The sequence below is a fragment of the Oncorhynchus mykiss genome, chromosome 4, assembly GCF_013265735.2.
Source record: "Oncorhynchus mykiss isolate Arlee chromosome 4, USDA_OmykA_1.1, whole genome shotgun sequence".
In the NCBI taxonomy this organism is placed as follows: domain Eukaryota; kingdom Metazoa; phylum Chordata; class Actinopteri; order Salmoniformes; family Salmonidae; genus Oncorhynchus; species Oncorhynchus mykiss.
Genome location: NC_048568.1, coordinates 9,524,203 through 9,585,772, shown reverse-complemented (window position 1 = coordinate 9,585,772; position 61,570 = coordinate 9,524,203). Strand labels below are relative to the sequence as shown.

Genomic DNA, 61,570 nt, shown 5'->3' with positions numbered 1-61,570 from the left:
TTATATTATTCAAGGATGTCATTAGATTGAAGATAAGGACAACGAAACGTATTTAATTTAACTGTTGAAGGCGAGGAAGGAATGAAGCAACAATAGAGCGAGAAAGAAGGTAGGCTAATAACATTAGGGGAAATATTATGAAAGGTATGCGTCATTCTGCTAATTATACAAATAGGCCCTATTATATTTCAGTAGCCTGTAACATTGTAGGCTGCATGTGCTGCACCAGAATCACATGTTCACTTCTGCGCTATCATGGTTTGAACGATGTGTGAAATTCCAGTTCATATGATTGCTTGATAGATAGATATATAACACTACATGACCAAAAGTTGGTGAACATCTAATTGTCGAACATCTCATTCCAAAATCATGGGCATTAATATGTAGTTGGTCCCCCCTTTGCTGCTAGAACAGCCTTCACTCTTCTGTGAAGGCTTTCCACTAGATGTTCGTTGCTGCAGGGACTTACTTCCATTCAGCCACGAGCATTAGTGAGGTCGGACACTGATGTTGGGTGATTAGGCTTGGCTTGCAGCCAACATTCCAGTTCATCCCAAAGGGGTTCGATGGGACTGAAGTCAGGCACGTTCTTCCACACCAATCTCGACAAATCATTTCTGTATGGACCTCGCTTTGTGACCGGGGACATTGTCATGCTGAAACAGGAAAGGGCCTTCCCCAAACTGTTGCCACAAAGTTGAAAGCAAAGAATCATCTAGAATGTTGTGGAAACCAAAGGCAGCGGCATGCTGCTAAGTAGACGGGAGAGATTGCGAGGTTCAGAGCAGATTGACATAAGGAATAGATTTGCTCCACTGGCGCCTGATTTAACTGGTCCTTGATCGTTGGGATTGCCTGTGTCTGCGACGGCGGTGCTGACTCCAACTACACTGACCCCAGCAGCGTCTTCGAGTTTGGATCCTTTCCATCTTTCTGGATCTGTCGGGGCACTGCCTGCTGTGGGAGGTCTGGACCTATCGCCAGGAGCAGCGGGCTTATGCTATCCCGCTTCTCTTGGGCCAGTGAAAGGTTTAAAGAATTGTGTGAGGGGTAAGAATTGGAGGATTTCCCCATTCCCTTCTCCGGCCATTGTATTGGGAAGTTCAATGGTGAGAACTGTCTCCGTTCCAGGAGCAAAAACAGGAAATTGAGTCTATCATAGTTCACATGGGATTCAATGACATTATGAAGGGCAGCTCAGAACAGCTGAAGATGGATTTTAAAGAACTGATTGTGTCACTACTTGACACCAACAAACACCCAATAATATCTGTCCCTCTGTCCTTCTTAAACCATGGCATTGAACAGTTCTGCAGATTCTAGTCCTCCATAACTAGCTACGAGACTACTGCAGCTCTCTGTGTAACATTTATTGACAATTTTTATACCTTCTGGAAAGAAAGCTAATTTTATATGGAAGATGGATCCACCCAAATCTTTAGGGTTTCTGGATCCTTTCACAGCATTATAAGGCAGCGTTGAGACAATGACTTATCAATGACCTAAGCCCATCTCAGTTAATCCCTACCATTGTGTCGCTTGAGTAGTCAATGCTTCAGCAAATGTACATTATCCCAGGGGCGTTAGAAGACACAATGTAAGTAACCTAATTTGTCCCTCTGCTAATACCACAGCTATTGCATGCAGAAATCATGTGCCTATGAACCAGAGTTATACTGTTAGCACTGAGGCGGTGTGCCCTAGTAGGAAGTCCACCGTGTGCAGCTCACCCTGCACTAACATAAATAACATGAGCATGTCTACCTCTGCTAAGCTTCCCAGTAAAGCATCCCAAAAGTGCTAAAAAAACATTAACATGTGGCTTAAGAAACAAGGTTCATGAAATCAATAATTTGCTAGTAACAGATGACATTCATATTTTGACAATCTCTGAAACTCACTTAGATAAAGCCCACTCAAGAGAAAGCTTCAAACTGTAACTAGTGTCTGGAACCTAGTTCAGGTTATCAGTCAATCTACCAGGGTAGTTACAAACAGCAGAGGAATTAAATGATCAACATGTATTGACAACATATTTACTAATGTGCTTTAAAGCAGTATCCAAATCCATCGAATGTAGTGATCACAATATAGTAGCCATATCTAGGAAAACAAAAGTTCCAAAAGCTGGGCCTAATAAACTCAGCAAAAAAAGAAACGCCCCTTTTTCAGGACCCTGTCTTTCAAAGATAATTCGTAGAAATCCAAATAACTTCACATATCTTCATTGTAAAGGGTTTAAACACTGTTTCCCATGCATGTTCAATGAAACGTGAACAATTAATGAACATGCACTTGTGGAACGGTTGTTAAGACAATAACAGCTTACAGACGGTAGGCAATTAAGGTCACAGTTATGAAAACTTAGAACACCATAGGGGCCATTCTACTGACTCTGAAAAACACCAAAAGAAAGATGCCCAGGGTCCCTGCTCATCTGCGTGAGCGTGCCTTAGGCATGCTGCAAGGAGGCATGAAGACTGCAGATGTGGCCAGACGCCTAAGACAGCACTACAGGGAGACAGGACAGACAGCTGATCATCCTCGCAGTTGGCAGACCACGTGTAACGACACCTTCTTAGGATCGATACATCAGAACATCACATCTGCGGGACAGGTACAGGATGGCAACAACAACTGTCTGAGTTACACCAGGAATGCACAATCCCTTCATCAGTGCTCAGACTGTCCGCAATAGGCTGAGAGAGGCTGGACTAAGGGCTTGAAGGCCTGTTGTAAGGCAGGTCCTCACCAGACATCACCAGCAACAACATAGCCTATGGGCACAAACCCACTGTCACTGGACCAGACAGGACTGACAAAAAGTGCTCTTCACTGACGAGTCGTGGTTTTGTCTAAACAGGGGGGATGGTCGGATTCGCTTTTATGATGGTTGAAGAACTGAGCTTTCCACCGAGGCCTGGACTCTGCAGCGGGATCGTCATCGGACTGAGCTTGTTGTCATTGCAGTCTCAACGCTGTGCATTACAGGGAAGACATCCTCCTCCCTCATGTGGTACCCTTCCTACAGGCTCATCCTGACATGACTCTCCAGCATGACAATGTCACCAGCCATACTGCTCATTCTGTCCGTGATTTCTTGCAAGACAGGTACAGTTGAAGTCGGAAGTTTACATACATAGGCTGGAGACATTGACTTGTTTTTCAACCACTCCACAAATCTCTTGTTAACAAACTATAGTGTTGGCAAATTGGTTAGGACAACTACTTTGTGCATGATACAAGTAATTTTTCCAACAATTGTTTACAGACAGATTATTTCACTTATAATTCACTGTATCACAATTCCAGTGGGTCAGAAGTTTACATTCACAACGTTAATAATTAAGAAAATAATTTTCTCTGCTATTATTCTGACATTTCACTGTCTTAAAATAAATTGGTGATCCTAACTGACCTAAAACAGGGAATTTTTTACTAAGATTAAATGTCAGGAATTGTGAAAACTGAGTTGAAATGTACTTGGCTAAGGTGTATGTAAACTTCCGACTTCAACTGTAGATACTGGGGAAATGCCACTGTCCCTTAGAATTAAGCTAGCGCTGGCATACAGGGCAAGATTGAAGGGTAGTACGGTCAATTATCCTACACTGTCTGCTGGGAAAATGAACGATATCAAGAGGGGTTTTGGCCCAGAGATTGGAAAAATAGTTGATGAATATGGACTCAGAGATATTGTTATAGAGCCATCTGTGGCAATAGGAAATGTGCCACCGTGGTTTTATACAAGATCACATGTTTATCTCAGCCTGAGAAGAATAGAAAGTGGCATGAAGATAGAGGAACAATATTGGATTAATATATTAGTAATCCGTTTTATTCTTGCCATGCCTTCTTACTACTCATGGGAAATACTTCAGACAAGGTAAATAATCTCTACTCCCCCTCAGTCACATCAATCATTTATCTGACTAACCTAACCTCTACTAAGTTATAGACGATGGGAAGGATATTAAAAGGTATCTTACATCAGCGGTTAGAGGGTTGGGCCAGTAACTGAAAGGTCACTGGTTCGAAACCCTGAGCTGACAATGTGAAAAATCTGTCAACGTGCCCTTGAGCAAGGCATGTAACCCTAATTGCACCTTTAAGTCGCTCTGGATGAGTGCATCTGGAAAATTACTGAAATGCAAATATAAATCAGAGTCAGGATGGGAAGAAAGAAGATATGACTGTCTTATGGGGACATATTTCCATTGATGTCCCTATCTTTTTTTTTTACAAAAGTACATAAACAATTACATAGATAGAGATGAAAACCTCCAGATGAATATGAGTTCCGACAAGCTTGTTTAGCTTATTTTTTAGATGTTTGGGGCTGCTGCTGAACCATGATGTGCAGGCATAATCAAAGTGACACTGGACTAGGGAACTTGCCAGTGTCTTTGTGTTGTTTATAGCTATGTTTCCATAAAATTCACAACAGAATTTCATGTGAATATTCTAAAATCCTAATTTAAAAAAATATGCCATTTCTGGGAATCTTCCCATGACAGGGAGGATTTTAATTTACTGGACATTTGAGAAATGTAATGGACATCCATACACGACTATTCAAAAGTTTGGGATCACTTAGAAATGTCCTTGTTTTTGAAAGAAAAGCTTCCCAGGGGGGAAGGGGAAGGCACCTAGGGAGTGCTTAGGCAAGAGGCCCGCAGGCATACATATACCCGTAGTATATTCACTGTCTAGGCACATTAGGTAAGACCTGGGGGACCACCCCCTGTATTTTGGTTAGGGGCACCAGGTGGTGATAAATTAGGTAAGTAGTGGGTAGGCAGGTAAGGTAGGAGAGGGGGCTTTGAGATTTACTTTCTTTGTTTTGGTTCGGTCCAGACCCTTTTCCCCATATTACCGTGTGAAGGAATAAATTCCTAGTAAACGGTAAATTCTCTGCCTTTAGTCATCCTTACTCACACCTATAGTCCATACCTATTTCACTTCACGGAGAGTTGAGTTGTAGCAAGGTGTTGCGTTCCCTCTTCATAGAGGTGTGTGTAACAGTGCAAACCAGATGGAATGGCGGATCACTGCAGAATGCTGTGGTAGCCATGCTGGTTAACTGTGCCTTCAATTCTAAATAAATCAGTGTCACCAGCAAAGCACTCCCACACCATCACACATCATTCCTCCATGCTTCACGGTGGGAACCGCACATGCGGAGATCATCCTTTAACCTACTGTGTCTCACAAAGACACGGCGGTTGGAACCAAAAATCTCAAATTTGGACTCATCAGACGAAAGGACAGATTTCCAGTGGTCTAATGTCCATTGCTCGTGTTTCTTGGCTTAAGCAAGTCTCTTCTTATTGGTGTCCTTTAGTAGTGATTTCTGTGCAGCAATTTGACAATGAAGGCCTGATTCATGCAGCCTGCTCTGAACAGTTGATGTTGAGATGTATCTGTTACTTGAAGCATTTAATTGGGCTGCAATTTCTGAAGTCTAATGAACTTATCCTCTGCAGCAGAGGTAACTCTGGGTATTTGTTTCCTGTGGCGATCCTAATGAGAGTCAGTTTCATCATAGCGTGTGAAGTTTTTTAAAGAAATGTTAAAAGTTCTTAATTTTCCGGACTGACATTTCTCTTTGCTTAATTGAGCTTTTTCTTGCCATAATATGGTCTTTTACCAAATAGGTAAAAAATATGGTCTTACCAAGAAAGAGAAGCTTATACTTGTCAGTGTCATGCTACGACACCGACATGCATTTCTTTGTCAGATGGCTACTGCTTCTGCAATATAGATAGACGTATAGAAAGAGGGTAATTTGTACATATTCTATCCAAATATTTATGCACTACCCTCCTTCTGTGCCCCCCCCAAAAAATGTACAAGTTTAACAACCCTCTTCTACTTTGGACCACCACTCCGCCCTAGTAGGTTTCGATCTGTCTCTAAAAATAAATGTGTTGTCAAACCTGTGATATACTATGACTGTCAGCCAATCAGCATTCGGTGCTTGAACCACCCAGTTTATAATTCTAAGTGTAATTTCACCACCCAGCTGTTGGTGGGAGTAATACACCATCCTATCTGGCACCATTCAACATCCTGTCTCATTCATGTCTCAGAGTTTGTGGCTTGAGAAGGTACAGTGCATTCGGAAAGTTCAGACCCCTTTGATTTTTCCACATTTTGTTACGTTACACAGCCTTATTGTCCTACACACAAAAGCCTATAAGGACAATGAGAAAACAGGTTTTTAGAAATGTTTGCATATATGTAAAAACAGAAATATCTTATATAAGAATATGACTCGAAATTGAGTTCAGGTGCATCCTGTTTCCAGTACACACCTGTCTTTTTATTTTTTTTAAATTTAACTAGTCAAGTCAGTTAAGAACAAATTCTTATATACAATGACGGCCTAGGATGACTTATATACAACGGCGGCCTGGGTTAACTGCCTTTTTCAGAACTGCAGATTTTTTACTTTGTAAGCTCGGGGATTCGATCTGTCTATATAAGGTCCCACAGTTGACAGTGCACAGCCTCCATCATTCTTAAATGGAAGAAGTTTAGAACCACTCTTCCTAGAGCTGGCCACCTGGCCAAACTGAGCAATCGGGGGAGAAGGGCCTTGGTCAGGGAAGTGACCAAGAATCCCATGGTCAATCTGACAGTTCCTCTGTGGAGATAGGAGAACCTTCCAGAAGGACAACCATCTCTGCAGCACTCCACCAATCAGGCTTTTATGGTAGAATGGCCAGACGTAAGCCATTCCTCAGAAAAAGGCACATGACAGCCCGCTTCGAGTTTTCCACAAGGAACCTAAAGGACTCTGACCATGAGAAACATGAAACCTGATGAAACCAAGATTGAACTCTTTGGCCTGAATGCCAAGTGTCACGTCTTGAGGAAACCTGGTACTATCCCTACGTTGAAGCATGGTGGTGGCAGCATCATGCTGTGGAAAGTTTTTCAGAGGCATGGACTTGGAGACTAGTCAGGATTGAAGAAAAGATGAACGGAGTAAAGTACAGAGAGATCTTTGATGATAACCTGCTCCAGAACGCTCAGGACCTCAAAGGTTCACCTTCCAACAGGACAACGACCCTAAGCACACAGCCAACACACACAGCCAAGACAACGCAGGAGTGGCTTCGGGAAAAGTCTCTGAATGTTGTTGAGTGTCCCAGCCAGAGCCCGGACTTGAACCCGATCAAACATCTCTGGAGATAACTGAAAATAGCTGTGCAGCAACCCTCTCCATCATACATAACAGAGCTCGAAAGGATCTGCAGAGAAGACTGGGAGAAACTCCCCAAATACAGGTGTGCCAAGCTTGTAGCATAATACCCAAGAAGACTCGAGGCTGTAATCACTGCCAAAGATGCTTCAACAAAGTACTGAGTAAAGGGTCTGAATACTTATGTAAATGTTACATCAGTTTTATTTTATTACATTTTTTATTTGCAAAAATTCTAAAAACCAGTTTTTGATTTTGTCATTATGGCATGTGTAGATTGAGGGAAAAAAACGCTATAATGTAACAAAATTTGAAAAAAGTCAAGGGGACTGAATACTTTCCGAATGCACTGCTGGAGTTGGACGCTACATTTGTTTGCGTTTGTTCACCAGAGGTAGAGGCAGTAAGTGGCTGTGTTTGTGACTGTGTGCAAGTGTGAGGGGACGCATTTGCTCGCTGCAGCATACCCACATCCATACACCCCCCCAACATTGCGTGCAATGAGACATTTTTCTGAGTTAATTTTGTGCAATTCTACACATTTTACCATGGGGCGGAGAGAAGATTTTGCAATTTTTGTTAATTTCCTGCAATTCTACTCATTTTGCCATGGGGCTGAGAGGAAAATGTGCTGTTTTACAGGTCATTTCCTGCAATTCTACACATTTTGCCATAGGGTGGAGAGAAATAATTGCAGTTTGTTAGCAGTTTGCAGGTTGGGCACTGATGTTGGGCGATTAGGCCTGGCTCGAGGGGTTGCATTCTAATTCATCCCAAAGGTGTTCAATGGGGTTGAGGTCAGGGCTCTGTGCAGGCCAGTGAAGTTCTTCCACACCGATCTCGACAAACTATTGCTGTATGTACCTCGCTTTGTGCACAGGGGCATTGTCATGCTGAAACAGTAAAGGGCCTTCATCTAGAATGTCATTGTATGCTGTAGCGTTAAGATGCCCCTTCACTGGAAGGGGCCTAGCCCGAACAATGACAAATTGCCCCAGACCGTTATTTCTCCTCCACCAAACTTTACAGTTGCCACTATGCATTGGGGCAGGTAGCATTCTCCTGGCGTGCGTCAAACCCAGATTCGTCTGCCAGATGGTGCAGCGTTATTCATCACTCCAGAGAACGCGTTTCCACTGCTCAAGAGTCCAATGGCGGAGAGCTTTACACCACTCCAGCCGACGCTTGGCATTGCACATGGTGATCTTAGGCTTGTGTCCAGCTGCTTGGCCATGGAAACCCATTTCATGAAGCTCCGAAGAAACAGTTATTGCGCTGATCTTGCATCCAGAGGCAGTTTAGAACTCAATAGTGCGTGTTGCAACCAAGGACAGCACTCGGCAGTCCCGTTCTGTGAGCTTGTGTGGCCTACCAATTTGCGGCTGAGCCTAGGGCCAGTTGCCCATCCCTGATGGTAGTACTAACTACAGTCTGGTTCCACCACCCCTGAGAATGTCTCTGTTTCTACTCTCAGGTAGTTGACCCACTCAGATATGTTCTGAGGTTATGAGTTATTCAGGCAATCAGTGCGGTGCATAAAAAAAGTTGCCACAAATTCTTTGAAATCACATGGTTTGTAAGTATAACACAGAGGCCTGCTGAGGGGGTGGAGATAATGAGTGGATTTGCACTTGAAACATTTTAGTTTTCAGATATTGTATGGAAATTAGTTGTGGGTGTCTTGCCCACTTCTCAAACATGGGTTAAGTCATTTTGATACTGAGAGGTCTGACCAAACTATGGCCTTGCGCAGTCATGTGTCATTTTGAAACATGATCGATGGAGACCCCCTGCTAGGCTACTATAAATACCAGTGGCCTATTCAGTGGAGTGAAACAATCAGAATGCAGTAGTAGATTTGTACATTTAAAAAAAAAAGAAGTTTAATCCCAGCACACCCTGATAAGGATTCATTTTTAGACTGGACTTTTAAACATTCCATTTCCCCTGACAATTCTGTTTTACTACTGAAACTAGAGGTTTCACATGTAGTAAAGATTTAACTTGCGTGACTTCAGGTTCAACAAATGACTTCCTGTGGAACACTTTTTTTTCTCTAAAAAAAATCTGTGGTTTTCGTCTTCATTCTTGACACCCACGGTGGTGACAAAATAAATTGTAGTAGCGTTGCGTTATTAGGAAACACTTGCCGCAAGTAGGAGGTGATATGTTCATTCTTGAACACTGTACAACCTCCTTAGAAAAATTATAAACGATAAATCATCTAAATCCGATTACAGAAATGTTATCATGGGGGTGACTAATGTCAGTTGTTTTGGGCAATTAATGGATTTACTGTGGTTGATTCTGAATGGTGTGATATAATATATATATATTTTTTACAACGTCACAAGGATGTGTGTGCCATATTTGCTTTCATGGTAAACTGAAGCCACAAGATACAGTGAAACAAAATAGACAAATATGGACGAGCACAGCTTGCTCTCCACAAAATTACAATCTGTTTATGTCAATGTGATTTCAATTGTACACCGAATATGTCACTATCTTTCTATTGTGGTGTCTTGCACAATACTAGTGTCATATTTCATTTCCATTACGTTTAAGGCCTGAGAATGAGTAGAGCAACAGGGTGACATGATAGAGAATCTGAATAGTAATCTGTGATATGTAATACATCATTAAGCTACTATATCTTCAATATCTGAAATGAAAAAATACTTTTAGTTCAACCTTGAAGAGGGAGGAATTCAGATTTTGAGAACCTGACAAAATAACTCGACCCACCAATTTAGGATTAGATCAAGTGGGATGTAACATCACATTAATATGTCTGTTCTGTTCCACTACTACAGTAAGCCGTTTCATCAATTAACCCTTTCCTGCCATTCACAATGAAAGCCTGTAGTGACTGGTTAGTTTCCCCAGCAGTGGGAAGGTTGACTGAGGGTTGCGCATGTAGCCTGCTACTCCTTTTTCTCTGCTCAGTTACATTACTGAAAAGAGGCATGGAGACGCCCACGTTATCACACACACACACTGATCTGGATGGCTTGGGAGTAGGAAGTGTTGTAATGAGAGCTCAGGGGGAAGTTCCCCCACGTGGCTGTGTGTCTTTCACACGGGAATGAAAATATATCACATCACACTTTACCATACTAGTTTCAATTGAACAACATAGGCTAAGAGATCACTTATGGAGAAGATGTTGAAACATTGTTCTATTTTACACGTTTACTGTAACAGACCTCACTTCTTACTGACTCCTTGAGGTAAACCAATACTTCCTACTGGATTAAGAGAACACCATCTTGTCCTTACAATAACAAGAGGTCATAAGCTTTTATGATCAATCATCAAAATGTGTTCAGGAAATAATGAATCAGTAGTTTAGAGTAAGCCCCCCTAGGTCAGTTACATCTCATAGCACCCTGGCCTTTTCAATAACAACCCCCAAAAAATTCAAGATGGAAATCACAAATTCCAAGTCTTATAAAAACAAAAAACATTCGAAGTCATGTATTTAATTTAATGATTTAAAATAAAAATAAATCAATCTAGCCTACTAGTTGAAATACTACAATGATAAAAAAAAAACAGAAAGTACCGGTTACATTGCATGTCCCTTGTATGCAGAGGTCCTCATCCACACCAAACCCTAAGCCTGTCCAATCGATCCTTCACATTCTAGAGAGAGCGTCAACCATCACCATCCATTCAGGCCACATTAAAACATTCACACATGAAAGAACAGACAACAGTGCAGCTCTCCTCAAAATAAAGCATGTCAATATGGGACAGATAAAAAATGCTAGTAATCCATCATAAGGAACATGTACTGTATGCGACTATGCTCCATGTGTCCAAAAAGATTACAGTTTCAATTGAAGCAAAAAGATCCCAAGACAATGTTTACAAAGGTTTGCATTGCTTTCTTCCCCAGGTTATTCCCCCAGGCAATGTTGAAGACTATGTGAAAACCATTGACCTATCATGAATATGCCACGTCCCACGACCCATGCTATGACATTTGCTTTGCCAGTAGTACAGTACAGTAGTTTAACTGTAGTCCTTATCTAAGGCTGATAAAGATGGGGCTAACCATCCATTCAGACATCACCACCCTCAGCCTTGTCGTCAGAAACCAGAAGCATCCTGTTTTTTAGGGAAAAGCAGAGAAGAGCCGAAGCCTGAAAACCAAATACTTCCGGTTTCTTCCGACCCCACTCACACATTTATTTTACGGGTGCTACGTTAGGTTAAAACACCAACTGACATTGAAACAAAAGTGTCAAACTAATGCAAACAGAACATCAAAAGAATGTGCAGTGCCTTGCAAAAGTATTCAGACCTCTTGGATTTCTTCACATTTTATTGTTTTACAAAGTATTACAATTGATTGAATAGTCATTTTTTGTCAACAATCTACACAAAATACTCTGTCAAAGCGGAAGAAAAAAAATCTTATTTTTCATTAATAAACATTTTAAAACATATAGTTGTTGCATAAGTATTCCATACATGTTAGAAACACCTTTGGCAGCAATTACAGCTGTGAGTCTGCTCCTGTAAGTCTAAAGCCTTGTTCACACTGTAGGCCTTAATGCGCAAATCAGTTTTGGACTACTGTACTGACTGTCCAAACAGCAAGTTACAAGTGACCAAATCAGATGTGTAGGTTCAGACAGCAGACATTTGCTGACAAGGCTACACTTTTTTTAGCTAGCCACAGCAGTCAACTAGCTAGCAAAGTAGTTGTTTAGCTTTCTAGCACATTCACTAATTTGTTTGTAAACAATTACCAAGCTAGTTAGCTACCACATGTGCTTGTCAAACTGTCAACAGAGTAGCTAGCAAGCAACAAGATAAGCCGAATAAGTCTAAAAACCACTTGAGGGCAAATAAATCAGACTGGACTGTACAGACATGGCCAGGAATCAGATTTGTATCTGACTTCACAAAGTACCTACGAAGGTGGTTTGAAATGTGACTTGAAATTGCCGATTCCATGTGCTTTTTGGCTGTTCAGACTGCAGGAAAAAGAACAGATTAAAATCGGATATGCAAATAAATATGATTGAGTCACTTCAAACTGCCAATGTGAACATGGCTTGGGCTTTGCACACCTGAATTGATAATATTAATCTTTTCAAAATTCTTCAAGCTCTGTCAAGATGTTGAGGATCAAGGCTGGACAGCAATTTTCAAGTCTTACCATAGTATTTCCACCATGCTTGAAAATAAGGAGGCAGTTATTCAGTGATGTGTGGTGTTGGATTTGCCCCAAACATAGGGATTAGAATTTAGGCCCAAAAAGTGTATGCCTTTGCCATGTTTTTTTGCATACAAGATGCATGTTTTGGAATAGTTTTATTTAGTATATTTGTGTTCCTCTCACTGTCATTTAGGTCATTATTGTAGAGTCACTACAATGTTGTTGATCCGTCCTCAGTTCTGTCCCATCACAGCCATTTTACTCTGTAACCGTTTTAAAATAACCAATGGCCTCATGGTGACATCCCTGAGAAGTTTAATTCCGGTCCTGCAGCTCAGTTCAGAGGTACGACTATCTTTGAAGTGTCTGGGTGGTTTAATACACAATGCACTGCATCATTATTAACTAGACCATGCTAAAATATCTTCAATGTCTGACTTGTTATTGTTACCCATCTACCAATCACTACCATTTTTAAGAGGCCTTCGTAAAGCTCCCTGGTCTTTGTAGTTGAATCTGTGATTGAAATTCAATACTTGACTGAGGGACCTCACAGATGTACAGTGCATTCGGAAAGTATTTCAGACCCCTTACCCATTTCCACATTTTGTTACCTTACAGCCTTATTGTAAAATGTATTACATTTATATTTCTCCTCATCAATCTACACACAATACAACAGGTTTTTTAAATTTTAGCAAATGTATAAAAAAAAAACCAACAGAAATACCTAATTTACATAAGTATTCAGACCCTTTGCTATGAGACTCAAAATGGAGCTCAGGTGCGTCCGGTTTCCATTAATCATCCTTGAGATGTTTCTACAACTTCATTGGAGTCCACCTGTGGTAAATTCAATTGATTGGACATGTTTTGGAAAGGCCACACACCTGTCTATATAAGGTCACACAGTTGACAGTGCATGTCAGAGCAAAAACCAAGCCATGAGGTCGAAGGAATTGTCCGTAGAGCACCGAGACAGGTTTGTGGCGAGGCACAGATCTGGGGAAGGCTCCCAAAACATTTCTGCAGCATTGAAGGTCCCCAAGAACACATTGGCCTCCATTATTCTTAAATGGAAGAAGTTTGGAAACTAGATTCTCTGGTCTTATGAAAGCAAGAATTAACTCTTTGGCCTGAATACCAAGCGTCACGTCTGGAGGAAACCTGGCACCATCCCTACGGTGAAGCATGGTGGTGGCAGCATTATGCTGTGGGGATGTTTTTCAGCGGCAGGGACTGGTAGACTAGTCAGGATCGAGGGAAAGGAACAGAGTAATGTACAGAGAGCTCCTTGATGAAAACCTGCTCCAGAACGACCTCAGACTGGGGCACAGGTTCACCTTCCAACAGAACAACAACCCTAAGCACACAGATAAGACAACCGGGAGTGGTTTTGTGACAAGTCTCTGAGTGGCCCAGCCAGAGCCCGGACTTGAATCCGATTGAACATCTCTGGAGACCTGGACATAGATGTGCATCCAACCTTACAGAGCTTAAGAGGATCTGCAGAGAAGAATGTGAGAAAATCCACAAATACAGGTGTGCCAAGCGTGTAGGGTCATATGCAAGAAGACTCCAGGCTGTTATCGCTGCCAAAGGTGCTTCAACAAAGTACTGAGTAAAGGGTCTAAATACTTATGTAAAATGGTTTTTTTAAATTTTTTTATAAATTTCCCAAAAATTCAAAACCTGTTTTTGCTTTGTCATTATGTGGTATTGTGTGTAGATTGATGAAGAACAAAAATCTATTTAATCCATTTTAGATTGAGGCTGTAACGTAGCAAAATCTGGAGTCAAGGGGTCTGAATACTTTCCGAATACACTTTATGTAAGGGGGACAAAGGAAGGGTTAGTCATTTAAAATAATGTCAACCCATATTATTTCACACAGTAAGTCCATGTAACTTATGTAATTTGATAAGCTAAATTTGAGGGCTTAAGGGCTGAATACTTATGCAAAGACTATATTTCGCATATTTTTTATTAAAAGAAATCCACTTTGACAGAGTATTTTGTGCATATTGTTGACAAAATTACAATTAAATCCATTTTCATCCCACTTTGTAACAAAATGTGATATAATCAAGGGGGTCTGGATACTTTTGCAAGGCACTGTATGGCCAATAAGACATGTGTACAGCCTATACATAGGACATTTATATTGTTGTGAGTCATTCACTTATCTCAAGTGTTGAAGCAAAAGCAGATTGGCTGAACCAAAGTTACTGACAAAGAGAGCTGTAAATTTGAATGTACAACTTTATAAAATGTGAATGCAGTTTGTCAAATCTTTTAGTTGTCTCTATGGGTGATTATTGACTTTATGGCTTGTTTGAATACAAATTCACATTTGCAATTTAATTATACCAGGACAACTGGTCTACAGTACCAGTCAAAAGTTTGGACACACCTACTCATTCAAGGGTTTCTTTATTTTTACTATTTTCTACATTGTAGAATAATAGCGAAGACATCAAACCTTAAGAGAATGTCAAGAGTGTGCAAAGCTGTCATCAAGGCAAAGGGTGACTACTTTGAAGAATCTCAAATATGAAATATATTTTGATTTAACACTTTTTTGGTTACTACATGATTCAATATGTTATTTCATAGTTTTGATGTCTTCACTATTATTCTACAATGTAGAAAAACCCTGAAATGAGTAGGTGTGTCCAAACTTTTGACTGGTACTGTATGTCCTGTTCCAAATGATTTCTAGTCTACCCATTAATGATTGTTAGTGTAAGATAGTGTAACAAATAATTCAAGTATTTGGTTTGATTGTAAAGCTGTACACGTAGGGCTAAATGAATTGCCTGCCAATTGGAAATCCTCCACTTTGTCTGGGTCAGCCAGACCACTAAATGAATGCTACCATACTTAAACTTACATTCGGTATGAAAATGTATGGCATTTATCCAAATCAAATACTTCAATAATATGGTTTGCCTAGTTGAATCCTACACCAACAAAACAAGAGAACAAATAATTGTGCAGGCTGTTTGTTCCAAGAGCTGAAGTTCGAGTCATTCCGCCTGGTTGCAACTCTTGCTGGCATTTGACAGTTAATTGTCTTTTACCTGACCTAACGTAAGTGCGTCTTATTCAAAAATAAGATGGGCATCTTGAATGCTGCTTGAAATCTCTCTTTCCCCTCACTCCATATAAAATAGAACGTAGTAACTCTGCAAAGCTCTTTTTGATGGTCTGCTGGTAAGCTGTGCATTTATTCTTGTGATGCTAGGAAAATAGTAAAACATTTTCTGTGGGGTCACTCTGTAACTTTCCTCATCATACACTATGGTAAGCCATGAGGAACAACACATCAGTCAACTAAAGATGTATGAACTATGCTATTCTTATGATCTGAAAGGGCGGTAAATTTTACTTGAGATCCGTCTGACACAACCTGGACGTTCGTGTAAATCCTTCCTCGATCTCAATGGTAGACTTCTTTAGTTAAGCACATAGATCTCAAGTCAGAATAATGCCAAAAGTGAGACCTCTACCATACCTGCTTCTTTATATGAAACAAATAAAATATTCTCAAGCAGCATTACCTGATCATGAACTGGTAATGATTACAAACATTTCTCTCATGCCATGTCCAAAATGTACAACAATGCAATTATTAGTTTTAAACTAAATTGATGCAGTATCTACAGAGATGATCCAAAACGGGACCTTACTTGGGGCCTGCTCACCATAGTATCTCATGTCCTCTTTTCATAGAGGCCTTATAAGCTTAATATAGTGCCATTCACAATATTACATTACTCATAGCTGAAGGCTTGCAGTATACAGCTCATGTACTAGTGATTACCCCAAAACTACAAACATCAGATTTTTCGTTCTTTGACTGCAGCTCCAGAAGCATATCGCAAAGGCTGAAATCAATAGCCATTTTATTAGTTGTTTACATTTGACATGCCAATGTTGCATGCGTTTGAACTGGGTTTGACAGACAAAACGTACAAGCGACGATTGCTGTGTAATTTTGGGGTCATAGACACTTAAACGGGCATGACTGCTGACTGGTCCAGCCGAATCACTCCCATTGACCTGTACCCTTGAAACCTGACCCTAGGCAACACAGTGACTAAGGTCTGAATTTAATGACCGACTCTTTTGGCATAGAGAAACTACGTCACTACGTCATATACATTCTGGGGACTCTCCCAACAAATCAAGAGGCAGATATGACAGAACATCGTGATTTTGCAGGCAATAACTTTGCAGTGGTTTTAGTTAAGGTAGTTGATGCAAACTATCCACTTGCATAATTCACTCATTAAAAATAACCTCTGTGATAATTTGGCATTTTATTCAAGCAGATAAAGTAGTGACTTAGGCAGTGACATAATTCCTCTATGACAAGAGTCCATCATTGAAATCAGACCCTAGTCACTGTGTTGCCTAGGGTTGGGTTTTTGAGACTAATTGACCTGTGTGACGACGGCTCGGTGCGTGTCAAGTCAAACACCTTGAAAAAGGCATTAGAATCCCTTTCTGTACCTTTCCTATGCAAAGTAGAAACCCAATAAATGAACACAAAAAGTCAAAAGAGACACACAGAGACAGAAAAAACCCCCAACGAAAACGTGGCTTTAGTTTTTGTTTTTCCAGTTCCCTCCTCAGACTCCTCCTTCTAGACCTTCTGCACCTGTGGCTGCGGCGCCCTGCGTCCTGCCTTCATGCGGATGCGGGCGTAGACGCGCAGGAAGAGGGCGAGGAAGACCACGGCCATGCCGAAGCCCCCCACCATTGTGACGGCGTGGCCATACAGGAAACAGGAGAGCAGGATGGCGATGGCCTGTCGAAGGGTCATGATGATGGTGAAGATGGCGGCGCCGAACTGTGCGATGGTGTAGAAGATGAAGAGCTGGCCGCATGCTGAGCACACCGACAACAGCACGGCATGGAATGCAAACTCCGAATGTCGCGTCATGAAGGCCAGCGAGTCGAAGAAGGCGCCCTGCTCCAGCAGAGAGCCCACGGTGAAGAGGCAGGAGAAGAGGTTGACGCCGAACATCATCTGTACCGACGACATCTTGCACTTGAACAGGTTGTCCTGCCAGTTGGACGTGAAGCTGTCGAAGACGATGTAGCCGACCAAGATGACCACGCCGCTGAACGTTGTTACCGTAGACGGGTGCTTACCGGTCGTGCTCGTCAACAAGAACATGCTGACGCCCAGAGAGATCAGAGCCGCCGTCAGGTACTCCCAGTACTCGTAGCTCTTGTGCGACACAATCTTACCCATTAGCATGACGGGGATCACTTTAGAGGCTTTAGCTAGCACCTGGGTGGGGAAGCTGATGTACTTGAGGGCCTCGTACTGGCACCAGCTGCTGAGGACGTTGGAGAGCGAGGCAAACGAGTATTTATACATGGGCGCACCGTGGCGAGGCTGCTTGAATAGGAGACACCACAGGCCAGACACAGTCAGCGCCAGGATGCGGTTCATGAACACCAGGAACTGGGAGTCCTTGAAGCGCTCACCCTCCTCCTCGGGGGTGGAGGCTCCGTACGAGCGTGTCATCACCCTCTCCTGTAGGACACCCCATGTCAGGTAGGATGTCTGGAGAGAAAACAAGATAACATAGATAAGGAGACTAAACTGTATGACGTACATGAGATATAATTGTGAATATGTTGGTATCGCTGTTTAGTCTTTCACACTTGTGGGAATTGGCCTATATTGTTGCACGGTACACCGGTACCATGGTAATATCATGGTACCAAAACATCACAATAACAACATTTTAGAATACCGTAGTATCGTTTCATATGATACAACCAAATTTTTCTGCCCTACTAATCTAAAGAACCTGCTGGCGCCTGTAATAAAACATTCATAAAGTCAGCTACATTTAAGCAACAGCCACTAGTCTCTTGTATGCGCAGGTCCCATAATATCCACTTCACTTTCATGCGCATATCACGTGCGGCAGCTATAACCAGCCAGATACATACCCTACCTGCCCTCACTCACCTGCTTCTCGCTAATTATTGGTTTGATAAAAAACGTTGTTCAGTCATGTTACCTAGCTAGCGAACAACCTGGTAGGTCTAGGCAGATTTGATTGACCCAGGAAGAAAGGAAAAGGGTCTGCTACTCATGAGATGTGCTTCAAAGGTAAGATTAATATAGGCCTAATGCAAGCCTAAACTATATCAATACATCTCTCTTTCTGGTGCTCTTTAAATTTGGTTAGGTGCCTAATGAAATCAAGCTTTATTTATATAGCACATTTCAGACATGAATGCAACAATGCGCCTCACAGAAAAAAACTAATAAACAATGAAAAATTAAATATTTACTACGCAAGAAACACAAGAGGATAAAAAACTGAAAGTCTAACGTTTTAAAAGTTGGAAGCAGTGTGTGTGTGTTTGTGGGAGAGAGGGAGACAGGAAGGGAGAGAGTGTGTGTGATTGTGTTAACTGAAGAGTAAAGAAGGTTTCATGCAGTGTTTTCCCCTTACTGCTACAATGACATGGAGATCATTATGCATGTACAGTTGAAGTCGGAAGTTTACGTACACTTCGGTTGGAGTCATTAAAACTCGTTTTTCAACCACTCCACAAATTTCTTGTTAACAAACTATAGTTTTGGCAAGTTGGTTAGGACATCTACTTTGTAAATGACAAGTAATTTTTCCAACAATTGTTTACAGACAGATTATTTCACCTATAATTCACTGTATCACAACTCCAGTGGGTCAGAAGTTTACATACAAAAATTGACTGTGCCTTCAAACAGCTTGGAAAATTCCAGAAAATGATGTTATGGCTTTAGAAGCTTCTGATAGGCTAATTGATATAATTTGAGTCAATTGGAGGTGTACCTGTGGATGTATTTCTAGGCCTACCTTCAAATTCAGTGCCTCTTTGCTTAACATCATGGGAAAAATCAAAAGAAATCAGCCAAGACTTAAAAAAAAAAAAAAAATTGTAGACCTCCACAAGTCTGGCTCATCCCTGGGGGCAATTTCCAAACGCCTAAAGGTACCACCGTTCATCTGTACAAACAATAGTACGCAAGTATAAACACCATGGGACCACGCAGCCTTCATACCGCTAAGGAAGGAGACGTGTTCTGTCTCCTAGAGATCCGAAAAGTGCAAATCAATCCCAGAACAACAGCAAAGGACCTTGTGAAGATGCTGGAGGAAACAGGTACATAAGTATCTATATCCACAGTAAAACGAGTCCTATATCACCATAACCTGAAAGGCCACTCAGCAAGGTAGAAGCCACTGCTCCAAAACCGCCATAAAAAATCCAGAATATGGTTTGCAACTGCACATGGGGACAAAGATCGTACTTTTTGGAGAAATGTCCTCTGGTCTGATGAAACAAAAAATAGAACTGTTTGGCCATAATGACCATTGTTATGTTTGGAGGAAAAAGGGGGAGGCTTGCAAGCCAAAGAACACCATCCCAACCGTGAAGCATGGGGGTGGCAGCATCAGTGGAGGTGCTTTGCTGCAGGAGGGACTGGTGCACTTCACAAAATAGATGGCATCATGAGGCAGGAAAATAATGTGGATATATTGAAGCAACATCTAAAGACATCAGTCAGGAAGTTAAAGCTTGGTCGCAAATGGGTCTTCCAAATGGACAATGACCCCAAGCATGCTTCTAAAGCATACATCACAAAGCCCTGACCTCAATCCCATAGAAAATTTGTGGGCAGAACTGAAAAAGCGTGTGTGAGCGAGGAGGCCTACAAACCTTACTCCAGTTACACCAGCTCTGTCAGGAGGAATGGGACAAAATTCACCCAACTTATTGTGGGAAGCTTGTGGAAGGCTACCCGAAACGTTTGACCCAAGTTCAACAATTTAAAGGCAATGCTACCAAATACTAATTGAGTGTATGTAAACTTCTGACCCACTGGGAATGTGATGAAAGAAATCAAATCTGAAATAAATAATTCTCTCTACTATTATTCAGACATTTCACATTCTTAAAATAAAGTGGTGATCCTAGCTGACCTAAAACATGGCATTTTTACGAGGATTAAATGTCAGGAATTGTGAAAAACTGAGTTTAAATGTATTTGGCTAAGGTGTATGTAAACTTCCGACTTCAACTGTAGGTACTCCTATAGGCTTAATTTAGAGTTATTAATGTAACTTTAGATGTTCTACAAACATTGGCCTGCATGTTTTGATTTTTAATACACTGTAAGGCTGCATGATATGACTAATGATGATTTGAAAAAGTAGCATGAAAGGCATGAACCCTGCTTTTTGTGTGTGTAGGCTGTACACTCTTCCTCAGTCTCTCATTCATAATTTGACAAGCACTTGATAACGCATCGAATTTCCCGGCGGAATCCCCTTTGTGTGGCCGTAATGTTCTTATCCAATTCCGAGGTGCATATTGAAGATATTGGAAGAACTGTCCACATTTACTTTTAGTCAGCCAACAAGATGAGTAGGCCTAACAAACAGCAAAAGCACTAGTCTATTGTTACTGTAATTGAATTATTCCAATATGTTTTCATTAATTTAATTCCCTTAATCTATTTCATGAGAATTTGTAAGATTCTTGTTTGCATAAAATAGACGGAGACCAGTCTTATCAATAATATAAGTATTTATTCTCGGAGCGCGCTGCCACGTTACCACGAGCAACAGTTTATATACAATAACATGACGTCATTTCATTGCTTCTAGAATGAATCCCCTCCTCCCGACCTAGAATTAAGTGAGTTTAAAAGTTCATTCCAACTCACTAACACACACACAGTTCACACAACATAACTGAATTAACTCTTGACCCCTCATCATTATCGATCACCACTTAGCTGACAGTTCTAATTAACAGAAAACTTAGGAATGCACTCACTGCCTTATCTAAAACACCCCAGAGCTAAGTTTTGTCGGTTCAACCATAGGGTCGGTAACCTATCTGCTTACTTCACCCACAACCCATTCCTCTCTAGAATAGTTTAGAATGGTGTTTGTTATATTTAATTACTCCTTGTTCATGCCACATAATCCCTTCTTATGAACTAACCTTATTAATCAGATATTGTAAAACAGGGTATAGTTTACTTAGTTACAGTTCTAAAAATAGGGATATTGTTTAGTCATTTATTCATAATATTCCTAACATCTATGTCAATCTACTGTCCCCCATATTACAAAAGAAGAACTATTCTATTCTGTGTGAAAAATAAATATTCCAAACAAATGAATACAACCACTACCATCAAAAATACTTTTTTACGCAATGAGGCTGACACAGATCAGAACATTCGGCTTAAAATGTAGGAGTAGATTATAAGCGCTAATGTTCCATTAACAGGAAAACACTATTATCAAAAGTGGCCGCAAATGCGATTATGTAATGCTTTTATTATAAAGGTGCATTTTTAATGGTGAAAATGATCTTCCCCAAACTTGAAACTCACCGCTGCTTATGTATGCCAGTTAGGCTCTCACCCACTGTAAAGCGGATTAATGTGCTTAATTTGAAGAAGTTATTTGTACACTTTAGTTGTGATACAAACCTTATCAAAACATATAGGTCAATGGGCTAGGCTACGAGGTGTGCGACTATGATTAGAAAAAGTCACACAAAAAAAGGCATTGTTTTACACTGGGCTTCATTCACAAGTGATAATATATAATTCACAAGTGATAGGCTAATATTGTCACCCATCAGACTATTCTTGATTAAATCTTGTTACATATACTAAATAAAATATGTGGGAAATTTGTTTTGATTTAGAATGGACTATTATAATTTTCAAAAAAATACACGTTATCTATGTACTTAAATTGTGAATGGAGGACGCTTTTCCCGTTGTTCATTTTCATGCCAGCTTGGTAGGTTATACTCCTGTCGTTAAGAGAAGCAATGTGCTTAATATTAGGAAAGTTGAGAAATAAATATAGTAGGCCTAGCCTATAGAAAGCTTTATAGAGGCCCTCAAAACTTTCTCACACAATTGCATAGCCTATAGAAATGTTGCGCAACATGAGCTCATGGGCTCTCTTGAAGTGTTTGATTTGCATTGATGTCAGTGATTATTTAACCTTTATTTAACTAGGCAAGTCAGTTAAGAACACCTTCTGATTTACAATGACAGCCTACCCTGGCCAAACCCGGACGATGCTGGGCCAATTGTGCGCCGCCCCATGGGACTCCCAATCACGGCCGGATGTGATGCAGCCTTAACCAGGGACTGCAGTGAAGCCTCTTGAACTGAGATGCAGTGCCTTAGACCGCTGCGCCACTCGGGACACCAGAGTGCTGGGTACCAGGCAGTTATCAAGTTTAGTAGGCTATTAATGACCATCAGCAGCATCAGAGCTTGGAGAAGCCCAATTACTGTGACTAAACGGTCACGTGGAATTTGACTGCCTTCCTGAATTGTGACTGCCGGTTTGGTGGTAAAACAGTCACAGTAACAGCCCTAGTCATTCAGGTGCATGTTCCGCAGTGAATTTACTTCATAATATACAAACATATGCTCATTCGGTTCAGAACAACCCAGGGTATGCTGCCATGTCATCTTTTAACCGTTCATCAAACATAGTGATCATAAACGTTGACAGTATATGACATGAGTTTTATGAAATGGAAATGTGAAGTGCACATTTGGACTCAGGTGTTTGGCTCGCTTGTATGAGATCAAAGCAGTATTTATTATAATCATCAACATCTCACCATTTATTTCACGTTACTGTACAGCCACTGCATTCCAATTTATGTGCTTATCAGTGCCCAAATCTGCAATTTTCAACCCATATACAGCATTGAGTGCAAAGGGCTACAACTAGAAAATCTACCCAATCAAAATTCAATACATTTGATTTATATAGCCCTTTTAACTACTTTACCTGAAGTCCCGCAGCGCAGAAGACTAACTTGAAGGCTTGTCTGGCCGACGAGCCCGAGTCAGCGTCATTTCTCGGAGCTATGGACACGTCGTCCAGGAGACCAGTCTTCGATTCACTACCAAACACACAGGCCTTTATGACAGGATAGCAAATGCCACGACCTGGGAGGGGAAAACACTGGTCAGGAAGATATTTTAAGGTCCAGAACACATCAACCATTCACTGATTCATCAAAACAAACACAGTGATCATGTTAACATAGAGAAACTGTGAATTGCAACTTGAAGGATACACCGAGCTTTAACAGATAGAATTCAGAATTAATGTGGAGAAAAATTGTAGGTCTATTTGTGTGCGTATCGTTCTGCGTGCGTGCCAGCGTATATGCGTGCATTATCACCAGTCTGTAGAACATCCACACCTGTTTCGAGGTAGTTGATCCTCTTGAAGTAGCCGATGAGAAAGTAGCCAGGTATGATGATGGTGGCGTAGCCCAGCACGTTGAGGAAGAACCGGAACAACCACACGTCGTGCCAGTCCTGTAGTAACGAAGACTCTTTGTCAGCCGCCAGCGTAGACGGGAGGAGGATCAGCACCAGGCCAGGCCAAAGCCTTCAGCAAATACAGGATAAAAGTACTAGTATTAGTACCGGAGGCATGGCAGGTAAGTTCTGTAATAGACTGGTTAACTATAATAAACTCTCAGCAGCATGTTTTCCCCACATGGTTTTAGAGTGATGGATTGAAATACTGCAGAAGCTTCTCTGATGAGATATTAAAACTTAAGATTCTAGTATTTATTTACAACTTTAGACTTTAGTAGATTATGTGACTTGGGTGGGACATATTGGAAGGTGGGGGACACACAGTGTAATTTAAAGCATAATTAACACATAAACACCCATTGGCCTGAAAGCAGAGTAAAGAGAAGAGACGATCCATTTCTAACAGCCCCGTATTTATACAGGTAACACAACCGATTTCCACCTGTCATGTTCACACTGATCCTTAACACTAGCATCCTTTTCCAGAGATGCCACTAATTTACCTGCACACACCAATAGCTCTCCTCTCCGTTACCCATCTGGGGAGGAAGGGGATGACCTAATTAGGCCGTGTGAAAGGTGTGCTCCCTCCCTGGCTGCTGTGGCACAGTAGTGGATCACTTTCACTGGGAGGGAGGGAGGGCCCCCACCTCGTCCATCACCCCAGAGGCCTGCCTACCTCTGCCTGCATGCCTGACTGACTCACACAAACAGAGGCTCTTTGTTTGAGACTCTACCCCCAGCCAGTCAAGCCACAGAAGCAGCAACAGGAGGAGAAGCCGCCACTGTAGCATCGCCCAGTGCAACCTGGGCTTTGAACAAGCAGCTCATTACACGGTACTGCTACCAACACTCCAGCCGTAGCTGGAAAAATGCGTCCGAGGCAGAAATGTTTTCACATTTAGACTTCGTGCCCCAGTTGCTGGGATTCCATCTACTTATTGCAGGGGTCATCTTTGAAAGTTGCCCAATTGGAAAAAGGGCCGTGTTGCTTTTACAGTACCAGTCAAACATTTGGACAAACCTACTCATTCAAGGAATTTTCTTTATTTTTACTATGTTCTATGTTGTAGAATAATAGTGAAGACTTCAAAACTATGAAATAACACATTTAAAATCATGTAGTAAACAAAAGTGTTAAATCAAAATATATTGCCTTTGACAGCTTTGCGCACTCTTGGCATTCTTTCAACCAGCTTCATGAGGAATGCTTTTCCAACAGTCTTGAATTCCCATACATGATGAGCACTTGTTGGCTGCTTCTCCTTCACTCTGCAAACCATCTCAATTGGGTTGAGTCCGGGTGATTGTGGAGAGCAGGTCATCTGACGCAGCACCATCACTCTTCTTCTTGGTCAAATAACCCGTACACAGCCAGGTGTGTTTTGGGTCAGTTGGATGTTGAGATGTGTCTGTTACATGAACTCTGTGAAGCATTTATTTGGGCTGCAATCCGAGGTGCAGTTAACTATAATGAACGTATCCTCTGCAACAGAGGTAACTCTGGGTCTTTTGCTGATGGTCCTCATAAGAGCCAGTTTCATCATAATTCTTGATGGTTTTTGCAACTGCACTTTAAGAAACTTAAAAGTTCTAGACCTTCATGTCTTAAAGTAATGATGGACTGTAAATTTATCTTTGCTTATTTGAGCTGTTCTTGCCATAAGATGGACTTAACCCTATTTGGTAAAATACTCATCTTCTGTATACCTTGTTACAACACAACTGATTGGCTCAAACACATTAAGGAAAGAAATTCCACAAATTAAATTTTAATAAGGCACACCTGTTAATTGAAATGTATTCCAGGTGAGTACATCATGAGCCTGGTTGAGAGAATGCCAAGAGTGTGCAAAGCTGACATCAAAGCAAAGGTTGGATACTTTGAAGAAAATAAAATATACATTTTGATTTGTTAAAACACTTTTTGGTTATTACATGATTCCATGTGTTATTTCATAGTTTTGATGTCTTCACTAGTTTTTTACAATGCAGAAAATAGTAAAAATAAAGAAAAACCCTGGAATGAGTAGGTGTGTCCAAACTTTTGACTGGTACTGTAGGTACACTGCAACAGTTAGCCAAGGTCTAATTGTTGGAATGATTAGGAATGGATTGATTGAAAAAGCTTAATTTGAAAGAAATCTAGCCATTAAAGACCCTGTGCTTCACTTTGTTCCAGGATGCTCAAAAATGCAGTGGGGGAATTTCTTGAAGGGACACCTTCCTTCTATAAATAAAGACTTAAGGGACAAGACTTATCTTCAGATAACATCAGATGACTTCAAAAAAGGATAGAAAAAACAAATGCATTGTTACTAAATATACATTGCATAATTGATTCTCCTCAGATGTGGAGGGAAAAATAGCTTGTTCAAGAGCTAAAATAGAACTGCTGGGTTGAGGTTTTCCTTTGAAGCTTACTAGGTCTTATGCATGCTGCCATGATAAAGATGGTATGGAAAAAGTTGGCCGAGTTGTAGGAAACCTATTGTATTCTTAATATAAAAATATAAACACAACATGTAAAGTGTTGGTTCCATGTTTCATGACCTGAAATAAGAGATCCCATAAAATGTTCAATTTGCACAAAAAGCATATTTCTCTCAAATTTGGTGAACACATTTGTTTACATCCCTGTTAGTGAACATTTTCTCCTTTGCCAAGATAATCCATCCACCTGACAGGTGTGGCATATCTAGAAGCTGATTAAACAGCATGATCATTACACAGGTGCACCTTGTGCTGGGGAAAATAAAAGGCCACTAACATTTGCAGCTTTGTCACACAACACCATATATTTATCAAGTTGAGGGAGTGAGCAATTGGCATGCTGACTGCAGGAATGTCCACCAAAGACAGATAATTTAGTGTTGATTTCTCTACTATAAGCCACCTTAAACGTAGTTTTAGAGAATTTGGCAGTATGCCCAACTGGCCTCACAACTGGCTTCTTCACCTGCAGGATCGTCTGAGACCAGCACATAAACAGCTGATAAAATGTAGGAGTATTTCCATCTGTAATAAATCCTTTTTTGGAGGGAAAACTCATTCCCAGGCCCACCCATAGCTGCACCCCTGCCCAGTTGTAAATCCATAGATTAGGGCCTCGTGAATTTATTTAATTTAACTGATTTCCTTATGAACTCAGTAAAACCGTTAATTGTTATGTTGCATTTATATTTTAGTTTAGTTGTAGCAAATGGCTTACTTATCGTCAAAACAGTGGCATTGCATCCCTTACACACTTATAGGACTTGAGACTAGTATGTTGGCCTGAACCCATAAATGCCTAAACTGTACATGTTTTTTTCTTCTTCACATACCTGACAGGGCTGGTTCACAAACACAATAATATCCTAGAAAATCTGAACTGTCTACATTCATCAAATTGTAGTAATACAGCAAGCACTGATGGACTAAAAGCTGAAACGTATGAACAATTCAAGACAACATGCCAGATACATTTAGCAATGGCTAGGTTCTTCCTGCATTTATTCATATGGACCTAAGCGAACCTTTTCAGTGTAACTAGTCTACAACCCGTGACAAGGAAAACAATACTATTTACAAACATATACATAACTTTGATAACTTGTAATTACTTTGATTTGGGCATTTCAATCTGGGCTGTGTCAAATGTCAATACACAACACACATTCTCTACATTTCAAGGTAAGTTAGCTAACTAGCTAAACCATATCGTCGAGTGCAGTCTGACAGCTGTTTACATGGGCACGCTCACATTGACAACTGGCAGTTAGCTGTGCTAAATATATATATATTTGCTTTACTTTGGGTTTAAAGTGAATGCAATTCCAAATGGATGGTTAGAGGCATCAGCACGATGTGTTCCTACCTCCATAAAAAAGATGGCATTTTCCACCCACCAACACTTATTCTGGTCTAACACCTGGCGTTGCGAACACGCCGAACAACTCAACCACTTTAGCTACAATGAAGCGTTTACGCAAATTAACTGAGGAAATCCTTAATGTAAAGCTAATTTCTTTCGGGCTGGCTGTTTCCTTTCCCGGTGCCTTCACAACTTATCAATTGCCTATGTGTTCACTTCAATAAAGAATCCCCTTCAGTGGAAACCTGGAAAATGCGAAGCCGGATTTCATTACATAGCTGAGATTGTAGACCTCCGTCGCACATTGCCACCTGTAGGGCTGGAAGAATAAATGCACATGCCCGCTTTACGAGCAGTACCAAGATAGGCAGCTAGTAAAGTGGGCAAAAACGGATTCTCAAATAAAAATTCCTGATCACATTTGACGACGATTTCATGGCGACGTTGGCTAGCTACTAAACTCATGCGAAGAAACGAGTCCGGGTCTAACGGTTGTCTCGCACCGAACTGCGCATGTGCAATCCATCAACTCAAAGGCGTCTTCGATATACATTTGTTTTTGACGAAAATGAAAACGTGTCAGTTTATCAATTTCATGAGGTTGGGGTAATAACATCAGCTGCTTGAGACATTGGCGCGAATCATCTAGTTTGTGCCTTTAGATCTAAGGAGGAATTGTTCACAAACCCCGAACTGATTATTTCGCAAGCGTTCCCGAGAAGTCTCGCGATATTGCGCCTCCGGATTTAGAAACTCTTGCCAGAACTGTATTTATAGGCTACAATATGTTCTATTTTTTCATTGTATTCACAGGAATGTCCCTGTATTGATATGTAATATTATTGTATCAATAAAAAAAAAAACATATCAACCAAATTGCCAATTTATAAAATAGAATGCATGTCGATCTCCCAACAATGTAATAAAAACAATATCAACATTTTTCCAAAACATATTGCAATTAAAGTATTGAACCATTTATATTGGTGAGTTTTAATTTATCCACACTGAAAAGCACACGTTTGTAAAGTTACATATCCCTCAAAAGAGGAAGCCAGGTCAGCCAACATACCAGCAAACACATGCAGTTATCTAGTTGAGGAACACTCAACTCCTTGAACGGAGTTGAGCATCACCTTAGCTAGCAGTTATCTTGACAATGAAGTTTTTTGTCCAAAAACAGACATTCTACAAGCAAAAAACACTGAGTATACAACACATTAGGAACACCTTCCTAATATCAAGTTTGTCAGTGCATGGACTCTACAGGGTCTTGAAAGCCTTCCACAGGGATGCTGGCCCATGTTGCCTCCAATGCGTCCCACAGTTGTGTCAAGTTGGCTATGTCCTTTGGATGGTGGACCATTCTTGATACACACAGAAAACTGTTGAGCGTGAAAAACCCAGTAGTGCTGGAGTTCTTGACACACTCAAACCTATGCGCCTTTCACGTACTACAATTCCCTGTTCAAAGCACGAACATCTTTTGTCTTGCCCACTCTCTGAATGGCACACATAGACAATCCATGTCTCAATTGTCTCAATGCTTAAAGATCTTCCTTTAACCTGACTCATCTACATTGAGATAATTTCCACAACCCCTGCCAAACAGTGGTTTCCTAATCATCCGGACAAACAAATTAGCCTTGCTTATCTGGCTTATTCTGGAGGATTGACTAATTTTGTCAAGTCTAGTTTATGCCCAAATAATGACTTAAGTCACTCAAATGCTTGTGAAAGAAAGTAGGCCAACATACAAATAGAAGGTAAAACATTCCCCACAAACAAAGAAGAAATGAATCCCTTATTGAAAGGCTTCTTTCTTCTCTGGTCCCAGTCTCACCTTGAGCCTGTGTCTGAATATTCATTATGGGCAGACAGAGTATACAGAGAACAGACAAGTGATCTGGGTGAGTGGAATTTACAGACTTATTGTACTAAAGAGGGTTATCAGGAAGAATCAAGCAACAGGCAAATAATGTTTTACCAAAAGCTGCTGACAGGAAAATGAGAAATAAGGAGTTTTGTAGTTATCAATGAGGCTTTGTTCTCCCAAGTCAGCATCCTACAATGTTTAGAACCATTTATTGGATGGATTTGCTATACATGTTGAGTCAGCAATAGCCTGCTAACAACTAATTAAAATGTGAGTGTTGTTCAACCAGATTCTTCGCCACAAAACATCTAGTCTACAGTATATAATCTACATAATTGCTTAAATCCTTAATTCCAGATGCCATCCTTTTTGTATTATCCTCCCTGCTCAGACAGATGTGCATATACAGTACTATAAACAATTAATGACACACTTCAATTAAAAACTACAAAGATAGGTTTGACAATGACCCCCTCCCCCCAAAAAAAGAGTGAAGCTATAATCTTATTTATTTTATTACAAAATATATAAGAGTTTGAAGTGTTTAAGAGAAGGCAAAACATCTAAACAAGCCAGTCTGACTCAGTACACCATAACAAGGATCATTCCTGATATATCAGAGATGGAGGAGAACAATGGTAAAATAGGGAAGATTTTACTGTATTGAAAATACAGCTGTCATGATTGTGTCTTACCAATAGCGGAAAGAAAATGCATTCAAAGCAGAAACCGAGAACTGAAACATACAATGAAAGATATTAAATTATGACGAAGAACTTCTCTCCATTACAGATTTAGTAACTAAAGTATAATTGAAAAACATTTTCAAGCTGAAACAATGTTCATTTATAGCATGACAGCAATGTATTTTCTGTGTTGGAAACTACATTTCCCACTATAATCAGTTATTATACACACACGTGATAAAGAGGTAGATTCCCTGTGTACTTTATAGGGAAATTAAACATTTTAATTTAATTATTTCTGCTCATATTCATACACTAGGTTTTGGTAGTAAATCAGTTACCTTGTATGAGAAAATGTTTCATTTAAGTCTACATTAGATTTTCCTGCATTTGAAAACAGTTATCAACCATCAAATTATATGACAGACACCTTTGTACCACTTTGCTAGCAGAGAATAACTTTTCAATGTGAGTATCTAAATAGTCCACACACTCACATATACACACACACACCACACAACAACGATAAATAACCCTACAGCAAAGATTTATGTAAATGAAAAATCACATTTAAAACAGCAAATTACAAACATGATTGATGTAAAGCTACACTTTTCTGACAAGGCTCCATGATGATGTTCAAGAGGTCAAATGTCACCTGTTGTAGAGGATTCAGGTGGTGAGAGAAGTACACGGTCAGAATGGTACTCTAACCACTGACCTGCCCTGGATTTGGATGTCATCAAAAGGGAAAAGAGCAAGGATCTGAAATAAAAGCATATGGTGGGGGTTACATGTCACATTATATGTTCTACCTTTGGCCAGACAATAGTTCAGTCAGTCTCCTTCACAACAGGAAATAAGCTGGAGATGTTTCACCCCCACAAAGCATTAAAAAAATGTATTTCAAGCACTCAGTGAATATTAGATTTTGAGTCACATGAAACACTTTGAGCTGGTTTCCCAGACATTCACTACACGACCAATAATATTTGGACACCTGCTCATCAAACATCTCGTTCCAAAATCATGGCCATTAATATGGAGTTGGTCCCCCCCTTTGCTAGTATAACAGCCTCCACTAGATGTTGGAATATTGCTGCTCTGACTTTCTTCCAATCAGCCACAAGAGCATTAGTGAGACCGGGCACTGATGTTGGGCGATTAGGCCTGGCTCGCAGTCGGCGTTCCAATTCATCCCAAAGGTGTTCGATGTGGTTGAGGTCAGGGCTCTGTGCAGGCCAGTCAAGTTCTTCCACACCAATCTCAACAAACCATTTTTCTATATGGACTTCACTTTGTGCATGGGGGCATTGTCATGCTGTAAGAGGAAAGGGCCTTCCCCAAACTGTTGCCACAAAGTTGGAAGCAGAGAATCATCTAGAATGTCATTGTATGCTGTAGCGTTAAGATTTCCCTTCACTGGAACCATGAAAAACAGCCCCAGACCATTAGCCCTCCTCCACCAAACTTTACAGTTTGCACTATGCATTGGGGCAGGTAGCGTTTTCCTGGTATCCTCCAAAAACAGATTTGTCCGTCGGACTACCCGACGGTGAAGTGTAATTCATCACTCCAGAGAACGCGTTTCCACTGCTCCAGAGTCCAATGGCGAGCAAGCTATACACCACTCCAGCCGACGCTTGGCATTGCGCATGGTGATCTCAGGCTTGTGTGCGGCTGCTCAGCCATGGAAACCCATTTCATGAAGATCCTGACGAACAGTTCTTGTGCTGACGTTGAGTGTTGCAACCGAGGACAGACGCGCTTCAGCACTCGGCGGTCACGTTCTGTAAGCCTGTGTGGCCTACCACTTCACAACTGAGCCGTTGTTGCTCTTAGACTTTTCCACTTCACAATAACACCACTTACAGTTGACCGGGGAAGCTCTAGCAGGGCAGAAATGTGAAGAACTGACTTGTTGGAAAGGTGGCATCCTATGACAGTGCCATGTTGAAAGTCCCTGAGCTCTTCAGTAAGGCCATTCTTCTGCCAAAAAGTCTGTGGGGAATGCATGACTGTGTGCTCGATTTTATACCCCCATCTGCAATGGGTGTGGCTGAAAGAGCCAAATGCACTAACTTGAAGGGGAGTCCATATATGTTTGTAAATATAGTGTAGATTAAGGCTATTACTATAGTCCTGGACTAAAATGCATGTTCAATGGAGAATCTGCATTGAAAGTGCTTTTTAGTCCACTACAAGGATTGTGTGTAGGACTCTGGCCCTTCCTCTATATCTCACATCATCATTGCCGCCAGCTAGATCCAGTGCCGTCTCATCCTCTATGTTCCTCAGCATCTTATCAGCCCCGGATTGGCAGAGCAGGTTGGCGATGGCTGCGTCCTGCCGGCCAACGGCGAGGTGAAGTGGCGTGCAGCCGTTAAACATCGGCACGTCCACATCGGCTCCCTTGTTCAATAGCAGCGTCATAGAGACAACGTCATGGAGCTCCACTGCCATATGGAGAGGTGTTTTACCGCTCGTACCTTCCTGGGGGAGAGAGAGAAGACAGACGTGGGTTAGGGACTCGATAAATAAAATGTGCCCTCAAAATAGGATATGAAGGGCGCAAATGGAGGGAGCAAAGGGTCAACAAATCTTAGTAAAGGACATTTTACAAGCTGTCCTCTTCAATACAATATCTCTAAATTCAAATACTGAAAACATTCAATGAGGCAGCTTGATATCTACTGTATAGCATGTTTATTTCGCACAGAAAGATATCTAGGGTAGTGTTAGGTCAGTCTACTATGTTGTGTTCTATATCTATGTGTGTCTGACTCAGACTTCTCCGACGAGTCTAGCTGCTCCAGAAAAAGCCCCCATTACGTCAGGCTTTCTAGCCCAGCAGCCTCATGACCCAACTCTAATTACGTTGTCATGAATCTATCAGAACCTGCTGAGCTCAAGGCCATATCACTGTAAGTCTCACTACAGCAGTGCACAAGTGCAGCAGGTGGGAGTACAGTAAAGTACATAGCTTGAAGGAGACACTGTACTTCTAAATAAATACCATGCACTCATTATGACATGATGCATTCACTTAGGACAGTATAGTGTAGTTTGATCATCTATGTCGAGGTAAATATTTCTCTGAGGATTTAGCTATGACACATTGAAGTACTAACTACAATATTATTGCACAATGTAATGCACTACATGAGTAATACAAGTCCAGTGAGCAAAATTGTCTGAAAGAGGTTTTTTCAATGTATTTATCGAAAATACTTTTCTCAACATCTAGTGCTCATAGCGAGGTTATTGTAACAGAGTACACCTGGGGGAGTAACTGGACTAACCTGGATGTTGAGGTCTGCCCCTTTTTTCATCAGTAGCTTCATCAGACGATGCTGCCTGTTCACAGTGGCTAGGTGGAGAGAGGTAAGACCTGAAAAAGAAGACATTACTTTCAAAAACCACCTTTCTGAATGAGCGATTTGATGAATTTGAGTAGATGTTATAGCTAGTATCAAACAAGAGTCGGTAAGGTCATACCACGTCACTCACAATAACCTACATACCGAACAAAAGATACAATTGTTTACATCTATAAACATGATTCACATCTGCAAAGCCTACTAAGCCAGGAACATTGAAAACTAGCTAGACAGCAACAACGATTCATTTACACCAGTTTTGTCTCGCACTGTGCAATGTTGCAATAAAACAACACGCGAGGTGGGTACATCCTCGGATAGACGCCAACACATCAACAGGAATTGACACTAAATAAAGAGCCATCACATCATGGGATCATTATAGCCTCGTACACAGCCTACAAGCTGATCATCCTGGGCCCTGGTCAGTAGGCAAAAGTTATGGAATGTTCAAATGTAAATACATTAAAACAGATCTATGAAAATCCCCACTTAACATTCAGTCGGTCTCCAAACAGGCTCTCAAAGTGCTTGATAGTGCTTTAATATGAAGCCCAATAGCCATCACTGTTACATCCTCAGAAAGCATGAGCTCCTGAGTTGGGATAATCTTGTGCAATACACCGACACATGCCTTGTATTCAAGATCCTAAATGGCCTGGCGCCCCCTCCACTCAGTACTTTTGTTAAACAGAAAACCAAACATATGGCAGCAGATCCACAAGGTCTGCCATGAGAGGTGACTGTAATAGTTCCCTTAAGGAAAAGCACCTTTAGTCAATCTGCTTTCTCTGTGAGAGCTTCCCATGTCTGGAATACACTGCCATCAGACACACAACTGCACCACCTATCACACTTTCACAAAAAACATGAAGACATGGCTAAAAATCAATCAGATTTGTGAACATAATCCCTAGCTGTGTATTGCTGCTTTCCCTGTTGTCTGTAGCTTGTGAGGTGTGGAAACACTTTGTTGCTTTTTGTGCTATGTTGCTCTGTCTGCATGCTATGTCTTGCTTGTCCTATGTTGCTCTGCATGTGCTCACTGCTCATTGATTGTCTGTATTGTAATTGTTTTTATAAACCTGCCCAGGGACTGCGGTTGAAAATGAGCCGGTTGGCTGTCTGTTTTGCAACAGACATGTCAAGGTAGTCCCTCCCTGTTTTTCTTTTTTTTCTCCATTCTCTTTTGGAGCCAAATTAATACAGGCCCTGCTTTCTCACCTCTCCAGTTCTGGGACTCGAGCACAGGGGCCAGCTTGCTGGAGGAGACATTCCGGATCATCTCAGTAGCGCACTCGGCCCAGCCCTGTTCGCAGGCCATGTGGAGCGGCGTGTTCCCCTCCTGGTCCTGCAGCTCCAGGCTGGCCCCGCTCTCCACCAGGTCCCGCACCACCGACGAAAGGTTCAGGTAGGTGGCTAGGTGTAGCGGCGTCTGGGAACATGCATACAAAATAATAACTCCCACGGGTAGACTCAATATGGCCGCCAGCCCACCCACCACTGAAAATTGACTAGGATGGGGATCGCCTTTTTTGTAATTCTATGGGACCACGTACCAACCTGAACAAACCAACAAAGGGTTAGTATGGGAGGAGGGTGTGATATCTGACTTGGAGTCAGTATGTACCCTCTTTTCAAAGTTTCATTTGAGTACAATCAGGATTACTAAGACCCGATATAGGAGCTGATCTTAAGTACAGTAGCTAGTATTTATAACTGAGCTTTACTTTAGAACTCTAATGCCAAGTGAGGTGATTAGCAAAAATGCATTGGTAGGCCTGAGACATCTCAATGTGAAACTCCTGATTGAACTGGGTAGGGCTGACTAATATAACCAGTAGGGCCACTATTGCTTGTGTGGCTTTTGGTAAACGCTAACAGAACAGAGAGAGAACAAGGTGTGAGTCATGGTGCAAAATGCTGACTGTCATTTCTGACCTCCCAGACATTTCTCTCCGACCCATCAGGATGTCTCAAACGCCCCTTCAGCTTGCCTCGACCCCCCCCTCATACCTCTCTCTCCTCTGTAAGTGACAGGTTACACACCCCACCCCCTTAATGTTCAGTCAAAGCTCCTCTTAAATATGCACTGTCCAGTTGCACATTTCTCATCTATGACTGCGTTTTCTCAGGCAGCCCAATTCTGATATTTCTTCCACCAATGAAAAAACTCAATCAGATGTGATTGGTCAAAAGACCAAATTGGTGATTTAAAAAAAAAAGTTAAGGCCTGTGTAATCTCAGCCTTAGAGACAAAAATATTCCAGATAAGATTTCTTGTTTTTGAACACGGGAAAGCAGAGGAGTTTCCAATTTCCATTTAAACTCCCTTATGAAATAACCCCAGAACCCCTCTCACCCACAGAACCGTTCCAGTGAGAGGATGTACTACTGGAGAAAGGGGAAGAGAATGCTCTTCAATTACAGGATGCAGAAATAACATTATCATCTCTGTTGATATCATACACATTGACAGTTGCAATCGTCAAGAGGAAATATCATGAAGGTTAAGTAGTTTCAGTACACCAGTACCCGTGTTGAGGGTGTAAAGAGAAGGGGGTGTGGCTGTGTCTTCTGTACCTGGTACAAGTTGTTCTGAATGTCTAAGACATCTTTGGGGAACAGCTGTATCAATTGGTGAGCGAAGTGTTCATCTTCATGGATGATGGCTAAATGCAGGAGTCTGGAGGGGTGACAAAAACAAACCATTTCTTATAAAAATGTCAATCATAAATCTATCAGATTTTTACATTGCAGTTGTCACAAAGTGCTTCTGCAGTAAACCCGCCTAGGCCGCACAGCAAACAAAAGCAGTTTTGAGTTGCGGTCACTTAAACATTGCATTCAACTGAAAAGTGAGCAGCCTGGGGAGAGTGGAAACATTTCTCATGACATTCCTAGTTACTTTAAATATTTAAAAAATGTGAGCAGCCACAGGATATAATAAATGGATTTCATCATGCGATGGAAAGAATTACCTGCTGGAGAATTCTTAGAATGTCATCTAGATCTACCTGGAAATGTAACACATAGCATCCCATGAATGAAAACTGCTTAGTAGGCCACAGTGCTCAGTGGTTGCGAATGTTGCGCAATAATGGAACTTTTATGCAAAGAATAGTCATGTCAAGAGGATGTTTGATTCCACAAAGCACTCAAAATATTTATCTTCTCAGTTATCATTTGTTGTAATTGAACTCAAGTTATTTGGATAATATCCTAAGATCAAACAAACAGAACCATCGGGTTATTACTGAAAATTCAGCAAACACAAGCCTCACGCCTATGAACTACTCAGTTAAAATAGCAAATGCAATGCATTGTGTTCTTTACTGCAGCCCATATACAAAGTCATGACATTTGATACATTCAATCAAAGTGGAAAACAAGAAACCCTTACCCCAAAAGCTAAAGGGGAAGTTCTAGCAGACAAAAGAGCCAAATGCAGGAAATGGAACAAGGCCACTGCAGTGCTTTATTTAACGCTACAATAAGGCTTTCCAGAACACATTGTTCACACACTTCTCCCTACATAGTGCACTACTTTTGACCAGGGCACTCATTGTCTACCTAACTAACTAATGTGAAAGTAGTAACTCGTTTAGCCTATCCTTGTTCCATGCTAAATGTCTTCATGCAAATCTACTTATCTTGTAACTTCATTTTAAGACAATCCATTTGACATATAAAAAAGCAACTTAAAAAAAACTAAAAACATTTACTTGCAAAAGTAAGACCGTAGATTATGACTTTCGACTTTTGAAAGGTACAAGGTCAAATGCAAGATCTTCCTTGGAAAATAAACTTTTTTTTTAAAGTCTCAAATGGGACTTCCTAGTATGAACAGTTGGGTAAGATAAAACAAAGAAAAGATCCTATGGGGGAAATTAAATGCCTGCACCGTGGTACTTTCTCAAGTCACAGGATTGATGTAACATATTGTGGGTTCTTTCTATTGTTAGGTAAATATAGTACAGGTCAGAGAATGCTTCCTTGTGACCTAGTCAGACAACGAGAGCAAGGATATGAAAGGATGTCAGAGACAAAAAAAACTGTTACTCTATCAATGGAATGGTTACACAGACTCACTTCGACGTTGAACAATTGATAGCGATCAAGATAATATATTTCTGAGTATGCTGACTCTAAAGACAAAGCCAGAACTGAGTGGAACGCAAAATCACATGTAGAAGGCCGATAAGGCCAACAGTTTGCATGTCTGTGACTGTGTGTGTAGAAATTGTATGAATTTCATTGATCAGCCTATTCTTGGACCTAGCGAGAGAAGTACTATGTGAACATGTGCCCTGCCTTGTCTATCACGGGGAATTTCCACAGCCATGTCTCTTAAACTTCTGCTTTCCAAGTCGAGGCACCCCACAGGAGTCCATCCACGATCATGACAGCTTTCACAGGCTTGAGTGTATCGCTCTAAACTTATACTCTCTAAATCGACATCACATGCCATAATGACTGGGAATAGGATTAACATGACATACGCAAAGAGGTGAATTTCTCCAGCGCAGGCCAAAACTACAGCCCATCCCCCAAGCCTTTTATTCATTCAGACAGCAACAACACTGTGGGTTGCTTGAATGTTCCGCTGCAAATTCATGCATTAGGCCTAACCTACAAAAATATACCCATCTTCAAATTGTTATGGTGGTTAACACACATCAGACATGATGATGTCAAAAAGCATCCCCGGTTTGTTGACAGTGGTAATTTTAGTCTATGCTCTCATGGCCAGTCGAACCCCCCTAAAAGGACAACCAAAGAGCAACACCAATCCAATTCTGTCAGTTGTACAGGGTGTGTCTGGGGGTGTCTCTAGGGGCGACGGGTTGAGTTTTAGATTGAACACAAATGTATGGGGTAGAACAGACATCACATTGTGCATTAGGATTAAGTTGGTTGATAATTGTAATCATGGCCCAATTTGTAACTCAATCGTTTATGCTATGCATTTTAGACTGTGAAAATTAATATTATGGACAAAAAGATTGGCATTAAAGGAGATTGGAAAATCAAACTCAAATACGGTTGGCCCTACTTTTATCTATACTGAAAAATGCATAATAATTGCACACATTCACATATACGTGTATTTCTTGATACATCGTTTCACTTTAAGGTCGTCGACATGGACACATTTTACTTATTCAAGAACATAGGCATAGGATACATTTAAATATGTATTACTTTAAAGATGTAAATGTAAAAAACGTACGTGTCTCCATCTTCAGTGATATTGGTGAGAAGGTTCTCTTTATGTTCCAATTCTGTATTCTTCGCACTGTCATCTTCAGACTCCGAAATGTTGCAGCCCTCTATTATCTCACTGAAATTCTCAACAGTTAGTGACGACGAGCCATAAGCAGAATCCAACCGCTCCTCTGTGTTGCTGCTACATTTGTCCCTGGCTTCACTGGATTCAGAAGTCGAATCCGGTACCGGTTTGTTATAGGGATCATCTTTCGTAAAATATTGGAATGATTCAACACCAGAGTCTATTCGGTTATCCTCTAATAAATGCACTTTCCCATTCGCATCTCCAGCGCTTGCCATGGTGGCCTCCGGCCCGCAGTCACTGCAGGTCGGCTTTTCAGGTTTAAACCCTAAAAGGACTGACTACCTGTTGCTTGATGGTGCGAGCAGTCCTCCGTGGAAAAGTCGATCACACCGGAGTAGGAAGGAAATCACTGTTCCTTTGTTGCTTTTCATGCCACCGGGTCGAGCGCTTTTCTTTTCCCGCAAAACTGCAGTTAAATGAAAATAAGTGAAGTCATTTTGCGACACCGTATACATGCAAAAATGGGCCGTTTAGTTCAAACCATAAAAATACTTAAAAATTAACAACAGGATTTCAAATAAATTTGGTACGCTCATAAACAGAGGTCAGCCTACATAGTTGAGAGCACGTGAGCAATGAAAGGCGATTGGGTAAGCGCTCAGCTCTGACATTGGGGAATCCCCGAAGGGCGTGGTATGCGTTTACATTACAACCACCCACCAACGCCGTGGAGTCTCCCTGGTTTTACAGGATATGTTTGACCAATGTTCCCTGTACCGTGCTTTCATATGTCTATTTATAAACTAGTATGTCCCAACCGGGAGATTCACAAGTGAAGTAAATAGGGAGTTCATTTTTCAGTGAGTAGGCAAGAGGCCATTTCTTAGGCCTAAAAACAGACAGACAAACAAATCTAGTGTTGAAATATGGAGACAGAATTCCAAACGTGTAGCCTATGAGTTGACCTATAAGTAAGCATTTAGAATAGGCCTATTACAAACATGGAAGTAAAACTTCAGTGGCTTATTAATATAGCCTACTAAGATGCTGACCAGACCACTCGCGCATGCGCATGATGATTTTGTACACGAACACCAGATGCAATCAGGACATGCAAGTTGAAATATCAAAACGAACTCTGAACCAACTATATTAATTTGGGGACAGGTCGAAAAGCATGAAACATTTATGGAAATTTAGCTTGCTGTTGCTAGCTAATTTGCCCTGGGATATAAACATTGGGTTGTTATTTTACCTGAAATACACAAGGTCCTCTAATCTGTCAATTAATCCAAAAATAAAAGGGTAAAACAAGTTTGTTTCTAATAATCTCTACTCCTTCAGGCCTCTTCTATTGATTTTATATGGCGTTTGGCAACCAACTTTAAGGTGCATTACTACTACCAACTGGAGTGTAGACCTCAGTTCATCTTTCAATCACCCACGTGGGCAAATGGTCCTAAAAACCAATGAAGAGATGGGAGAGGTGGGACTTGCAAGTCAAGCATTACAAATAGAACCAAGTTCTATTTTAGCACCTGGCTACGCAGATGATGCTCGTTGACGCACACCAGCAGTGTGGGTGTAATGATGCGAGTGGTGTGGTCAGCATGTAACATGTATGTGTACATTTATTTTGTGACGAGAGCAGTGTAGTCAGCATGTTAGCCTATGATGTTCAATACTGTATAATTCTTCTCTGGTGGGTGCTCTCTAATTTATCTCAATGAACTAAAGGAACCTAACGTTACTCCTTATAGTCCAAGGACCTTACATGTTCTGTTTAGAGGCAAATTGGAGCTGACAGCCAAATACTCCATCTAAACGTGAATCGATTCTCAATTGCAGTACAGTTCTAGAAACATAAAGCCCTCTACTTTCATTTCACATCAAAATGTTTAGAGCAAGGGCCTAAACATTGTGGCCATTAGAGGGCAAAATCAGCCTACAGCAGGCTACAGGCGATAATACAAAATGATTAGGTAAAACATGTTAATATGTTGTAACCAACTATAGCAACATAAAGTGTTAGTGTTACCAAGGATTACTTTAATACTATTCATTATTTAATACTATTCATACTAGCTTTTCAACTTGCTGTCAAAAGTAGGCTAGCTGTTGCATATTTGTTCCTGCAGCTAATGTCATTAATGTTCCAAGTCCAATCCTACCTGGCCATACTTTTTGAATGATTAGATGCTGTAAGTTGATTACATCATGCTCACATAGTCACTGTGCCATCTAATAACTTCACTCTGGGGTGAGTCATATAACGGGATAAGGTCAAACTAGCCTGTTGGAAACTAATGGTAAAGGCTTGGATTTTCACTGAACCAAGGATGTTTTTCATTGAGTAGGCTATATATGGAGCAAAAATTACTGTATAAAATACATAATTCAAATACTGAGCTATATTGTATGCTCTAAAAACTGTGGCCCTTATTTTATAACAATACAATTGCTCAGAGGAAGAGATTTTGTTTGTATTACTTGCTTAACAACAAGTAATACTTTTTCTTCTCAAAAAGGTAGGGGTCAAAATTATTGACACCCCTGTTTTTTTTACATTTTTCTAAAATGTTTTATGAGTTGGAGAACATATTGATAGGGCTCTTAGACCATTCCTCCATACAGAATCCTTCCAGATCCTTCATATCCTTTGTTTGTGCTTATGGATTGCACTCTTCAATTCAAACCACAGGTTTTCAATTGGTTACAAGTCTAGAGACTGAGATGGCAATTTAAAAAAATATATTTTGTGGCCAAAGAACCATTTTGTTGTGGATTTTGATGTGTGCTTGAGGTTATTGTCTTGCTGGAAGATCCACTTGCGGCCAAGTTTCAGCCTCCTGGCAGAGGCAACCAGGATTTTGGCAAAAATGTCCTGGTACTAGGTAAAGTTCATGATGCCTTTGACCTTAACAAGGGCCCGAGGACCAGTGGTAGCACAATAGCCCCATAACATCAAAGATCAACCACCATATTTTACAGTAGGTTTGAGGTTCTTTTCTGCTCATGCATTGTCATTTCGACACCAAACCCACCACTGGAGCTCTATTTTCATCTCATCCAACAAATGTAAACGCCTGGAGTTTGATAACGGGATTGGAACCGGTGCTTTGGTAAAATGACCTGAACATAGAGCTCTTTGGCTATGAGCATCAGTGGTGGGGTTGGCGTTGAAATGAGAATGCAAATGCCTTCTCAACACAAGTACCTGGAGAGGATTGCAATCACCACACATCACCAGGTGTGCTCTTATACGTTCTGCCTGTGCCGTCTCAGGGGGAAGCACATGTAGCCTAGTCTACAGACAAGCCTACTTGCCTTTGTCCTACAGCCTAGTAGTGTTTTTTTGTCCTAGTACCCCTTGTTGGGAAACAGTGCCTTAATCACTTGCAAGAGTATTTCGGAAGCACCTGCATCAAGGCGCAAAGGAGCCCATTTTTTCTACAGTGGACATATGAACCCAATACATTTCGCTTTGGATATAGGCTGCTGTAGCCATGCAGTGGCACCTCATGCTGTGGGGGAGAAGATGCTGCTTTACAATGGGAGCATGTCGTAGGGGTTTCCTCCCGCTATATTGGTTGGATTATGTAGCCTGGGGTAGGCTTGCTGGCTAGTTTACGTTGCACTGTGATTTGGACCTCGGTTTTACTAAGGTGATCCATGCCCCTGTGTTTTTGCTATTGTCAACATGTCCCCAGCATCGGCTGCAACGGCCAGTGAGAGCAGCACCACTACCGTTCCAGAGGAGGACACAGAAGAGAGCCCCCGCGAGGAGGTGAGAGAAGAGAAACGCTTTGTTTAGCTTGCGGCTGTACGAGAGCTGCTAAGCGAATCGTGCATTTGGCAAATGGTTCATATTCATATCATAGCTAAATCCCACGTAACCTGAGCCCTATTCCGATTCTGAGATATCGGTTCAATTACCCACTTAAAATGAACGCATTATGCGCTGCATCAGCACATCTGCACCAATCTTGTTTTGTTTTGGCTACCGTTTATCACTGTAAATCGTATATGGTTTTGACCATATTATTAAATATGTGGTGTAGTTTGACTGTGCAAGTTTGTGTGCGTGTGTGTTTGCGCGTGAGCGTAGGTAAACTACGTGAGTGTGTGCTTGTTTTTCTCTCCCTTCCAGTCACTGAAATGGTCATGTCCCCATGAAATGGTCCCTCTCTGGTGCGTATCAAAAATATTGACAGCCACCTGTCTGAGGACATATGACAGGCTATATGCTATTCCTGTCATGGTCTTCCAAGGCAAGGGATTATGAAAGCCCTTTTAATGTTAATTTACACAACAATTTTAACATTTAGGGGAATTTCACAAACTATTATTATTTATAATTGTTACAATCAGGCCCTCTTGTGTTTACTGTCATTCTGAATAGGTTGGCATCAGGAAACACTCAATTGTATAACAATGTTTAATTGCTGGCTGGTTATATTCCGATCTGCTTTGTATAGCCAGGGATTGGATGATGATTTAGTAGAATGGTTTATTATCAGTAGATAGGATGTGTCACTAACCATTTTAATGTGTGAGTATTCATTACCTTACACTCACAGTTCCTATTATCACACTTCTGAATTAAACCTAGGATTGAAGAATTCACATTTCCAATCAAGGTTTAAGTCTTGAGAGGTGCTAATGTTGAGTCAAACTTTTGTTTTACTCTACATTATTCTACATTGGGCCAATTATGACTTCTAACCATCAACATGGAAGTTGGCCAAGCAATATCTTTTCCATTAGCCCTTCTATTACACAATCAGGTTTTTTTAATGTAACGCAGAGCCAGTCTTAACAATATAGAAGTGTCAGCTTGAAAGGAACTCAGTTGGAGGCACTAGATAGAACACACTAATAAGCCATTGCTCGAAATCGTTAAAATACAATGTGGACTATTGTAGCCTATAAAAATACGTAATTTAAATGAAATGCCATGTAACAGGAAGTATGAATGAAAGCCTGTGAACCCAAATAAACCCTAAAATAATCGCTGACTTATCTAACACCCTCACTTTGTGCTTCATCAACACCATTTGTTGAACACACCTCTGGTGAAAATTAGATCACCTGAGAGGATCATCATTGTGGCTGTTTGTAGCTCCTATTCAGAATTCATCAGGGAGGTTTTTGTCTGTCATGTTTAATTGCTGTCACGGCTACAAATATGCGTTGGTAAATTTTTAGAACGATATTACATTACCTCCTAATATCTATCAAGAAGGCATTAAAACCAACCACACTGCATGTGAAAGAAAATCATTTTGAATTTTTGATATCTTTAATTCATAATTCCAGCTGCCTCCACATTGATGATATTTAATTGCCTGGTGCATCTGTTTAACTTAGCTTCACCATTTAAATATTACGATTCCCGCTGCTTTTTCAATCAGTTTTTCTCAAATTCATCTTAAAATTTCAGAAGCAGTGACTGCAAAATGCTTTCTTAATAAAAAATATGAATCGAGTTACTTTTATAATTGACTCAACAATGGCTCTACTTGCTATTCTGCTTTCCTCTGGGGTTTCCCAAACCCTTTTTAAAACTGTGTTGTTGAGGCAAGTGGTCATGGAGAATATACAATATATTGATTTTTGCGATGCATGATATACATCAGAACAATGGATAGACAATCAAACGCGGTTGGGCACTGATGTTTGGAATTTAGGCCTGGCTCGCAGTAAGCGTTCCAATTAATCCCAAAGGTGTTCGATGCAGTTGAGGTCAGGGCTCTGTGCAGGCCAGTCAAGTTCTTCCACACCAATCTCAACAAACCATTTCTGTATGGACCTCACTTTGTGCACAGGGGCATTGTCATGCTGAAACAGGAAAGGGCCTTCCCCAAACTGTTGCCACAAAGTTGGAAGCATAGAATAGTCTAGAATGTAATTTTATGCTGTAGCGTTAAGATTCCCATTCACTGGAACCAAGGAGCCTAGCCCAAACCATGAAAAACAGCCCCAGACCATAATTCCTCCTCCACCAAACTGGCACTATGCATTCAGGCAGGTAGCATTCTCCTGGCATCCGTCAAACCCAGATTCGTCCGTCGGACTGCCAGATGGTGAAGCGTGACTCATCACCCCAGAGAACGGAAACGCTCCAGAGTCCAATGGCGGCAAGCTTTACACCACTCCAGCCGACACATGGAAACCCATTTCATGAAGCTCCCGACGAACAGTTCCTGTGCTGAAGTTGCTTCCAGGGGCAGTTTGAAACACAGTAGTGAGTGTTGCAAATGAAAAGTCTTACTAAAAATAAAATGTAGTGTAATATCCACTGTGCTCAAATAGATTTATAACACAACAAGGACCCTTCAAATGCTAATATTAGATGAGTAGGCTTAGGGACACCACACCCACTACAATCAATTATTATCTCATGCCATGCTGCTTTAGTGCATATTATTTTACTGTCAATTCAGAAAGAGGGCACAACAGGGGCTGGAATGCAACAGGGGCTGGAAAGTGTGTCATGTTCGATTGATTACGGTGCTATTCGCTGCCAGTGAATAACTAATATTCCATTGTGGTAGCGTTATCAGCAGAAGGGGGAAATTCAGTGCTAAGCCCTCTGCCCTGTGGGGAGTTTTGTTTACAGGGGACCATGTCATGTGACAAGGTAAGGGGAGGATAATTATGGAGTGCTGTCAGGTCTGTGTTGTAAAAACCTGAAATACAGTTTGGTGAAACCTGTATTTAAATCCCCAAAAAGGTTGTCTATACAGTATTATTAACATGCAATAGAACCATGGAAAGAATTATATAACGTGAACACAATTCCTCCTCTTCCTAGCTGTTTACAGTGTCCTGCCCTCCTTGAGTATGGTACTGTTCAGTTCGGGTCCTACTAATCACCCCAAACAACCACAAACAGGTGTCCCAAATAACCCCAAACATTTACCCCAAACAACCACAAATAACCCCAAACAGTTACCCCAAAGACCCACAAACAACCCTAAACAGGTACCCTAAACAACCACAAACAACTCCTAACAGGTACCCCCAAACCAGTACCCCAACCACAAACAACCCCAGACAGGTATCCCAAACAACTACAAACAACCCCAAACAGGTACCCCCAAATAATGACAAACAACCCCAAACAATGAGAAGCATCCAGCCCCCTGGTCTGTGAACCTCAGAACGCAACCACAAACAACCCCAAACAGGTGCCCCAAACAGGTACCCCAGACAACCCCAAAGAACAACTAACAACCCCAAAAAGGTACCTCAAACAACTAAAAACAACCCCAAACAAACCCAAACAAGTACCCCAAACAGGTACCTCAAGCAAACTTAAATAACCCACAAACAACCACAAGCAACCCCAAACAGGTACCCGAAACAACCAAACAGGTACTCCAAACAACCACGAACAACCCCAAACAACCCCATAACCCCAAATAGGCACCGCAAACAACCTTAAACAACCCCCATACAATCACAAGCAACCCCAAACAATGAGAAGCATCCAGCCGCCTGGTCTGCAAACCTCAAAGCGCAACCACAAACAAGCCCAAACAGGTACGCCAAACAATCCCAACAAGTACCCCAAACAACCCCAAACAGGTACCCCAAACAGGTACCCCGAACAACGCCAAATAGCCCCAAACAGGTACCGCAAACAACCCCAAACTGGTACCCCAAACAAACCCAAATAACGAGAAGCATCCAGCTGCAGATTATGCGTGATGATGCCACCTGATCTGCAAACCTCAAAGCGCAACCACAAACAGATACCCCAAACAAGTAACCCAAACATCCCAAAGCAGATACGCAACACAACCACAAACAATCACAACAAACCCAAATAACGAGAAGCATCCAGCTGCAGATTATGCGTGATGATGCCACCTGATCTGCAAACCTCAAAGCGCAACCACAAACAGATACCCCAAACAAGTAACCCAAACAACCCAAAGCAGATACGCAACACAACCACAAACAATCACAACAAACACAAAAAACAAGAAGCATCCAGCTGTAGATTATGTGTGCTGATGCCGCCTGGTCTGTGAACCTCAAAGGGCAAACACAAACAACCCCAAACAGGTACTCCAAAGACCCACAAACAACCCCAAAGAGGTACCTCAAACAGGTACCCTAAACAACTACACACAACCCCAAACAGGTACATTAAACAATGAGAAGCATCCAGCTGCAGATGTCGCCTGGTCCACACTAGTTCTGGCCCATGACATGGCTAGTAGCCCTGGTCTAGCTTTGGTCCGCTCTAACTGACTCTGGGTTGTTTGGGTTTGTTTGCAGTGATTAGTAGGACCTTTCAGTTCCAATGAATTAATCCCCTGCCAAAAGTACCACCATCTTTCCCCACCATATTGGTGACGATGTCCAGCGAGCCTCCTGTACTATACACGATTAGGTCAATCAGTCTTTGCCCCTTGTGTGATGACTGATAAACAAATGTATGAATGTTGTTTAGGGTACCTGTTTGGGGTTGTGTGTAGTGCTATAATCCATCCATCCTGGGGCTTTTTCCATCCCATAAGGCGTGACCAGCTTCTGATGCAGGCACTCGGGCTTGCAGTGCCCTGGGGTGGAAAAGATGCCACCAGCTTCATGGTGTCTGGATGAAATTACTGCAGGATTTAATTGGGATGGTTTGCTCTTTTAACAGTTCACAATTTTGGAATACTATTCCAATCCTTAAAGTGTTTTAGATATCCATTTGAATACATACCATTTATATTATAAAATAAAATTATGTAGCTAATACAGCTCATTTCACTTTTATTATGGTAGTCTTTACTGTATATTTGATCAGAAGACCCCTATCTCCACATACGCCATTAACTGGGAGGGTTTCACATTCACTTGAAGTTGTTGGTAGTATGTGAGGTTCTTGTATGTCATGGCGACAAACACCTGCAGTGTTTTCTCAATGACCTGAAATGGAAATGGGAAGATTCTCTTGAAGAGGTTGATCATGTGAAAGTTCAGATGAAGTGTGTGAGCCGTTTGATCATAACAAACTAAAGACATGAGCAAGCAGCTCTTTGGCGAATGTCACATAATTTGTATACCTTGTTTGTCATAATAACTAAGATTCAATGGTGTTTATTGGTGAGAAGCCGGGGGATTAGGTTGGAGTGACTAGGAGGGCTTCAGACACTTCTGTGTGTAGCCGCGGGAAGTAGGGGTGCCGAGGGTGCTGCAGCACCCCCTGAAAAATTGGAAAAAAAGATGGAAAAAAATATCTATATTTTTTACTTTCTCACAAAAGTAGTGGACTGGGCCTTGACTTATTCCTGTATTAGGGGAGCGATATAGCCGTCTGATGCGCAGGCAATTTTTTATATATTTTTAAACATTTTGTTTTTTCACAAAAGTAGTTAACTGGACCTTCTTTAGTAGTCCTGTACTAGCGGACCAATATAGCTGTCTATAGTGCGTGATTTTCTTTTTCTCCCGCACTACAGATTCTCAGCACCCCCAACATTTTCCCTTATATCCCAGCACATGGACACAATACGACCGTTTTCTAATGTTGAATTGTACCTTACATGGTGAAAACTATACATTGATTTCATTGTATATCCCACCAAGAGAAAATATTTTTATTAGATAGTATTCCAACTATATTAGATCAAATCCAGACAGGAATAATTATTTTAGCAGGTGACCTAAATCATACGTACATAAAAAAAGTTTAGAGAGCCTCTAAAGAGGCTTAAAAATGTAATCTCTACAGGTAATGTAACAGGATACCTGGAGATTACTATTCCCAACTACAATAAAACAATTCCTTTTTTTCTCAAAGTAAGAAAAGCTATATTAAATGTACAACATTTTTATTTCCAAAAAATGCCCTCAACAATTCATGATATAGTGATATCGAATCATTTTCCGTTATCGTGCTTAAATACACCAATAGAAAATACACTTAGCAACAGAATTTGGAGCGTCTGTATTAACTAAGTAAATGACATTTATTTTAACCTTTGCCATTACAAATGTAGACGTAGAAGATAGAGAAAAAAACAACCCCTGATTTAATCTGGGATGCCTTTAAGGCGTACATTAGGGGAATGATAATCTCATACTCAGCAAAAAATAAATCTGATTTAGAAATTAACATAAAATAAAAATACATCTCTTAGAAAATTCTATAAAAATCATTACAAGGTAAAGAAGAAAATAAAATGTGAAATTATTCAGGAATACGATCTTTCACTATTGAAGAGAGTCAACAATTACAGGTTAATGTCAAATAAAGCATATTACTTAATGGCAAATAGACCTGGTAAATATCTCACAGTTCAAACAAAAAGAATACCAGTTATAATTTAAAAAGATAAACATACAAATGCATAAATTGGAAATAACATGATTAATTACATTTTAGAAAGCTTCTATGAAAATGTATATAAATCAGAATTAAACAACAGTTGGACAGATCCTATAGACTTCTTAGACTCAACAACCCTGAAGTGATTATCAGCTGAAAATCTATGTATAATTTTTTTTTTTAATCGCTAAAAACAGAGATCACCCAAAAATAAACATGATATACTGTTAAAACATTCACGTGGATAAAAGTACCAGGAAGGGAAGGCTTTCCCATATAATTCTATTTAGCGCCCCACATGAAAACAAACATGGCACTCAATTCAGTATTCAGTACTTCCTAGTTCCATGTATCAAACAGTTATTTCAGTTATATTAAAAGCAGGAAAAATCTGGAGTTCCCTACTGATTATAGACCCATAAGTTTAATGAACTGCGACAATAAAATAATAACAAATGTGATAAACTAGGTGTATGTGTGGGTCACTACTTCACATGAGAGCCATAATATCTTGTTTTTTTAAATTAAAATGTGTTTTCTGGCAAAAAAAACTTCTGGAACGTGTAAACTTTCATGTGCCTTAATAACAAACTTGTATGCCATCTGAAAATACGAATAAAATAGTTAAATTACGAGCCTAGTTGGTTTAGCCACAGAAAAAGTCAGCAACCTTCCCGCTAGCCATGATTGGCTGAGAAGTGTCAATTTTAAAAGAATGCCACTGCGACAATTGTTAGCTTGGGTGCTTGACAGCTTTTGTTTGGACAGAACACTCGGATCAACCCTTAAAACCTCTTGGCGCACCGATCCCTTTAGCGGGATCATTTCATCCACTGAATTGCAGAGCGCAAAATTCAAATTAAATTACAAAAAAATAAAAAATCATGAAATCACAAGTGCAATATACCAAAATACAGCTTAGCTTGTTGTTAATCCACCTGGCGTGTCATATTTCAAAAAAGCTTTACAGCGAAAGCAAACCAAGCATTTATGTGAGGACCGCTCTCTAAGCAGACAAAACATTACAAACAGCTAGTAGCAAAGTAGATTGATCACAAAAGTCAGAAAAGCAATAAAATGAATGGCTTACCTTTGATGATCTTCGGATGTTTGCACTCACGAGACTCCCAATTACACAATAAATGTTTGTTTTGTTCGATAAAGATTATTTTTATATCCAAAAACCTCCATTTGGTTGGCGCGTTTTGTTGAGTAATCCACCGGCTCGTGCAGGTCACGACGGGCAGGCGAAAATTCCAAATAGTATCCGTAAAGTTCGTAGAAACATGTCAAACGTTTTTATAATCGATCCTCAGGTTGTATTTACAATAAATAATCGATAATATTTCAACCGAATGGTAGCCTTTTCAATAGGAGAAAAGATCTGCTCCAGGCTGCTCGCGTATGCACAAATCTGGGGACACCCAGCTATCCACTGACGCAATGTGATCATTCTCGCTAATTTTTCAGAATAAAAGCCTGAAACTATGTATAAAGACTGTTCACACCATGTGGAAGCCATAGGGAAAGGAATCTGGTTGATATCCCTTTAAATGGAGGGTAGGCATGCAATGGAACAGAGAGGTTTCACAATAACAGCACTTCCTGGTTGGATTTTCCTCAGGTTTTCACCAGCAATATCAGTTCTGTTATACTCACAGACAATATTTTGACAGTTTTGGAAACTTTAGTGTTTGGAAAAATAACGTTCCCAAAGTAAACCGCCTATTTCTCAGGACCAGATGCTAGAATATGCATATAATTGACAGCTTGGGATAGAAAACACTCTAAAGTTTCCAAAACTGTCAAAATATTGTCTGTGAGTATTTTTATTTTACCTTTATTTAACTAGGCAAGTCAGTTAAGAACATATTCTTGTTTTCAATGACAGCCTTCAATGTTCAGGAGCAGAATGACAGATTTGTCATCTCGGGGGTTTGAACTTGCAACCTTCCGGTTACTAGTCCAACGCTCTAACCACTAGACTACCCTGTCGCCCCGAGTATAACAGAACTGATATTGCAGGTGAAAGCCTAAGAAAAATCCAATCAGGAAGTGACTCATGTTTTGAAACCGTTGTCTTCCTATGCACCCCTATTGGCCACTGAAAGGGATATCAACCAGATTCCTTTTTCTACGTATTCCCTAAGGTGTCTACAGCATTGTGACGTAGTTTCACGCCTTTATGTGGAAGAATGAGCGTAAACAACTACATTGCGTAAGTGGCCAGCTGAGGGCTCTCAGAGTGATTCTTGCGTAAAAGACAGAGGTAGTCATTTTTCCTCTCGCTCCTACTGAAAAGCCAATTGTCCCGGTTGATATATTATCGAATAGATAATTGAAAAACACCTTGAGGTTTGATTATAAAAAACGTTTGCCATGTTTCTGTCGATATTATGGATATAATTAGATTTTTTTTTCTCGGCGTTGTCGTGACCGCTATTTCCGGTGGATTTCTGAACATAACGTGACAAGCAAACGGAGGAATTTTGGGTAGAAAAATAATCTTTATGGAACAAAAGGAACATTTGCTGTCTAACTGGGAGTCTCGTCAGTGAAAACATCCGAAGATCATCAAAGGTAAATGGTTAATTTGATTGCTTTTCTGATTTTCGTGACCAAGCTTCCTGCTGCTAGCTGGACATAATGCTATGCTAGGCTATCGATAAACTTACACAAACGCTTGTCTTGCTTTGGCTGTAAAGCATATTTTCAAAATCTGAGATGACAGGGTGAAAACAAAAGGATAAGCTGTGTTTCACTATATTTCACTTGTGATTTCATGAATATGAATATTTTCTAGTAATATTTTTTGACCATTGCGCAATGCTAATTAGTGTAGTTGATGACAATTCTCCCGGATCCGGGATGGGTAGTTTCAAGTTAACAAAAGGCTAAGCTGTGTTTTCCTATATTGCTCTTGTGATGTCTTGAATATAAATATTTTTAGTAATATTCTTTGAACGTAGCGCTGTGCAATTCAGCGGTTGTTGATGACAATTATCCCGTTAACGAGATTGCAGCCATAACAAGTTAAGAGGGTGTGAACAATGCTAAATGGGTGTAGACAAACAAGAGCTCTCCAGTAGTAGTAGCAAAACATTCAAAGGCCATTTTCTCAAAAGTGAGGTTACAAGTTGATCAACTTTCAAAGCAGAATTACTTTCCCATTGTTCCTCAAATGCAGTGTATGATATACCATATTGTAGCTCTGAGTCTCTGCTTTTATCCAATGTAAAAAACACAATTTCAAATTTTGCAAAATAAGACCGGATCATGGCAGTCGGTCACAAATCTTACAAGCAATAGACTGTCCAAAGTCTTTTAGACTAATGGACCTTGAATAATGGATGTTGATGTCAAAAATACTTTTGGTGGTCTTGAATGGCCTTTTCTATTCAAAACTTTGGAAGCTTTCAATTTTCCTGCTGAAATAATATATTTAATACAGATATTATAGAAAATGTCCTAAAGCAAAAATATACACAAATAATACATTTTCTGATGAAATTGCTTTAGAAAGTGGCACAAGACAAGGATGTCCCCTCTCCCCCCTCCTGTTTGCACTGGCACTTGAACCTCTTGCAGAAAGAATTAGACAGGACCCAAACATATCAGGTATCAGTGTTGGTAAACATGAATATGAACTAAACATATTTGCAGATTAACTCCTGATATACCTGACCAATATTGAAAACTAAATGCCCCCTTGGTATATTTTCAGAATACTCAAAAATATCAGGATATAAAATTAATCTGGAAAAAAACTATATAATAGTCATTGGGAAAAGAAATAGAAGAACTCACAATCTACAGCAATCCTTTAAGTGGACCACAAAAAATATTAAATACTTAGCTGACAACAAACAAATATATAACTTACTTAACAATATGTGACCGACCGGCTCAATTCAGTCTTATGTAGCAAAATTTGAAATTATTTTTTATTTTTACATTGGATAAAAGTAGAGACTCAGAGCTAGAAAACTGTATATCATACACTACAGTTGGGAACAATGAGAAAGTAATTATTTTGACAAAATTAGAAACGTGTAATATCTGAAAATGTAGCTAAGACTATCTTACCCGTATACATGGATGGACGCTTCTCCCTCTCTGTCACGGATGCCATGGTTGACCTAAATTTGAAGTAATCCGGAGACAGATTTTTTTTACAACAGCCTTCTGTGTGTTCTCTTTTTCACTTCCTCTGCATATTTGCAATCAAATGCCATAATTTTCTCAATCTCCTTAGCTATCATTCTTTAATTCCATCCGGCATTCCACTGATTTCAAATCTCGGTCCTCCAGAAAGTGGAGAGCAACAGTTTTGCAGTTCTACTATGTGATACCTTTTAAAAAAGCAACGTTAGAAAGGATTACCTACATATACTGACCAGCTCATGTTATAGACAGACACGTGCAACCTGGCAGACCAATCCGAACTCATCTCTCGGCAAGTCCAGCCCCCCATTATCTCAGCCAATCATGGCTAGCGGGAAGGTTCCTCACTTTTTCCGTAGCTAAACTAACTAGGCTCGTAATTTAACTATTTTTTTTTCATATTTCCAGATAGCATACAAGTTTGTAATTAAGGGACATGAAAGTTCACATGTTCCAAAATGTCTCTCCTACCCACAGTTTCCTGAAACGAGTCACATATGAAAGCAGATTTAATTAAATGGTACAATCTTCCCATAAATCTTACAGGTAGTATAAGCCTCTTCAGAATGTAATGGAATGTATTTATTTTTGGTAATACCAATTACCCCACCGAAGACATTCTTTAAAAAAGTATACCCGGTCATAGAATAAAAAATAAAGGTTTACATCTTCCTAAGTGTGAGGGAGTTTTTAACCTTCCAGACTTGGAATTGTATCAACTCACTACCCAAGGCCTTTACATGTGCCATATAGTTAAATGCACTAAAGGGGAACAATCGGTACATATTGAAGATACTCATGCTTATCCCCAGAATCTTTTTATTTTCAAAGGATAAAGTTAACAACTTCATAATTAAGAACGCTATAACAATATGGAAGAAAAATACACTTATTCTACAAGAACAAATATCACTCCCTAAAAATCCTTGAATAGCTTTTCAGAATTAACCAATAAATTGGTCCACATGGAAAACTAAAGGCATAGATACTGTAAATGACTTGGTAACAGGAAATACATTTATTTCCATTATATAATTCAAAATCTATTTTGGTCTGACCAATGTAGATATTTTCAAATCGATGCAACTTAAAAGTTACATATCACAACATGTTTTATTTGAAATATTTTGGACATCAGAGCAACCTTGAGGGAAAGAGATGTTCACATGATAGGTAAGACATACACAATCTTGCAGAGAGCATACAGTATCCAACCTATCCAATTAATTAGAAAAAATATAAACTATTGGAACCAAGACTTAAAAATAACTGATGTTGGCACAAGATGGAGGGAATGTTGGAGCATAACTAATGAAATTACAGTAAACGAAAATGTAAACTTAATCCAGTATAAAATATTGTATAGAATTAATTTATTATACAATTGACAAAATAAAAAATTCTACAGCACTGATGGATATACCTCAGCAGAGTCATATCTTAAGGGTAAAACTAAAAATGACTCAATAATCCATGCTTTCTAGGAATGCTATGAAGTCCAAAAGTAATGGGCAGAGCTATAAAGTTGTCTGTAAGAAGTATTATAATGTAAATGCACTTTTAATCTGTCTGTCTGCATATTTCAAGACATGGCATATGGGGGTATAGTGAGATACCCAATGGGCTGATTCTCTTCTCATCACTCATCTTGAAAAAATGTATACATAGTCGACCGAGAAAAACAAATCTGTACAATTTAAGGCCATGTGGCAAACAATAATGCAGGCACTATTGATGGGAGTGTGAGCGTGCGGATCTGGGCTGATGAGATGTAGTCGTTGTTTGTGTGCGTCTGTAAATCAATGTTCGCATGTGTGTGTTTGGAAAAAATATGAAAAATTGAATAGTATAAATGTAAAAAAGAAATGGAAACAAAAAGATTCTCGTGGTCAGGTTGATCGTGTGAAAGTTCAGATAAAGTCTGAACTGTTTGATCATAACAAGCAAAGACATGAGCAAGCAGCTCTTTGCTCATTCATAAGATACAGTATGTCAAAGCACTTAGAAAGCTGAATATTTCATGTGTTGCAAAGAGTAGTTGCTTTTGCCTCAAATTCTTTCAAGTTTACTGTTTCTATAGAGTTATTTAAAAGATAGCTATTGCTTCAAATATCCATCAATTCATCATTCTCATTGTGCATTTGATATGTGTTTTCTCACTGTATGTATAATGGTTAGCACAACAATGCTTACAGGTATGTTTTCCCAGACTCATTGCTATTTTCTTTCTCCATTTCCCCCTGTGCAGCAGCGTCCCCTGAAGCAGTCCCTCAGTAAGTCCCTGTGCAGGGATAGCCACTGGAAATGCCTGCTCCTGTCCCTACTCATGTACGGCTGCGTGGGGGCCATGACCTGGTGCCACGTGACCAAGGTGACGCGGCTTTCCTTCGACAGTGCCTACAAGGTCAAGTCAATGATGTACCACGAAAGCCCCTGCTCCAACGGATACATCTACATTCCTGTGGCCTTCATGGTCATGCTATACGTGGTCTACCTGGTGGAGTGCTGGCACTGCCGCACCCACAACGCACTGCTGTACAAGGTGGACGTGGAGAGTGTGGGCGAGCGCATCGGGTGCATGCAGCAAGCCACACCCTGCATCTGGTGGAAGGCCATCAGCTACCATTATGTGCGGCGCACGCGGCAAGTGACACGCTACCGTAACGGCGACGCCTACACCACCACGCAAGTGTATCACCAGCGTGTCAACACGCACGTGGCCGAGGCGGAGTTTAACTACGGCAATTGCGGCGTGAACGACATCTCCAAGCAGCTGCAGGGCCTGGACAGCTTCCCCGTCACCAAGCTGAGGTTCACCAAGTGCTTTAGCTTTGCCAATGTGGAGTCGGAGAACTCCTACCTAACCCAGCGGGCCCGCTTCTTCACCGAGAACGAGGGCCTGGACGACTACATGGAGGCCCGCGAGGGCATGCACCTGAAGAATGTAGACTTTAAGGAGTACATGATTGCCTATTCAGACCTGGACCACCTGCCCTGGTACGTGTCCAACTACGTGTTTTGGGCAGCCGCTGCCTTCACCTTCTCCTGGCCGCTGCGTGTGCTAACCGAGTACCGCACAGCCTACCTCCACTACCATGTGGAGAAGCTGTTCGGCTTCGACTGTGTCCCTGTCACACCATCCGAGGAGCGACCATACTGCCACCACATTCCTAGGGTCAACACCATCGAAAGCACCGAACTGGAGTGGCACATCCGCTCCAACCAGCAGCTGGTGCCCAGCTATTCCGAGGCTGTGCTCATGGACCTTGCTCAACTTTCCTCAGGTGGCGGCAGCAATGGCAACACTTACTCGGTGTGCGGCAGCTATGGCAGCTACCGACAGAACTGCGAGCGCTGCCACTGCACCATCAGCAGCTCATCCATCTTCTCGCGCAGTGCTCTGAGCATCTGCAATGGGACTAGCCCACATATCCCCTTCAGCGCTAGCCGTTTCTCATTGTCGCGGCTGTACGGCTCGCGGCGCAGCGGCTTGTGGCGGAGCAGCGGCAGCCTCAACGAGACATCGTGCCCCACAGAGAGCACGCGCTGCCTGACACCGTCGGACCAGCCAGCTAGTGAGGAGAACCCGCCTGACTACCAGGACGCACTCTACTTCCCCGTGCTCATTGTGCACCGCAACGAGGGCTGCCTGAACCATTCGCTGCACATGAACGGATCCTGCGTGGAGACCACCCTATGACTCCCACCTAGTCTAGACCTGAACAAGGAATGTAATGTCACTGTCCTTTCTCTCTGGAGGTTGATGACTGAATAATATATCTTTTTTTCCCTTCCAGGGAAGGCTTATATGGATCTAGTTTTCCCCCCAATTGGACCACAGAACGACACACCAATGGCATTCCGGACCCCTTCCAGACCTCTTTCAACACAGTTTGTCAAAGACAAACTCCATACAGTACTGGATTAAATGCACCTTTTGGATGCTCACTCCACCTTTCCAATACCTTCCCTTGTAGCCCAGCCCATCTCAAATGAGGTGTCCTCCAATGATATGTTCATCGCAGTAAGTAATAGACAATGTAACTATCTCAAAGAATGTTTGAAAAAACGATATTCACAAGCATAGTCAGTCTGAGACAAATGGACTTAGTGTTCTGAGAATGATGTTGCACAACACCACCATTCTGGACCAATCACAATGCTCTGTTCATATCAGTTCATGCTAGCTTCCACATGACCTATAAATAGAGGAGATGTGTAAGCAAGGTACACTAACAGACATTTGGCCTAAGAATAAACTCCAACTTAAATCATAGTGCATTTTGTGCAACTTTAATGAGAACATCTGTTTGTGATGTTGGATTAAATTGATTAAATGTGTTATTTTGTGAGAGGCTTAGAAGGGATAGCTTGTGACTGAAAATCCCAACACAGCTCAACAGTAGAGGCCTCCATTGGAGATGACTCATAAGTGGGGCGTGAACTTAAGGAACATAAACAATATTTATTCAAGCCTTAGAGAGCAATTTGGAGATGGCAAGGAAAACCATCACACCACACAAATTATTGCAAGCAGGAAAAGTTGAAAACAGTCAGACCTTTCCTCCCCCGTAAATGCATTTCTGGACATTTAAAAATGTTACTGCATGAATCAAAGTAAATTCAGACAGTCTATAATAAATTTTCCCTCTTGCTCATGGTTCTCAATTCAAACATTAAAATCTAAACTCATTTGGGGCTATGGGATGGTGTATTTGTTTGTTTCGAGGTCAACAAGTTTTTCTGGAATTAATGCTCTTTCATGATGATGATGTGAGATACAGTAGATACAACATTCACTTAATTAGCAACAGGAGTAAAATATCACAGGATGCAATGGCATTCCCACTTCCTGGCCCTCTAAATATAGCAACATAGTCAGAGCCATTAATCATTTAGTACAGGGGGACTAAAGGACACAAGGACTTCAAACTGAATCCATGAGAGAAGTCTTTCATCACATCATGTTCCTTACTCTTAATATGACTGTGTCACTCTTCACTTAATTTTAATATATTTCTGATTAAATAATACATCAGCTGTCAATAATAACCTCAGCATGTCCCCTATTTCCAATTGTACTATTCTTTCTCAAAATTATTTTCATTATGCATACAATAATTTGCTTCAAACTACCTGTTCTTTGTTTAGGGATTTAAGTGCCTGACTATGGGTCCTTTAAACCTTAAGTTTGGCTTAAAAAACACACACCTAAACAACATACAGTACCAGTCAAAAGTTTGGACACACCTACTCATTCAAAGGCTTTCCTTTCTTTCTTTTATTAGAATAGTGAATAGATCAGACCTATGAAATAACACATATGGAATCATGTGGTAACCAAAAAAGTGTTAAACAAATCTAAATATATATTATGTTTGAATAGCCACCCTTTGCCTTGATGACAGCTTTGCACACTCTTGGAATTCCCTCAACCATCTTCATGGGGTATGCACCTGGAATGCATTTCAATTAACAGGTGCGCCGTGTTAAATGTTAATTTGAGGAATTTAATTCCTTCTTAATGTGTTTGAGTCAGTTGTGTTGTGACATGGTTGGGGTGGCATACAGAAGATATCCCTATTTGGTAAAAGACCAAGTCCATATTATGGCAAGAACAGCTCAAATAAGCAAAGAGTAACGACAGTCCATCATTACTTAAAGACATGAAGGTCAGTCAATCTGGAAAATGTCAAGAACTTTTAAAGTTTCTTCAAGTGCAGTTGCAAAAACCATCAAGCGTTATTATGGAACTGGCTCTCATGAGGACCGCCACAGGAAAGGAAGACCCAGAGTTACCTCTGCTGTAGAGGATAAGTTCATTAGAGTTAGCTGCACCTCAGATTGCAGCCCAAATAAATGTTTCACAGAGTTCAAGTAATAGACACATCTCAACATCAACTGTTCAGAGGAGACTGTATGAATCAGGCCTTCATGGTCGAATTGCTGCAAAGAAACCACCACTAAAAGGACAACAATAAGTTAAATAAAGGTTCAATAAAAAAATATAAATAAGAAGAAGAGACTTGCTTGGTCCAAGAAACACGAGCAATGGACATTAGACCGGTGGAAATTCGTCCTTTGGTCTGATAAATCTAAATCTGAGCTTTTTGGTTCCAACCGCCGTGTCTTTGTGAGACGCAAAGTAGGTGAACAGATGATCTCCACATGTGTGGTTCCCACCGTGAAGCATGGAGGAGGAGCTGTGACGTGTCGGGGTGCAGCAATACACCATTCCATCTGGTTTGCGCTTAGTGGGACTACCATTTGTTTTTCAACAGGACAATGACCCAAAACACACCTCCAGGCTGTGTAAGGGCTATTTGACCAAGAATTGAGATGGTTTGGGATGAGTTAGACCGCAGAGTGAAGGAAAAGCAGCCAACAAGTGCTCAGCATATGTGGGAACTCCTTCAAGATTGTTGGAAAAGCATTCCTCATGAAGTTGGTTGAGAGAATGCCAAGAGTGTGCAAAGCTGTCATTAAGGCAAAGGGTGGCTACATTGAAGAATCTCAAATATAAAATATATTTTGATTTGTTTAACACTTTTTTGGTTACTACGTGATTTCATGTGTTATTTCATAGTTTTGATGTCTTCACTATTACTCTACAATGTAGAAAATAGTACAAATAAAGAAAAACCCTTGAATGAGTAGGTGTGTCTAAACTTTTGACTGGTACTGTATCTTTCCTACACATTCATACAACCAACAAACCAACCAACCAGAAATAAACTTAGTAACAGATCAACTCAACATTCGCTGCTGATAGCAATATACTGTATACTGTATTTTACTTCTAGTTTTCAGTGGCTTCTGATGAGACAGGACATCAAAGTGAGGCGGGCCACCAATTATTCAAGATGTGCTTTGTCTATTGTCAGAAAAAGCAGGCTAACAAGCTGGACCACATGCTGATTATGCTGCTGATGCCTATCAGCCATCACAGAGATCTAAAATAGATTATGGCTTGCGTTCAAACACGGATAATGTCAGCTCTAATAATAAACCATGAGGATTTTTGAAGATCTGAGAATAAGCATAATCACAACTGATATCATTTTCTATGTACGAATGTCTAATTTCCACTATAATTTTTTTTCAAGGCAAGCCCAGGCATAAACCACATTTGCATGACCTTTTGCAAGACATGTAAATAATATTTGTAAATACGTTCAATAAACGTGTACAGAACCAGTCACTTATAAACTACACAGAAAGGGTGCTCAGCTTATAAACTGAAGAATCCAACGAACCCACTGCCCCCAGTCCCCTGAAACATCAATGTAATATTATGGTTTTGAAGGTAGCAGTCAAAGGGTTTTGTTGCTGTGATCAAAATAAAGCTTACCTAAGAAGCTGGAGTCAATAAGGCCCAGGATAAGAGCTAAGCTGATAGCCAGTCAGTCACCCTTGGCATGGAGCCCCTGCTAGTTAATAGAACAAAAACTGGTCAATTCAGGGGGGTGTGCCGGCAGAGCTCAGTAATCTATGCCCAGGGAGTCACGCTTACAATTCATAAATCGTTATTAGATCTATACATCAAGGGTAGATTCTCACTTCTTGGTCTTCTACTTACAATTGAATTTCTTACCTCAGAAATGACAAGCATTATCTGCTGGTGTGGTTATGTGATTGGATTGACTGGATCGATCACTTAAAGACATGCTCCAGAACTTTGATGACTAGTAAGTATTTTTTTAAACTTCCGCTTCAGGCTGAATGTGTCAATGTGTAGTTCAAACATGCATAATCTACAGGCAGAATTACTGGCTTACCTCTTCCCTATTTTGAAAGCGACTCTTTGCTGGAAGCTGTGCAGCGCTATTTACCCTACATTTTCTCCCACGTGGGACAGCCCCCTAGCAATTCCAGTTCCAGCTAATTAGCTTTACCTACAAAATTAGACATATTTTGTGAAATCTGGTAATACATTTTTTTCACCTTTATTTAACCAGGTAGGCTAGTTGAGAACAAGTTCTCATTTGCAACTGCGACCTGGCCAAGATAAAACAAAGCAGTTCGACACATACAACAACACAGAATTACACATGGAATAAACAAACATACAATCAATAATACAGTAGAAAAATCTATATACAGCATGTGCAATTGAGGTAGAATAAGAGAGTTAAGGCAATAAATAGGCTATGGTGGCAAATTAATTACAATATAGC

At 40.7% G+C, this 61,570-nt stretch overlaps 3 protein-coding genes across 4 annotated transcripts; 1 reads left to right on the top strand and 2 right to left on the bottom strand.

Annotated features, from left to right (window-relative positions):
* Positions 1–16,280: 16,280 nt before the first annotated feature.
* Positions 16,281–28,232, bottom strand: LOC110522048 (adenosine 3'-phospho 5'-phosphosulfate transporter 1). Of its 2 annotated transcripts, XM_036975602.1 has the most exons (5): positions 27,825–28,232; positions 27,662–27,792; positions 23,679–23,869; positions 23,258–23,418; positions 16,281–17,973 (listed from the first exon to the last, which is right to left on the bottom strand). In XM_036975602.1, the coding sequence occupies exons 2-5, from the start codon at positions 27,679–27,681 to the stop codon at positions 17,041–17,043; spliced, it is 1,305 nt and encodes a 434-aa protein (XP_036831497.1). In that variant the 5' UTR covers positions 27,682–27,792; positions 27,825–28,232; the 3' UTR covers positions 16,281–17,040. The 2 variants fall into 2 exon arrangements, with proteins under 2 accessions (XP_036831497.1, XP_021455791.1); XM_021600116.2 differs by having other exon boundaries at positions 27,662–28,232.
* Positions 28,233–30,031: 1,799 nt separating this feature from the next.
* LOC110522047 (NF-kappa-B inhibitor epsilon) lies at positions 30,032–39,563 on the bottom strand. The gene is made up of 6 exons (XM_021600115.2): positions 38,834–39,563; positions 36,184–36,286; positions 34,825–35,035; positions 33,523–33,611; positions 32,465–32,713; positions 30,032–30,985 (listed from the first exon to the last, which is right to left on the bottom strand). The coding sequence occupies exons 1-6, from the start codon at positions 39,169–39,171 to the stop codon at positions 30,917–30,919; spliced, it is 1,059 nt and encodes a 352-aa protein (XP_021455790.2). The 5' UTR covers positions 39,172–39,563; the 3' UTR covers positions 30,032–30,916.
* Positions 39,564–42,267: 2,704 nt separating this feature from the next.
* Positions 42,268–58,703, top strand: LOC110522046 (transmembrane protein 151B-like). Its single transcript, XM_021600114.2, has 2 exons — positions 42,268–42,683; positions 55,642–58,703. The coding sequence occupies exons 1-2, from the start codon at positions 42,597–42,599 to the stop codon at positions 57,091–57,093; spliced, it is 1,539 nt and encodes a 512-aa protein (XP_021455789.1). The 5' UTR covers positions 42,268–42,596; the 3' UTR covers positions 57,094–58,703.
* The last annotated feature ends 2,867 nt before the right edge of the window (positions 58,704–61,570 follow it).

Coding starts and splice junctions, on each gene's coding strand:
- LOC110522048 (XM_021600116.2), bottom strand. CDS start 27,681: ATGCCATCTTTTTTATGGAG. Junction 23,870..27,661: donor ATGCCATCTTTTTTATGGAG/GTAGGAACACAT, acceptor TATTTGCTGAAG/GCTTTGGCCTGGCCTGGTGC. Junction 23,419..23,678: donor GATCAACTACCTCGAAACAG/GTGTGGATGTTC, acceptor TTCCCCTCCCAG/GTCGTGGCATTTGCTATCCT.
- LOC110522046 (XM_021600114.2), top strand. CDS start 42,597: ATGTCCCCAGCATCGGCTGCAACGGCCAGTGAGAGCAGCACCACTACC. Junction 42,684..55,641: donor AAGAGAGCCCCCGCGAGGAG/GTGAGAGAAGAG, acceptor CCCCCTGTGCAG/CAGCGTCCCCTGAAGCAGTC.
- LOC110522047 (XM_021600115.2), bottom strand. CDS start 39,171: ATGGCAAGCGCTGGAGATGCGAATGGGAAAGTGCATTTATTAGAGGAT. Junction 32,714..33,522: donor GGGCAGACCTCAACATCCAG/GTTAGTCCAGTT, acceptor TCTCTCCCCCAG/GAAGGTACGAGCGGTAAAAC. Junction 30,986..32,464: donor TAGCTGGCGGCAATGATGAT/GTGAGATATAGA, acceptor CTTTTATTTCAG/ATCCTTGCTCTTTTCCCTTT.